Below are 72,089 nucleotides of genomic sequence, written 5' to 3'. Positions count from 1 at the left end.
CAGTCAAAACTTGGAAATGCACCAATATTTTTCATTTTCACCTCGTGGAATAGTAGGGGTGTGCATCGAAATCGAAAGCGGTAATTCGGAAGTTTGAAATCGGAAATTTTCGAAATTTTAGCTTCAGTTTTCCCGACCGAATTCGATTTCGAAATGGCTAATTTCGATTTCAAATTCAATACCGAATTGAATTCGGAAGTCGGTGAATTCCGAATTCGAAAATTTGAGATGGCATTGAGGAAATAAAAAATTAATGAAAAGCGCGCTTGAATAGGTGATTCACAAAGAGGGAACAATTACTAAATTATCGATCAGAGAGGGCATTGTACTGATTTTTGTTGATAAGCATGCTATTAAATTTGTTCCTTATGAACTAAATATCCAATCGAGCCCTTTTCACAAATACTCAAATATTGTTGACAACAATTGTAAAGATAGCAAGAAAAAGAAGCAAAACACAAGATTGAATCAGAAATAAGCCAAACCTTGGTGAATATCCCAACACCACATTCAATGCCAACTTTTGTCAAGAAAAGATCATCAGCTAGCAACCTTTCCTTGAACCCTCCAAAGTTAAGCAACCACCGGAGCACCGGCAACTCCTCCAACTCAAAAAAAGTCGAAACAATAGAGCCCGGAATCCTCCCAGCTTCTATAGCAGCAGCCAAGTCCCTAGGAATGCTATCCAATGATCTCCCCACCTCAGCCAACGCCATCAAGGCTTCGATCTTGTTCTTTGCTCCTGCATCTCCACTGTCTTCCCCTCCTCCTCCTCCACTACTTCCACCACCACCACCACCTCCACCTGCACCTGTGCCACCAATGTCACCGGTGTCACCACTGCTGTTGCCGGTGTCTGTGCTCTGGTAATCTTTAAGGGTGTAAAAGAAGAGAGAAGGATGGGATTTTAGTGGGGTGCGGAAGGTAGTTAGTTTAATTGAGGAAAATGGTGCGGAGGAGGTTGTGGTGGTTTTATGAGTTAGTGAGGTGAAAGTGAGGTGTGTTTAGATGGTTGTGGTGGCGGTGGAATAAGGAGAGGGAGGGGAGAGAGCTGTAGGCGAGGTTGGAGAACGTGGTGGTGGTGGTGGCGGTGGCGGTTGCCATGAAGGAAGAGGCGGTGCAGCGGAAGCTCAAGGTGAGTTAAGAGAAATTAGGTTTTTGCGATGGCGGATAGGGAAGCTCAATTTGTCGGAACTCGGAAGCTCAATTTCAATTAGTAAACTTATTATGTTAAAAAATAAAAACTATTATATTATATTTATATTTAAATATTATTATTAGAAATCGAATTCGAATTTCCTAATTCGAATTCCTATTTCGAATTCCCCAATTCGAAATCGGTAATTCCGATTTCAAAAATTTTATTTTCGAATTCGACCCGAATTCGACCAATTCGAAAACGAAATTACCGATTTCAGTTCCGAATTTCCGAATTCGAAATTCCGAATTCAATTCGAAATCGATTTCGAAATCGAAATTTTTCGAGTTTGCACACCCCTATGGAATAGCATAGATTAAAAAGAGATAAAGCATTAAGAGCACAAAATACGAATTAGCACTGCCTTTTTTTTTTTTTCTCAGGCGAATAAATTATAAAATTCTAGTTTCTAATAAAAAAAATTTTGTACACGTGATAGGGGAATATATAATCTCTTACACTAGCACTACTACATGCTCCCTAGGTGGGCATAATAGTTGGTTAGTGACTAAATTTTAACGGCTGTCGGAAGTATGGCCTGCACATATAACGACTGTCCTTCCAACTTCAACCTTTGCGGCTCAAGAAAACCGTTAACGGTAGCGTGTATTAAGTGTTCAAGAAAACCGAGAAAGTCATGGTCCAAATAATTAAGATTGAGACAAAAAAAAAGTAGAGGTTTTGGGCTTTAATCCTCTTGTTCTTTCTCTGCTTCTTATAAATCCTGCTAAAATAAAAAAATTTAAAAAAAAAAAGTTGTTCGAGGAAGTTACCAAAAATTTTACCCTTTGCCATAGAAAATTTCAGTGGCTCCTGACTAGCTCAAAAACAGCGTCGTTGCATCTTAAATTTGTACAAAATACAATTAAACATTAATGTTAAGCGCTTAAAACTGATGAAATTGACTGCGTAATTATTCTATCTATTGAGTTATTTTCTTTGCATCCCTCTCTTTCTTGAGGTTTGATATGGTAGCTTGAAAATGATCTGCTTCTTGAACCAAACACCACGTACTGATCACAAAGACCTCAACAAAGATATTGCAGCGGACTACATTTTTATTCATGAATCAAAATCTTTTTACTCGGTTTGTTTGACCTACTATAGAATCGTAGGATCTGTGGATTCCTTATGTGTATACTTGCTATTAGTTATCACACAGGTCCTTTACTTGTAGGTGGCAGTACTATTGCTTTCTTTTGTTCATTTGCATTTGTCCCCATCTCCATCCGGTAGGGCTATTTCTGCATCCCTGAATTGGGCATTTCAAAAAGTAGGTGCAATTATTCGCCGTTTAGAAAATCCTCCGCCCTTCTTCGATCAAAAGTGGTCGAACCTGTGAAAGAGAGAGAGAGAGAGAGAGCTACTAGTAGAACCTGTGAAAAATTTCTTACTTTTTCTTGATCAGTTATGACCCAAAGAAGAAAGAAAAAAGAAACAAGAAGAAAGACGAAGAGAAAAGAAGTAAGCTAGTAGTGCGACTATGATTCGGTGAGGAATTTGATGGATTCAGGAGTCCATCCTTCCTAGTATCTAATGAACACTATATCGGACCCATCGGCCGCGGCCCATGTTTTACGTTTAATTGTTTACACTTGTGATAGGTGCCGGCTTGGAAATTGGAACTTAGAATTCTTCAGATAATAATACAGGATCTGCAAAGTTCAATTCCCCCCCATCATATCATACGTATAAAGAGAATAAAACAGAGGAAGCATTGCTATGTTTGCGGGATCCAGAAAAGCAAAATCCATTCGCAAGAACTCGAAAGTAAATCCATCACCAAGTAGTATTACTATGTGAAAAGAGGGGATCAACAAAGAATACTGAGCCTTCATCCAGAAAAGACAACAGACAACAAGACATTGAGCAGATGACAGAGATCACATCAGAGGTGGATATACTCCAATAGTACAAGAACATTTATTACTACTAGTATGAATACCAACCAAGAAGTGAAAAAAAAAAAAAAACAACCCAAATTCCACGATATCACACTTGCTCTTCTGGATGCTGGACTAGAGAGGCCATCCCCCTTCCTACTGCACCAGCTCCTCGAAAATTTGCACTTTGATCATTCCCCTCCTCGGTGGAAGGCTGGAGTTTTTCGCCTTCTGGGCACCAAAGGGTTGATTTTTCCCTTTCAGTTTCAGCATCAAATCCTCAAGAATCCCAGCAGTGGTTCCTGTCTTTCCTTTCCGGGCATCTAAGGAGTTGTCATCATCCCTTTTGCGGAAGAAATCCTCGAGAATCAAATTCAGGATCTTACCCCTTTTAGGAGGAAAGGCAGTGTTTTTCCCTTTCAGGTGATTGAAGGATTCAGTTCTTTTCCCGGATTCAGTGCTTTTCCCTTTCAGGTAGTCGGTGCTTTTCCCTTTCAGGTGATTGCAGGATTCAGTTGCCATGATTGAGGTAAAGACGAAGATGATCAAGCAAGGATAAAAGTATGAAAAAGCAAAGCAGAGTGCAGTTAAGAATGTTGGGAGTGCTGAAATTCCATTGTCTGAGCAGTCCATTTATAGAGGGGCTTCAGATTTGGGAGTTAAAGTTAAAGGGAGCCTAGTGGAGGCTGAGTATGAAAGTTGAGAGTGGGTCCACTAGAAGGACAGTTCCCTATTCACTGGCTAATTTCTCAGATTATTTGTATTTAAAAAAAATAACCGTCAAATGCACCTCTGACAGGGAGTATTTCTAATTGTATAGCGGCCGTGCTGACTCAGCACGGCCCCGTAACTAAAAATTTGACCAAAAATTCTCTGTAAAAAATTCAGTGGTGCCAGAAGATGTCAGACCGGGACGTGCTGACTGGGCACGTCCCGGTCAGACTAAAACGAACTTGGTCAGAGCATTTGTCAGCCGGGGACGTGCTGACTGGGCACGTCCCCCAGCTGACAGAAAACTGGCATAATCATTATCAAATGCTTATGACAGAAAACTGGCATAAGCATTTGTCCCCCGGGGACGTACTTAAATTTTTTATTATTATTAGGGCAAATTATCCAATTGGCCCTTTAACTCTTTGTTTAGCTAAAATTAAGCCCCTCATCTATTTTTTTCTGACTTTAAGCCATTGAACTTGTAAAACTGGTAAAACGTGGCCCTTTTAGCCAGTTTCTCCGGTTTTGCAACCGGAGAACCAATTCACACGAATGCAACTTTAGTTCTTCAAATGGCATTTTTGTCCGCATATTGTAAACAAAAAGCGCACAACTCCTCCACCTTCCCTCCATTTTCCTAACCCAACCCAACTGCAAACTTCACAGCAACAGCCTTACCCATTTTCATCTTCTCCATTTTCATCTTCTCTTGAGGATCTTTGCGGAGGGAGAAGAGCAAGAGAGTTAATTCCTACTTGTCGGGTTTGGGTATCATCGACATTGAAGCAACAATGGAGGGGTGGCAAATCAGGCCAGAAAATGAATACTTTGATCCTGTCCTCGCTTATGGTATGTATATTTGTTGGAACCTTTAAATGTGAAATAAGTAGCATATTTAGTGGTCAGATGGGTGAAAAGAGTAAAATTTTGGTGGTGGGGGTTACTGAAAGTGACGTGCCAGTGGTCCTAGATGTGGGGGTATGGTGGTGGGCACCAAAGTTTGTTGTTTAGATGTTCAAAAAGTGTAGGGATTGATGAATAATTAGCATTTCATTAAAAGTTGGAACTTTTGTATTGTTTAACTTCGATTTAAGCATTACATTAGGGTTTCCCCTTGATAAAAAGCATGTGAAAAAGAAATTGAAATTTTAATTAATTATATTTGATTTTGAATAGTATATTTATCTGCATTTGTTGTAGCCCAACTTGTATTGAAACAATATATTCATATTGATATGTAGATCCAGAATGTGAAATATTTAGCATAAGATTACACCATGGGGGAAGAATAAATTGGGAAAATTATGTCAGTTATGAGAATGGAGAAGTGGCCTACATAGATATGTGTGATGCTGAACGTATGTCAATGCATGAGTTGAATAAAATGGTTGGAAAAGTTGGTCATCGTAATGCAACCATTTTATACTATTACCTTGAACCAGTTGCAGACATGAGGACTGGTTTGAGAGAATTGTCTACTGATACCCATGTTAGGACATTCTGTGACTGGGCATATAAATTCAAGGTGATGGAAGTGTATTGCCATCATCTGACAGACCCAGAAATTGAAGAATTGAAAAATGCTGTAATAATAGAGTCACCAGACAAGGGGAAAAAGAAAACTGGAGTTGTCATAGAGGAAGTAGATGAGGAAGAATGCATAACTAGATATGTAGGTACTGGGAAAAGTAGTAGAAGGGATTGTATGGTTGGGAATGTAGGGGGTGAAAAAAGAACAAAAAACAGTCAAAGGGATAGTAATGTTAGGCCAGTAGAAGGTGTAGATACGGTTGAAAAGGTAGGGGTGCAAAAACAGCAAAAAGCACTCATGCAGCTAGTAATGTTGGGACAGAAGAGGGTGTTCATGAAGCTGACTATGGTGGTGGTGAACACGAAGGTGAACATGAAGCTGATGGTGAACATGAAGCTGACTATGGTGGTAAACAGCAAGGTGAACATGAAGCAGAGGGTGAAAACATAGATGATGAATCTGAATCACAAGTAGAGGAAGAAAATGATAGATTCAGTGGTGCCAATGACTATGGTGGTGAAGAGATTATGCTGCACATTTTGAATTCGAATGCTGATGGTTGTGGTGAAACTTCACAGCAACAGCAGAGAGATGAAACAATTGACCAGACGCAATATTCAGAACAGGAGAATGTTTGTGGAAGGCAAACAGAAACTGACTTGGAAACACAACAGCAAGGTGCGAGAAAGAAACAAGTTAGGAGAAAGAGAACCAGATCAGCAGAACAAACTAGCCAGGCACCAGAGGATATAGATTCACTCCAACAAGATTACATCCCTGATCACCTGAGCAGTGACAATGACTCTTCAGATGATGAATTCAAAGGGAGATACAAGGACTTTGTCCTAGAGAAATTCCTCAGGGATCCCAAATTCGAGATTGGGATGAAGTTTGAGTCAAGAGCACAATTCAAATCTGCTGTGACCGAGTATGGGATTAGGATGGGTAAACCTGTTTGGACTAGTAAAAATGAGCCCACCAGGGTGAGGGCCAAGTGCAGGGAACCATGTAAATGGTTTGTATTTGCTTCAATAGAAAAGGCTCTGGGCACAAAGGACTTGGTAGTAAAGAGTCTGCATGATGTCCATGAAACATGCAGCCATGCATGGAAAAATAAGAATATTACAGCCAAGTGGCTGTCTGACAGGTATGTAGAGAGGATAAGATCAAATAACAATCTGCCAACAAGAGAGTTAAGGCAAACAGTCCATGAAGACTACCAGGCAGAAGTATCTAAGCATGTTGCAGCTAAGGCGAAGACACTAGCTATAGAGAAGATCAAGGGGTCAGCTGAGTCACAATACAAGAAAATATGGCAATATTGTGAAGAAATTAAAAGGACTCATCCTGGCAGTACAATGGAGGTTATGTTCACTCCATTTAGAGAACCTGGATGTAATCCAAGGTTCATGAGGATGTACTGCTGCCTTGGCCCACTGAAGAAAGGCTTTAAAGATGGGTGCAGACCTATTTTGTGTTTGGATGGATGTCATATTAAAGGTAGGTACCCAGGCCAGCTGTTGACAGCTATTGCAGTGGATCCCAACAACGGCTTTTGGCCAGTTGCATGGGCAGCTGTTGAAAAAGAGGCCACGGAGCAATGGAGATGGTTCCTAACCCTCTTGAGTGGCGACCTGGAAATACAGAACCAGGGACATTATACTTTCATGTCCGACCAGCAGAAGGTAAAAGTTTAATGAGAGATCTAAAACTTTTATTCTATGGTTTTATAGCAGATTTTAAGCCCCTGAACTTTTAGTGTAGGTAAAAACAAGCCCCTCAACTTTTAGTGTAGGTAAAAACAAGCCCCTCAACTTTTAGTGTAGGTTAAAACAAGCCCCTCAACTTTTAATATAGCATACTTGTTGCCCTCAAACTAACCACTTGGCTGGTATATCTAACTTATACCTGTTGTGATATTTTTTGTAGGGACTAGACAGAGCACTCGCAGAGGTTCTACCAAATTCTGAACACAGATACTGTGTTCAACACATGTATAGGAATTTCAAAAAGAAACATCCAGGATTAGGTTTAAAGGATCGATTGTGGCATATAGCAAGCACCACAACAGTTGAACATTTCAACCAAGCCTTGGATGACCTTAAAGCCTATGACCAAGAAGCACATGCATGGGTGAAGAAGGGACCACACCCTCAACATTGGTGTAAGGCCTTTTTTTCCAAACATACACAGTGTGATATGTTGGTTAATAACCTGTGTGAATCATTTAATGCCCATATTTTAGAGGCTAGGGACCAGCCTATTATTTCTATGATGGAGGCTATTAGGGAATACCTCATGGAAAGGATCCAAAAGAGAATGGCAGCAATGGAAAAATACAAGTTAGATGGTGGACCACTCATTAGATCGATTGTGGAAGAAAGGGTCAAACATGCAACACAATGGGAAATAACATGGAATTCAAGCTCAGGTTATCAAGCAAAAGGGCCACGGGGAGCCCAATTTGCTGTTGACCTTGACAAAAATGAGTGCACCTGCAATCTGTGGGCCTTGAGTGGCATTCCATGTTCCCATGCAATTGCTGCTCTACATAGAGCTAAAAAGGATCCCTACAAAATGTTGGCTAATTGCTATCATAGGGAGGTATTTTTTACCATCTATGATAATGTGTTGCAGCCTATTAATGGAGATATTCAGTGGCCACAGTCAGACATGCTGGAGTTGGATCCACCAGCAAGTGTCACTCAACCTGGTAGGCCAAAGAAAGCTAGAAAGAGAGATGTTATAGAAGGAAAAGATCATGGCAAAAGGTTACGAAAGAGGGTTGTAATCCACTGTAGAAAGTGTGGAGGGATTGGACATAATGCTAAAACTTGCAAGAATCCTCCTAAGTCATCTACTGAACAGCAACTTTCTCAACAACCAGCACCTACTGGACAACCTTCTCAACAGCAGCAGCATGAAGCACCAACAAAAAGACGACGTGTGCGTTTGTACTTCATTATAACTTTCAGCCTGTTTGTGACCTTTTTTTGAGATCTGAAATGCTTTCTTTAATTTGTAGGTAAGCAAGAATCAGGGACAAAGAAATCAGTCCCAGCCTTCTCAGCAGCCACCAACACAGCAACCTCAGTCCCAGCCTTCTCAACAGCAGCCAACACATCAACCTCAGTCCCAGCCTTCTCAGCAGCAGCCAACACATCAACCTCAGTCCCAACAATCCACCTCAAGGCCAGCAGTTCATAGGAACAAGAGAAGTACATCAAAAAGGCCACTGACAGAAGCAGACAAAGGTTTTATTAATCTCAACTATGCTTATTTGGGTAAAGATCCACCTTTCAATGTTGGAAACTGGCAGGGAAGAGGTGAAGGAAGAGGAAGAGGCAGGGGAAGGGGAAGAGGAAAGGGTCCATCTGGAACAAGTTCTTGAAGTATTCTTGGACCTGCAAATATTTTTGTGTGATTTTGTTGACTGTAAATGAATGTAACTAGAATGTTGAAACTATAAATGATATTTTTTTGAATAGGCTTTTGTGGGGAATCAAAGCATGTGCCTATGCTTGGTATCTAGTAAGATGGACACAGGTCACTGCTTTTTGTGTATTTGTCTGTTTCCTATGACAGTGATTGTTGACTGTATTTACAGGCAAACACCATTGTAATTTCCTTTTGCTAATTATATTCTAATGTTATGCAGTTGCTCTCTTATATTTGTATGGTTTGGTATAGCAGTTTTTGTTGACTAGATAAATCAAATAAATCCAACAAAGCCCATGACATGCGAATTGGGATAAATAATTCTCATCACATTACTTGCCGAAAATTACAGTTAGCATTGATTGGGTTCAACCATACTTTCACACTAATCTGTGGGTACAACAAAGACTTGTTTAAGCTAAACAATACAATATACTTCTCCCTAACCATCTGCATCATACACCATAGATCCATTTGCTCCATCCATGGTTCTCAAAACTGACAGTTCCCCTATCCAATATGTTACACTTACACACTGCCCTTCATGTATCCTCTTCAATTTGCATAATCCCATTACATTTATTCCCAATTTGGAGCATCCCAAGAGAGACTCCACCTGCAATTTTTTTCTCTGTAAGCACCATTATTACAGCAACCAACCAACTTACCACAAAAACCCTTACAAGCAACTTGTTCAACCATTTTTGCCACCGCAGCTGCTTCTCTGTTTCTCTCAATTTTGCCTTCAACTTGGCAGCTTTTGCCTCGGATCTCGCGGCTGCAGTTTCAAATTCGTCTTTTTGCTTTTCTGTTGCATTGATCCTCCTTAGAAGGCCTGGTATCACCTCAATAGAACGACGGCACATCTCGTCGTCAATCCAATTCCAATACCCGCAGCCACCAATTTCTTCTGAGCAAACGGCGTACCTTTTTCCTGGATTTCTATCAGTCCAAGAAGTAATCATCTTCGTGACTTTACTGCAACGACAAGTAGGAAGCAGAGGGCCGCGATATTTGCGCATTTTTTCCTTCCCTTCACAAAGCTTTTACCTTCTCCCCCTTTTTTTTCCTTTCAGACTGCTCTCTTGCTTCAATGTCGATGATTTTCCGGCCTGATTTGTCACTCCTTGTTGCTTCAATGTCGATGATACCCAAAGCCGACAGTACTGATTCTCTCTTGCTCTTCTCCCTCCGCAAAGATCCTTAAGGGAAGATGAAAATGGGTAAGCAAAATGTAGGAAACCTTTTCTCTTGCCACTCCATTGTTGCTTCCATTGTTGCTGTGAAGTAGGGTTGGGATAGAAAAATGGAGGGAGGGAGGAGTTGTGCGCTTTTTGTTTACAATATGCGGACAAAAATGCCCTTTGAAGAACTAAAGTTGCATTCGTGTGAATTGGTTCTCCGGTTGCAAAACCGGAGAAACTGGCTAAAAGGGCCAAGTTTTACCAGTTTTACAAGTTCAAGGGCTTAAAGTCAGAAAAAAATAGATGGGGGGCTTAATTTTACCTAAACAAAGAGTTAAAGGGCCAATTGGATAATTTGCCCTTATTATTAAATCATTATCAAATGCATAATAGTTGTTAATTAAAGAAAGATTCATGTATTCTAATAAGTAGGAATTAATATAATGAAATATATTTATAAATTATAAATTATATAAATATTTATATAATGAAATATATAATAAATATTACAAATTGAAATATTATATAAACACCATATTTATAATATTATAATATTTATAATTAATATTAATGTATCTTATATATATTAAATACTTATATATTATGTATTTTTTTATTTATTTATACATATTATAAATATTTATTTTTACCCAAAATATTTTTACGCATTTATAATATATTTATATAAATATTATATACTATATAAATTATATATAATATAATATATATTATATATTATATTATATATAATATATAAATGTACATTTATACATAATATATATTAATGTATATATATAATATACATTTATATTATGTATTATATATAATATAATACATTTATACATTTATATTAATATACATAATATTAATTTTACATTTATACATAAAATTAATACATTTATATATTTATATTAATTATATTAATACTTTTATACATAATATTAATATATATTTATAATATATTAATTTATACATTTATATAATATTCATTTATAATTTATACTTTTATAATAATATACACTTATACATTTATAAATATATGTATATTATATATTATAGATAATATAATACATTTATATATTTTTATATAAATATATAAATATATTTATTTGTAAATATTTATAAATGTATTATAAATGATATCTTACAAAAGTCCTACGTACAGGAATTCTTCATCTATATCAATCTTATCTCCTCAAATTTTTTTATTGATTCTAAAAACTAATAATTTTAATTGATTCTTCTACTAATTCTATATGAATCATATTATATAGTACTTCTATAATTTTATATAAGTCGTAGTCGACAACACTATAGAACCATCACCACTAGTTAACTCTTTTTGCTGCACTTCAATATTATAAAATTATAAATAAATTTAATACACTTTACATTAACTATTAATTAATATAGCATAACAACAACACACTATACAAAAAACATGTTTAATTAATATCATTTGATGACAGTATAATATAACATGTAAATACATAAATAAGCTACATGTTTCATTAACATAACATAAATAATGTAATTAATAACTAAAGTAATAATAATTTTAAATACTAACTTGTACGAAAAGATTCGTAATCTGAAAAAATTTCGTCAAATGTATGTCTGACAGGAGGGTTAATGAAACATTATTTATGTTAATGAAACATTATTTAGTTATTAATTACATTATTTATATTATACTGTCATCATTATATAAATATTTATATAATTTATAATTTATAAATATATTTCATTATATTAATTCCTGCTTATTAGAATACATGAATCTTTCTTTAATTAACAACTATTATGCATTTGATAATGATTTAATAATAATAAAAAATTTAAGTACGTCCCCGGGACAAATGCTTATGCCAGTTTTCTGTCATAAGCATTTGATAATGATTATGCCAGTTTTCTGTCAGCCGGGGGACGTGCCCAGTCAGCACGTCCCCGGCTGACAAATGCTCTGACCAAATTCGTTTTCGGTCTGACCGGGACGTGCCCAGTCAGCACGTCCCGGTCTGGCATCTACTGGCACCTGAATTTTTTGCAGAGAATATTTGGTCACATTTTTAGTTACGGGGCCGTGCTGAGTCAGCACGGCCGCTATACAATCAGAAAGACCCCCTGTCAGAGGTGCATTTAACGGTTATTTTTTTTAAATACAAATAATCTGAGAAATTAGCCCTATTCACTGGAAGATTTTGGTCCGGAGTAAAATATTTATTTGATGTTCAAAGGGGAGATTCCCTGAAATTGGTTAAAGCCGACGAGTTTGTCAATGTGATTTATTTTCACAAAATCACTGCATTAGCATTCCTTTTCTTTTCAGTTCGGTAGCATTAGCTCATGTTAATCTGTGCATGTCCCGCATTAGTTTATCTTGCCAAGTAGTTGGGTTCTTCAGGTAAAGGAATCCTTATTCCTGAATTACGTGAAAACGGGAACTAATGACTAATAAATTGTCCGTTGCATGTTAGAAATATTCGGCCAGGCCTATTTTCATCTCATAAAAATCCAAATTCTAGACTTAGACTTGAGTGAACTTTGAGTGAGTTTGAAATCTAATAGATGATATTTGGTGGCCTCGTGTATTTGCTGGAATAAATCAGTTAATTAATTGAACACAAACACAATTCTACTCTAGGGCGACCTAACTTGAGGTATAACAACATATATTCTATATGCTATATTCAACACGAATAGTTGTTTGAATTGTCATTTTTTTTTCAAATTTTTTTAATATTTTTTATAAATATATATATTTTTTATTTTTTATATATATCAAATTGTGATAGTATATAATTTTTTATTTTTTTTTTACAAAATTTCAAAAAACCCAATCCAAACGGGCAAGGTTCACAACTTAGTTAGTTAAAGGACTCCTTGATACACATCCCTCACGGAGGGCCACCATACAGTGACATGACATGATTGTTTACCTTTAAAAAAAACAAAAAAAGGCGGAGGAGTTTGACGATAAGGTGATGTGGTGATTATTGTCGCTATAAAAGCTTGTTATCGCATAACCGCGTGAAAATGATACCTTGGGCGGCGGGTTAATAAAGAATCACGACTTTTTTGCACTCATTCATCACCAGCCCAAGCCAAGCTCTGAACTGATCATTTTTCACGACAACATAAAATTGGATAGAGTACAACATGTAATTAAGAAGGTGCCTTTGTATATTTCACACGCAATAAACTTGGCTGTAATTATCGATCACAAATGGACAAGGGCCTCAAACGATCATCAGAAAAATCGTTCGGGACCATTTCGTGCAAAATGCACATGACGATTGAGTACAATTAATTAAGAAGGTGCCTTTGTATATTTCACACACAATAAACTTGGCTCTAATTATCGACCAAAAACTTAACTCGACGAAAAGGCTTTGATAATTAGTGGAAATGAACTATTAGGTCTTCTTCTTACCATTGATTTTCTATTTTCCTCCACATAGTTTATTTATTAAAAAAAAAATAAACAAAGAACTCTCCCATTTGTTTAGAAACGCCTCAAGAAGTGGCTATCTTTCAAGTTAATATGTTCCTCAAAAGTCGTGTAGCTATGGAAAAAAGAAAGAAAAAGAGATCCTTATATTAGACTTTTGCCGTCTGATCCGGTGCGTAGTGCATTGTCAGGTTCGATGGTGATTCAGTCCCTTTCAAATTATTTCTGGATCTTTTTAGGGCCGTCTCCTCTCCTAATGTAGAATATATTAGGTCTCCTATTATATGATAGATTAAGTTATACAACAATTATCGTCTCCAAAAAAAAAAAAAAAAAAAGAGAGATTAGACTTCTGCTATCGCGTGAGTTCCAACAGCACTGAATTGTTTTGTCTAAAGCAATTAAAGCTCGTGAAATAATCAAACCTGATTCCTCCCCAGAAGAATGCGAACAACATCAGTTTGTTTCTTCTTCTTCTTCTTCTTCTTTTTTTTTTTTTTTTTTTCTGTTTTCCCTCCCCTGTAAAAATTATTAGAAAATATTAAGGAATGAATTGATAGAATGCTGTTTTGACGAGGAAAATTACATGGAAAAAGATGCAAGCCAAGCGGCAGTACGTAGTCGATCAGTTTTGACTTTTTTTTAACCCCTCCAATGAGCCGAAATTTCCAAAAGATGGTGCCTCCCATCATATCATCAATTTCATATCGTCATCCCAGACGACAGGCGATCTGATCTGATCATCTCCCAGACAGTTTTGAAGTGGAGAGTCCTTTTCCTCTTTATTATGTAATCGTAATGCAACGCCAAAAAGGAATCAGGTACTTGGACCCGTCCGTCTCCTACCAACAAACTGCTGTGTAGCAAAAGTCACCAAATGAAGACAGAAATGGTAACTAACTAATTATGGATGAAACGTAAACAGAAAGGCGGAAAGACATAGCACTACTTATAATAAATATATAATCAGCAGCACTTCTCGTGGCCAAGTTATTATAGTACTACTACATGATTAAGTAGATTTCATTTCTGGGTTTTGGGGGAAGTGGTTAAAAAAATCGCCATGGACTTTAATGACAGTAGTTTCCATGATGAATGAATTTAAGGTACCTTGCGTAAGTTTTGTTATTAATACGCTACACAATATATGGACAGTGGAAAATGATACAATTCATAAAAACAAAAAAATCCCATGTTCCAACAAGATGAAGTACTATATATAATATTGTCAGCTGTGCATCACGCTGTATTGACTCGGTTTACTCCTGTATTGACTCGGTGACTCAGTTGCACCGACCCTTGCTCTTTTCTACTCAATGTTCAAATGATTAATCAAACAGAAAGCAAGCATTTCTTGCTCCTGCTGCTTTACGCTTTACGCACCCTTCCACAGTTTCTTTTGTTGGAAGTGGTCATGAGAAGTCCTCTTTTTTACTACGGAACACAGCCATCACTCACAAATATGGAAAAATCCTGCGTTGGATGTGAATGCAAGATCGGCCTGACATTTTTTACTTTTCTCATATCATTTTTATGTACGTGTACAACCAATAAAGTACCCAGCCACGGCATCAACACGGGGCACCCACCCGGTCTTCGGTTGCTATTCGTTTTCTGTAATGCTCGGGCCGGGCCCCGGTGAATGATGACACTGCTCTTTTTCTGTTTGAAGTGCTCCACTTTTGCACTTTGGTACCTCACTGCCGTTTGATTGATATTTCGTGCAGAGGAGCAAGACCCGGTACTGATAAATTTGCGTTGAATGCCACCTGTCAGTTTGGATTTGGGAACCCTACATTTCTTTTGCCATTTTTTGTCATTTTCCATAAGTAATCAAAGCCAAGTTCATGGGCTGCCCATGTCCGTACAGCACGAATATTTCCGAGCACACTACCTACATTCTTGCCCCCATTCACAAAATGTCTGGACACAAGTCATTTTTGCGGAGTCTAATGAGATGATGGCCATTGATCCGATTTAACATTGTCACATTAGGCTTTTTTTTTTTTTTGGAAGGATTTGTCGCTTTAGTTTTTAAAGCACAAAAAAGACTAATTTTAACATCTAGATTATTAGTGCCTGGAGTTGGAAACTTGGAATGAATATCAATTGTCGAAATCTTGAAGCCCATCTTTTGAGGCACATGACATTAGCATGAAAATACTAGGGGAAAAAGCCCGCGCCGTGCGTGGGAGTTTAGCACCTATAATTAAAGATAGTTAATAATTATTATTTAATATTTTATAGTATAAGAATTGAAGTATGACAATTTTATTATGTGATATTAAACAGAAAAATTATAAATTACATATTGAGTAAAAAATATAATTTGCACTGAAATATAATTATAAAACACAATTAACCACTTTGCGTCTAATCTAATAGAATATATGATCTACTTATATCTGCTCATGCACTTTAGGAATGTTAAAATTTGTTGTTTAGTTTGAATTTGATTTTGATATGAGGGCAATTCACCTCATTATTTTGTCATATAAGTGAGATTTGAACAATTAGCATACTTGAAGAAATCATTGCTAGTGGAATTTCGGTTCTTGCAAGCCAAATTCTTTGATTTATATTTGATTCCAAGGGCATATCATCATGAAACATCCACATTGACCAATCAATCAATTATGATTTATTGTATGATTTAGAACATATAGCAAAGCATCTCCTTCTCAGTAGGGGTTACAATCACAAAACATCAGTTTTTGACATAGTTGCAAAGATATACAATAACTATCATGCTAATCTAGATGAAAAATTACATCAAAAAAGTACTAAAACATCTTAATCCACTCAATTGAAGAAAACAATTAAAAGTAATGAAGTACATACTTTGGATTTACAGCCAAATAGTTTTAAGTAGATAGTTAAACGTATTGGCAAATCAAATGGAGTGAAAAATTGCCTAAATGGAAACATTAATAAAGTAACAAACAATTTGAAAATTACCGTAACTAATAGTTAAAACAACAAAAGAAGTAAATGCAATCTATAAATGAAAAATTTTATGATGATAAACTTATTCTAAACCACAAATAACAATTAACAAATGTGATATCCTCCCTATCAAGCCTATCTAACATGGGCAATTGAATTAAAACTCTAAAAAAAGTATTGCACATACAACTTGCAAGATTACAGATTTCTTACAACCAAAAAAGTAGATTAGCTAAAGAAAACATACCTATTGAAAAAGATGTTGCAAAATAGGAAAGCGGAGTAACTAATGACTGATGAGAAAGGCTTTAAGAAATTAAGAGACTTGAATGTTAATCCAATTAAATGATTAAAAGGATTTTTATGTAATTCCACTAAAACACAAGTTGAATTCAATTGTACTTAATGTTTAATCGGATATTGAATATTGCCACATGTTAAACTTACCCATAGTTTTAAATGTCTAACAGAACATTTAAGTAATTATAAAAAAATCAAATTAACTATAATGATTCACATTCAATACTTCAATTGCACTTCAAATACTCTCATATTCCCAAAATAGGTCCATCCGTGCCGTTGAAATTTTTGTCCTAAACTCATTCTTATATAGTATAAGGATAAGGATATAGAAAAGCATTTGTGAAAACTGAATCTAATAGGGAAAGTGTCATTCAAGGCCTGACCACAATTGGAAGTTGCTGACGACTTCCATATCAAAAAGTTTCACAAGGTGGTGCCTAGTCGACAAAAGAGATTGAATTTGCCCATCAAAATGGAGAAAATTATCGAAACATATTAAACCTCATCGCTTAAGTGAGGAGAGCAACGCAACTGTGGTCTTGCACACCCCAAAAAAAAAAAAAAAAAAAAAAAAAAACCCCTAGTCTATTGACAGGCAGCACAATTCAGAAATGCTTAGATAATAATATTGATTAAGAGACTGAAACAGGAGGGTTCATATATTACTTTGCTCCTAATGGAGGCTCTGGAGCTCTCTTGGCAGCTGGAACCAATTCTTGGTTTAGCTATCAGCCGTTTCAAAAATTTCATATGATATTTGTGGACTTGTTGCATGGATGCCTTCGCGTGGTAGCATAAACAAGAAAAGCCATTTAGACATTCGTTGAACCCAAATCATATCAATAAATTAGACTGCTAGATTTCTTGATGCAAATCTTGGATGTCGGTTATGTTAATTACAAGCACAAATTATACGGTATTAGTATCAAGGTTTAGGTGAGTCAAGAACGTCAGCTGTTTGTCTATTATTAGTGCAATACTTAGCGCAAGTATTTAGGGGGCTTTTGGTAAAAGGGTATCGGAATAAAGTAATGGAATAAATTTCATAATTGGTGTTTGATTCACTGATATGGAAATTGAAATTTTGGAATGATTTCTAAAAATTTGGTATCTCTCCATTCCCTAGTAAAAGGGTGGGTTTTGTCCAAAACCCAAGTGTGATTCCAAAATCTTATAATTACATAATATTTAGTATAATTAATATTTATATATAATATATAATATATATTTATATTTATATTTATATTATAATATGTACATATATAAAATATATTATAATTATAATATTTTATTATAATATTAGTATATTATAATTATATTATAATTATTTAGTTAAATATAATTATATTTATATAATATATATTATAAATTTATTAATATTATATAATAATATATTTATAATATATATTTATATTTATAAATGTATATTATATGTGCATATAATTATAATATATACATGTATGTAATACTAATAAGTTATATAATTATAATTATAATTATAATTTTTATTTAAAATATAATAATATATAATAATAACTTTATTTAATATGTAATATATATTATATTTATATAAAATATTAGTATAATTAATATTTGTATATATTATATAATTATAATTATATATTTATATTATAACATTTGTATATTTATATTTAATTATATATATATAATAGTTAATTTAATTAGTTACAAACTTATAATAATAATATTATTAGTTATATGTATTATATAATGTATATTAATTTATGTAATATAATTAATATTATCAATTATACTAATAATTATACATGTTTACTAATAGAAATTATTAATTAGTTAGACTAAATTTACTAATACATTTATACTAATATATTTAATTAGTGAAAATTTCTTATATCCCATTTACAAAGAATCAATAATTATCATTTACGATGTGATTTATAATATATTTATTACATTCCATTCCGAAAGAGTCGATGAACAAAACATCAACTATAGTAATGATACACATTCTGGATACTTGAACCAAACAAATGTATTGGAATGAATGACCTCATTCCAAACCCAAGATATCCGATTTCGATTCCGAATCCGATTCCAATATGCGAACCAAACGCCACCTTAGATGCTTGCTACATAATTTAGAATGTCAAAAGTTGGATCCGCCTTTCATTCTTGAATTTCCTTTCTCAGTTTCATTTCCACCTCTTCTCGAGTTTCATTTCCTTTCTATTCTAAGGCAGTTTAATCTTTTGTGGTCCTTTTTCTTTCTGTTTTGGATCACATCAACTTGTTTCACTTTCAGAGATTTCATATTTTTACTTTTTGTGGAAGAGAATTTGAAGTGCTGCTTTCATTCCACGACCAACCGACTAATTAAACTTATAATATTAGAAACCTCCTTTGAAGTTTCTCCTAATATCATTTAACATCTGCGAGGTTTTAAAAATATCACTTATCTCCCTCATAATTGCAAAAAAACTATATAAACCCTCATTGATACATAATTCACAAATCAAATAAATGGAATTAAAAAAAAATTCACTTCCTTCTCTTTTCCCTTTTTCCAATGTTTTCTCTTACTCATTTTTTTTGGATGACGATACAATTTTTTATTAATAAATTATAGTAAGTTAAATTTTGTTTATCTTTTACTTTTTACGATTACCATAGACTGGAGTACGATTTCACTATTCATTTTGATTTGATCTTTATAATGATTAGTACAACTTAAATACTTGGGTCATGGGTTGAGAAGAAATTGGAAAAAAATATATAAAATTCATAAAAAATTGGTTTTGATCATATAGAGTTAAAATGGTGCTAGCGTATTTCTTTACAAATATTTTTTTTTATTTTTCAAATTTATATTTTTATGGATTATAGTTTTGTGATGTGGTAGTATTATTAGAGATTTTTTTTTTTCCAAACGATAATTAGAGATTGTTTTTTAGGTGGTGATTTTTCTTGAAGTAAACAAAGCGGTCTAGGAGTACTTTTATTTAACAAAATGAGCAAAAGGGTAGTTTAGGGCTTTTGAAAAGTTTGTTAAAGAAATAATAAAAGTAATGGAGGTAAGTGATATTTTTGAAGTTTTAGGGGGCGTTAGGTGATATGATATTAAGAGAAACCTCAGGGCTTGTTTTGATATTATCGCTTAATATATTAGTATTAGTCGTGCTGTCACGTCACGGCTTTAACCATCATTGTCGCCGCTTCGGACGTCTGTGACTTCATGGCTTCAAAGGTGTTATTAAACGATTTCTCTGTTTGTTTATTGTTTAATTATGATTATTAACTGGAGTAGAATGCGTAGGAAGGTGATTTTTCTATTCCTGTTGGCTTTTTGTCTTTCGCAATTTATTCATTGCGTTCTTTCTTCGTCAATCACCATTCACCACTATATAGTGAGTCAGATAAGTAGTAGTATTTGTACTCATCTTCCAAATGAAAAAATCAAAAAACCAAAAAGAGTTCTTTTTTTTTTATTCTTTAATGGATGAAACACAGACTGTGTTTTTTTAGCCAGATTTAAGATTGCTGTGTTTTTTTCCACCGTAACGAGGATTACGCGATGCATTCATTATTAAAGAATGTCAATAAATATCTACTATAAAAGAAAATTCGATCACTGTTGAACGACGATATATATATATATTGACAGCATTTCCAAAACACAGATTAGTAAATCAAAAAAATACTGTAGTACTATGAAAATTTTAAGAAGACAGAATTAAATCAAGAGAGAGTCCACAACAAAAACAAGTATAGTAAATACAAAGATACGATACAGTTTTGACGGTTGCACTGAACTTCAACTGCAGTGCTGGCTGCTACCCCACTCTCTAGCACATACTACTCATGGAGCCAGAGGCAAAGGAACCACCAAGCCCCACCCCCCCCCCCAACCCCCACCCTCCCAACCGCCACCCCACCACCTAAAAAACAAAAAACAAAAAAAAAAAAAACCCACAACCAAGAAGGGGGGAAGGAAGAAAAGAAAGAGTCCTACTTATTCAGTTGCAGCTTTGTCATCATTCTTCAAACAGATTCCCACACTCTCTTGAATTCCGATTAGAAACATCGTCGAAATTGGCCTCCTCAGCTGAGCCCACTTGCAGTCGAGGTCGGGACTATCGGAAGTGAGCCGAGGCATCCTTCACCACCTCCCCTCTTTGGTTTTCCAGAATTGAAGATCATCGACGCGAATGAAACCATTGATTTGGCCATCATCTTAAAAATCCTGATTTTGATCCGGCCTCTCATGGGTGGAAGTCTTGTTTTTGGGTTGTTCTCGGTTCCTAAAGCCGGGGGTTCCATTCCAGAATTACGTCGAAAGAAGAAGTTCGAAGAGAGTATAGAGAACAGGGGAAAACGGGGTGAAATAAAGACGAATGATTGCAGCATATACTTGGAAAGGGAGTACTTATAAGATTCTAAGGTGGGGCTCTAAGCTTTGAAGGGGCGTCCGATCGACACGTATTTCTTAGCCTCCAAGCAGGAAACTTCTTTCTACAACCGCAACAAGTGATGTTTATGAGTGAGAACAAAGAGGGAAGGGAAAAGAATGGGAAATGAAGTTTCGATTCAAACATTGAAATTTTGGAGATCATTTAATGATCAGGCCTTTGTTGTTGGCGCAGTCGGGTGGGATGAGTTGGATGATCCGAGAAAAGCAAACATAACTGTAAGCATAGTGAGGGAGTTTGATGTTTCGAGTTGGAACTCTCCCACTTATTTTTTATTTAAAAAAGTGTTGGCCTAGTTTGGTGAAAGCGAAGGCCAGTTAAAAAAAAAAAAAAACTCAAATGCTGCAGCAACAGTACTCTTACAAAAAGTTGAACTACAAAGCATGTTCGTGATGGCACGCGTTGGGTTGGTTGCCGGTAGAAGTAGCTTCTTTAGGTGAGTTCCACCTAAGTTCGATCTCGGACAGTGACTCAGTTGTTATTTTCTTCAGGATCGGTCTAACCTGCTCTGCTGAAGCACTGTGAAATTAGTTGAGTATAGACCTGGATACCCACAGTGATGACAAAAAAAAGAAAAAAAAAGAGAGCATGTTCGTGACGCTTTTAAGTTTTAACCCAAAAAAAGGCCAAAGACACTACTAGTACGCTGCAGAATCGCACGCCCAAGACTGTCAATTTGTCGGGACAGCTTCAACATGAACTTAATGGATTGGACGCTTAAGGATGAGAGGAATTACATTGTTGTTGGGGGGGGGGGGGCAGCAAAAACTATATAGCTGTACAGCATATATATTGCAGGTGCACAAATGACATTTGGATCTGTCTGATTTTTGTTTTGAGCTTTTAATTGACGAATATGATATGAAACTTCAGTAGCCAATGGTCCATAAATAAATTTGTCATTACATAGATGCTGATTGGGCAAAGTTCGATCGAAGAAATCAAATCTTCCACTTTCAACAGGGTAGACAGCAAAGCATGATCCCAGAAGGGCAACCCTACATAGGTCCGTTCTCACTTGACTTGAAGGCTGAACCTGATCACGTTGTCTGGCCGTCCAAGTAAACCTTTTACTACTACTTCACTATCTGAGTGGGCGACGAATCTACATGTTTTTGCAGTCACACTCATGAGGGAGGCACCAAATCCTTTGCTGCTACTGCTACTATTAATTATTATGCCATCTTCAAGTATCATCACATTGGTAATATGTAAAATTATGAAGCTGGTTTTGTCCATGAAGATGGAGAATATATACTTGAGAACTTCCCGCTGTATTTACTGAGTAACAGCGTCATATGCCAAAAGAGTGAAAAAAAAGTTGGCGATCACCAGAATCACTAGTGCCTCGCTGCCCCATGGAGAGTCAGTTATGGTAGAGAAGGCAGCGCCTTTAGGAACCCTTTTTTTTTCGTGAATTTGTAAAGAGGATAAAAAATGCTTTCTCACTTATCCCTTGATAATTTAAATCCGTGACGTGTCGATTATAGTTAAAGCATCTTATCAATTAGGCTGTGATGCTTCATTGTCTTCTCAAAACGCTTTTTGATTAACGATTACTACTGCTATTTTACTTCTGATTGCAGCAGCTGCTAGCACATTTCGCTACTAAGAACGCTGGGCATTCAGGCGAGTTGCTCTGTGGTATTTAAGCTCATTTTGAAGAGCGTTCTTTTATTGGACAGGCGTAACCAACCAAACATAAAAAGGCTCCAAATGTTGCTTCCAAAAAAAAAGGCTCCAAATGTCCGAATGGGGTTACTGGTGTGGATTTTTTTCATTGATTCATTTCGGTCTGACTAAAAAAATAAAAAAAAAATGGTTATGACTCATGTTAGCACCCCAAAAAAGAAAAATGGTTGACGCAATTGAAATTTTAGAGAAACAAGAAGACATATGGAATCAGCTTTTTTTTTTTTCTAGAAACGGAAAGAAACACGCACACATAATTAGAACAAACACAAGAGTCATCGGCTAAATCGGTCCAAAAGCAATCTACGGAAAATTGTACGCCTTTGATTAGTCACAAATTTGATCCAATCGATCGAGAGTCTCGTTGTGTTAGGCGGGCCAATTGATCCATCGATTTGGCCTGTACATCATGTCACAGGATCTTTTTTACGGTCAAGAATGTCATCATTGACAGAGTTGGGACGGATGCTTATATTGACAAATAAAAATTCTTTGTTTTAACACCCAGAAAATACCTAGAAAAGAGAAAAGGACTCAGCAAAGGGGGACCGTGTCGAAGCCTCGAAGCAAACAAATCAAATATCTTGTCATCCGCAAACTTTCAGACGGATTTGCCTAATTGAAGCAAATCGGCGACAAGGACATTAAATGGTGTACGATTGTACTACTTCATTGACTCCATAGACCTATGGTAACTCAATGGCCAAATTAACCATGAAATTAATTCCCTACTAATTGTAAGTTGTAACACTAAAAACTGACACAATTTAACACATAAACCCGCCATAATTTTGACATCAATGCTCAATGTGACTAAAACCTTAATCACTAAACAGAAACATTAAAAATTAGCTTGTTTTAATATTGTCAACAGCTCATAGTGATCTTATCCGACTTATTCACGAGTGATGTAGTTAAGTGATAAAATGCGCACTCCGTCCATCCCATTTTAATAGTTTTGGTTTTTCTCACATAATTTAAAAAAATTTAGTTAATTTTATTAGAAAAGTAAATTTAGTCTAATATTTTTTTTAAAATACCCTTACAACAATATTAGCAGCATCATTAATAACTATACCTCTACATTAACAACAACAACAATAATAATGGTATATTGCACCATTTGAGACATATGTCAAAGCACTTATTGGTGCAAAAGTTGACTGTATTAAATAAGGTAAGTTATATTTATTAGATGATGAAGCATATTAAATAATGGTATTTATTTAAAATTTAACTATATTTTTTAATTGGAAAGTAGTTTATAATTTGAGATTGATGAAAAATGGATAACAAAACTATCAAACATGTGGGGACATTGATTATAATAGAATACTAATGCCAAGAATAAATGGTCACATTTTGTTTATGGATCTTTTTTAAGGCAAAATAAATGGTCACTATTATGAGTTTATTAAAAAAAACTGTTACTCCTCAATACCTGATCAGTATTCAACTAGTAAGGGATTTGGGATCAAATTCCCTTTACCTCCTCTCTAGTTCTTAATTTCCACCTCTTCCTCGTTGGCGGGAAAAAAAAAAAAAAAAAAACCACGCTAGTGGGGTTTTCTGGGGAGCCTGAAAGCCATAATGGAGTTGGGCCTATGGTGGGACAACATGCAGTATGGTTAAGAAATTACGGATCCATTAAGCTATCGTTGCATGCGGTACCTATTTTCCGATGGGGATCAACACAATATGTTATCTTATCGTACTCGGAAAAGATATCATGAAATCTTAACATGGGTCACATTGGTTCCTCGTCTTGTCCTTTGGTTAATGTCTTCATTCTTAACAAAAAGCATTTTCGACTGAAAAAATGGTGTTGGTGATGTAGGCCTATATAATTATTTATTTCAGTTGCAAGCACTTCCGAATTCTTGCACTCCTTTTCTTTTTTTTTTTTTTTTGGGGTTATTTATCCATGATAGCAAACGAATTTGTCCCTTTTGGAATTGACAGACTTCGCTCAAGGACGACTAGATTCAGACAATAATCTCACTTGCCTTTCCGGGAAGTGGACCAATCAGTCTTAGATTCCAAAATAATAAAATGATAGTAGCAGTGGTAAACTAGTTTCCCAATTTCGGCTATGTGCTCAGTTTAGCGGGGCATTTCATGTCACAAGGTATCCTTCTCAAGACAAATCAATATCATCACATTAAAACATTAAAATTGGTGTGACATTAAAACATTCTTTGCCGTGTTAGTGGTCTAATTGATTTATACAAATAATAAGAATGATTGTGCTAGCATCAAGATTGAATTCATAAATTTTTTATTACTACTAACAGGTATTTGCATCTCTTAATCATGAGATCTCTGGTTTGAAATTCATAAAAATAAAAAAAAATATTAGAGTATTGGAAAAGCTTCTCTGTAAGGAATCTCACTCGATTCGAACAGTATTAGTCGAAACCGTAAAGAATACCTGTGATTTGTACCCAAAAATAAACATCAATTACTTGGATAGAATATTATTTGAAATAATTACTGTAACACTTTTTGTGATGTGATGTATGTGAGAAAAAAAATAAGATAATTAAAAATATAAAAAGATGAATTGAAAAATGTGTTTATGATACAAGCACTCCTATTAATTTATACTAATATATTATTTGGAATATTTGTGCCATCCAAACACTCCTAAATTTGTGGGATTGAAATGCCAACTGCAGTGAAGCATGTGGACAACAAATAAATCTCTACCAAAGTGCGTAGAGCTCCCAACCTCTCCGAAAAGGACAGGTCATATAAACTCACAGGGCACAATTGAATTATTGTACTACTACTGCGTTTTCCAAAACGAATGTTGCTCCATTTATAATTCCTGTTTTCATTTTTATATTGTCCGCGCCCTGAGCCGCCATCCCGCCACCAATTGACGACCCAGGGCCGTGGGAGTTGGAACTTGGTACGCCCCACTTTCTAATCACTTAGAATTCTTTACTGTATCTTTGTACTCTTCATCATTTATTGTCTATTGTTTATTTCTAATGTTGCTCCCTCCGTCCCACTTTGATAGTCCTGCTTCTTTTTTCACACAGTTTAAGAAAAAGTAGTTAACTTTGTTGGAAAAGTAAATTTAGATTGCTATTTTCCTAAAATATCCTCACATTAAATAGAGTACAACTTTATGAGAACTTGAATTAATGGTAAAAAAAGAATCAACTCTTATTAAATGGGGTAGGTTTATAGCAACAACAACTTGTATTGAATAAGGGTATTTTAGGAAAATGAAAATACAACTACATTTTTCAATTGGAAAGTGGACAGCAATTTGGGACAGACAAAAAAGGAAAACAGGACTATCAAAGTAGGACGGAGGGAGTAATATTTATGAATGTGCGTGATTTAATTCACTTTCTTTATATTGACTAACAAGAAAACCAATTGGACCACCAGCAACTCATATACATATATATATATTCAACTTCTCGTCGGTCGTGCAATGGTTTATGTCAGTTAAACTGAAAACCAGTCTTACAAATATTAGAATTAAAAATTTGGTACAGGTGCTACTACTATTATTGAACAATCATTTTGGACTTGCACCTTGTCAAAAGGAGAAGTCATGAGCTCCAATTTTCTAGAACACATTTATGTTGGGTCAAAAGGAGAAGTTGGGCCAAGAATAATTATTGTCAACGGCTCGTGGCCTGAATCTATTATGGACATAAATGACTGGAATATGATAACAAAAGGGAAGAACAATAACGCAGATATGAGGAAATCACTCTGCAAAAAAAAAAAAAAAAGAGCTTCAATTTAGAATAAACAAATTAAGATAAATTGTCAACAACAACAAACAATAAAAGAAATTTGATAAATACATCGGTTTCTTTTCCTAAAATTAGGATAAATAGTAAGTAATAAAAACAACAACGCGAAAAAAAATTTCTTGAGGAATGTAAAACTTATGCATTGTCTGTTCCTGCAGAATTACTCCAAGACATGGCGGTAGTTTCAGTCGGAACTATAGGGTTCTTGGCGAGACCATAGCCACCTTTCTTCCCTCCTTGACACCCAACCATGGCCGCAATTGAGACGATTGCGTTGACGAATTTCCTAAATATCTCGGCTTTGATCTGCCCCCTCCTTGGGGGAAGCCTTACCTTTGGATTCTTCTTCATTGTGGAGGCTGTAGTTGGCAATATCCTTTGAATTTTAAGGTGAAAAATGGAAAACTTTCAAGAGGAGGAGGAGGAGGAGGAGCAGAAGAGGGAGAAGGAGAAGGAGGAGCAGAAGACGAAGAAGAAGAAGAACAAGAAGAGGAGGAGAAAACAGGGGAAGGTAGAAATAAGGGCTTCAGAGTATCTGGAAGAAAAGTGAGAAGTGCATCGGTTTGACTGAAGTGAAGTGAGGAGTTTAGTTTTAGTTCTGATGTTTGAGTGGTGGTGGACTACTTCTGGCTTCAGCTGCCTGAGGTGGGTAGCTTGGTCACGAAGTTTCCTTTTTTTTTTTTCCTATATCTTTTTCTCTTCAATGAAATGCAATCCTGTACATAATTCATCAACAACAGTGGCATGGAGCAAATCCCTGCTTTTAAAAGAGCTTCACAGCTAATGAGAATTGCTCGCAAGTTCAAATCATTTTGTAAATTTTTACTACATTTAATTTAAAGATTTAAGGTTGTGTTTGGATTGCATTTTTCGTCATTTTTTATGGAAAAATTACTGTAATAATTTGATATATATGAGAAGAAAAGGTGATAGAGAAATGTAATCACAGAAAACGACAATATTTTTCGACAGAAACAATCAATCCAAGCCAGGCCTAAGATTTTCGGCTGCCCCCGCCGCCTCCTCCTCCCTGTTGCTGACCGCCCCTCCGGCGCTCCCTTAAATTCCTCGGTCCCGCTAGTAAAATGCATCCACGTGGAATCCACTACCTCCGCCAGACTCCGTCCTTGTTTAATCAGTAGCATCCGCTTCAACTTAAGTAATTAGTATACAGCTTGGCTGGCTCTTTTAGACAAACGCCCCCTCATGAAATCCCAATTTTGCTCTATATATAAAAATAAAAAATAAAAAAATTCTGGGAGTCAGTCCAATTTCGTGAGGGAAAAAAAAATGAAACAATGAACTCAAGTATTAGTGGCCATCTGAAAACTCAATAGCTTCATGGAACTAAATAATGAGCTAAGAATTTTGTTAAGAGTATAAAAATCAGTTTTTGACCATAGTTGTGCGTTTGAAGTGAGTTCCCTGTTTAAATTATGAATAAGTCAGATAACCTTTGTTGTTTCTTCTTTTGTACAAGTAATTGAATCAATTGGATAAATTTTGGGAAGCTAAAAAGGTGAGGGACGGATATATTTGCTGAATTTCTTCTTTCCGTGCATGGGTCTTCGGATTATTTACTACTAACTATTTTTGGGCTTTAATTTTCTCGCCTATTCTTCTTCAGATGTAAAAGGATTAATTAGCATAATTTCTATCTTCCATGTAATTAAGCTGTAAATTTAATGAAAATAATTTGATCTGTGTGCGGTCATAAAATCATTAAGTGGGATTTGTGAGCTTCTGAGTGGGAAAATCTATCTCTTTAATTTCCTCGAAATCAATCTGCATATTCTGTAAAAGCGTTTTAAGCTAACAAATTGGTTTGTATTAATACTAATTGTCCGAGCTAATTGGTTTGGCGAAACAAAAAAATGAGATGGCAATAATTCACAGTTCAAGAAACTTAATAGGCAGCCACTAATTAAAAAGGAAAAGATCGTTTATGTGGGCAGTGGAATCCACGCCTCGTGGAATTCTTTCACATGATCGACTGAATTGCGACGGGGACGCGACTCGAAGGATTAGAAGCCGTTGATGTGCAAATTAGAACATTTTACACAGTAGATGCAGTCGATTAAATTGGACGAATGATTTTAAAATGTAAGGTGGTTTTGCGTGGGAAAAAGCAAGTAGTCAAATGACAGCCCATGGTTTTGTTCATTTGTTGTTGGAGTCTAAATATTGAGGGAAATACTACTAATGCACTAGGGCATTAGTTGTGGCTAGCGAATATGTGGCTTCCAATAGAACCTTATATCCAATAGGCTGGAAAGAGTGGCAGATTTGTCCTCATTGATTTCATCCTCGATCTCTTTCAAGCTTTTGGTGCTTATCCATTGTGGTCGGTGCCCGGCTGCGCAAAGTCCAGCTTGGGCTTCTTTTCTCTTCGCCCCAAAAGTATGTGGCCTTTAAGTCCAATCTGCCAGTTGTCTTGAGCATTATTCACAAAATATTTTTTGCCAAAAATTCACCTTCAACAATATACGGATATGGTGGCCCAAATTCTAGATCTTTGCTTGACACGCTTTTCGCTTCTTTTTTTTTTTTTTTCCTTCGGCCAGGGTAATTTTTTTTTTTTGGGTCCTTGGAGAAGGGGGGGGGGGGGTTTGGGCGATTGGGAGCCAGGGGATTTCTGCATATCTAAGGATGTATTCGAGACAAATTGAATTCAAGCGATACCATGCTCGACCTCGAATTCAATCATTAGCAGTGCTGTTCGAGTTTGAACTTGATTGAGTAAAGATTTTTAAACTCGAATTCGACTTGAACAAGTAGTATATGAGTGTGAACTCATCTCGAATGAACTCGGGGATCCTTCCATGTCGAACTTAAGCAACTTGAGTTTGAGTTCGATTTTTTAGTAGTAAATTTTACAACTTCAGTACCTACAAATGTAATTTTACATCTATATTATTTTTAATTGAAAAAATCTAATTACTCAAATAAGCTCATCCAACAGCACGGGAGCCTCCCCTTTAAGGCTCATGCTTGACTTGAATTCATAAGCAATGGTTCAATTTTGACCGAATTCAAATTGAGCCATTGATCGAACTGCTGGCAAATTGTTTGTGTCTCTAGGCTCTAGCAGCCCTCTTACCCAAAAAAAAAATAAAGAATCTCTAGCAGCCCTTTGTATACCTAACTTCACAAAACACCATAATTTACCCACACAAATCTCGAGGACGATTTCCAAGTTGGCAAAGTCCTAATCGAATAAGGGTGTCCACCAACAGTCTTGGGAACGAGTAAAATAATGCTCTATTACTTAGGTCTACATTATTCTTCCAACTATTGTTTATTCCCTGATGACTATTATTAGTCAACTACCATCCAGGGGAGGGACGGAAGAAATCATCTAAAATGACAACATTTGCTTCGAAAAAAAAAAAGAGAGAGAGAGAGAGAGAGAAAACAACAAATCTAAGGTCACAAAAGTGACTGGGTCGGGGTCCCAGTGACATGGCGTCATTGATGATCTCATCGAAAACGCAATCTCATATCCTTGTGGCGTCAGCTTTGCACGGTTGCACCCGCTCAATTATTTAAGTATTTACGGGACTGACGACGAAGAAGGAATACTTATTCAATATTCGTTCCATCCTAGAATTCTTGGCTTAATCGGAGCCGCTGACATCAGGAAAGATGATATACATGGTCTTCCTCCTCCTCCTCCTCCGTGGACTGAAGATCTTCTTTGACAGCGCGGAGCACGAAAATTAGTGCTAGTAAACCAGACTGAACAGTACAGTCCCCAAGCAAGAAAAGTAAAACAAGGCCACTGCTGCATCTGCTTGTTAATGACGTGCTCAGTTTGATTAACATATGTTATTATTGCCAATGCCACAAAATCAAACCATATTACACCCACCAACTTGTTTGCTTAAAGAGATGAGACCATAAGGTCGCATTCCATCATAAAGTGTTTCTAAATAGATAAAAAAAAAATAACAGATGGCACTTTCTTTAACTTTGGTGGTAGCTTGAGAAGGCCAGACCTGTCACAGCTTAAGGGGGGAAAAAAAATCATTTCATAAATCAACAAAGGCCGGCTTTAGGACTTGGGAGTCCAGCCGCCAGCTAGCAGCTCCTACTATCGCGAGAGAGTGAAGAAAGGATACCCGTCAAGAAGACGGGGCAGTGGCCCTGGGATGGGTAAGGCCAGAAAATGAAGTGGGAACACGTAAGAATTCCAGCGAACAAGTCAGCCCTCTAGTTATTATACTGTAAGAATTGAGGAATGAATGAGTACCCGCCAGTAATATAAGTAACGTTGATTGTTCTTGGCGGCCACTTGCTAGAGCCTAGAATTGACCGACCAACCACCCAATGGCCATTGCAATTTAGGAACACTGCTGGTAGAATTTAGTGTCCATTTGGCGGTCGGACCTCAAATGCTTAAACACAAGCCGTTAAATGGATTAGGCCTTGTCTGTACTGCTTACCTCTTTGGATTACACCTACACACAAGTAGAAATGGTTGACGAGTTATTATTGCTCCAGATAAGCTTCTTTTTTTTCTGTTTTAGTACTTGATCTTCAGAGCATATTTTACTTAAGATAGAATAACTAGTTAATCTAAAAGTTCACATCCCATAGTTCCTGACCATAAAATCGGATGTTGAGGACTTTTCTGAAATTAGAAGTTTCTCTGTAATTCATGGTTGCTATAACTCTGTATTTGGCAAATTTGACTAGTTTCTTTTTTAGAGAAGTTTCTTTCACAGTATAGAGGGGGAAAAAAAGGGAAAAGAAAAGACAAGTAGTGGTCATTTATTTTAGGGTTAGTCTCAAAAACTCCCCTTAGCGAGTTTGGTCAAAATTGCATTTTACCTCCTAACGTTTATTTATTCTCACTTCACCTCCTATTGCAATTCAATTCAACAAGTTGACAATTAAAATATTTGATTTGACAAAAATGCCCTTCTATATGGTCTCTAAGGGAAGACAACTATAAGATTTTTTTTTGGATGTTCAAATTACAATGTTTGATTTTTACCATAGAATAATTGTCATTATTTGAATTTCTAGATAAAATAAATTGAAATACCAGTGCTCCTTTATCTATCCAAAATCATTGTACGCGTAATTAGCTTAATGGATAGACATTTAACTTTTTTTAAAAAAAGGAAGGGAAATATGTGTTGTATTACAGTTAAGATTGTGAAAAAAGGATAAACTTTATTGTAAAACACATGTTTGTCTTCCTTGATCACCATATAACACATATTTCTCTTCCTCTTCTTCTTCTTTTGTTTTTTTTTGGCAAAATTCAGGGTATACCCAACTAAAATAATTATATGCAAGACAATTTTGGGAAGAAAAAAATGCTAGCATTCCAATTTATTCTATCCAAAAGTTCAAAAGAATTATTCTATAATAAAAACTATATCTTGTAATTTGAACGTGCAAAGAATCTCAAGGGTCTTTCCTTATAAACTAAATGTTTTTTTTTATCATTTTTGGTCAGAAATACACAAACAGTTACCTAAGGTAACTCCACAAGGATACTTAAAAGTCAATAGTAAATAGTAGTGCATTTTCATCAACTCAACCGTTTTATTGGTCAACTTGATGAGTTGGACTGAAATAGGGGTGAAGTAAGAAGAAATAAAAGTTAAGAGATAAACTACGGGCCTGTTTGGAACCTAGTTTTTTGGGAGTTTGTCTAAAATTTTACTGTAGTACACTATAGAAGTTTTTGAAAAAATTTTGTAAAAGCTTTTTGTAAGGAGAAAAATTTTGTAGAAGTTTTTGTGGGGTTAAAAACTTTTTTTTTTCTTTCTTTTTCTCTTTCTCTTTCTCTTTCTTTTTCTTTCTTTCCTTTCTCTTTTCTTTCTTCTTCTTCTTCTTCTTCTTCCCCTTCCCCGTTACCTTTGCCTCCAGCAGTGTCACCTCCCCCCACCCCCTGCTTTGCTTCTCCCCCTCTGCCCCGCCACCCCCTTCCTCCGCCACCCCCTCTGCCCGCCTTCCCCCTCCCCCCGCCATCCCCTCACCCCGCTTCCCCCTGCTTTTCGCCATCCCTTCTTCCCCCGCCTTCCCCCTGCTTTGTTTCTCCCCCTCTGCCCGCCTTCCCCCTCCCCCCGCCACCCCCTCACCTCGCTTCCCTCTGCCCTTCCCCCGCCACCCCTTCCCCCCACTACTTCAAAACAGGCCCACCTTTCCCCTCTACCCCGCCACCCCCTCGCCACCTTCCCCCTCCCCCCGTCACCCCCTTGACCCCTTCCCCCTCCCCTATTCCCCTTCCCGTTTACCACCCCCGAATCCCGCCACCCATAGCACAAGTTGGGGATATTTTAAGTGTGTAGGTTAAAAAACATTGATAAGTTTTTGGGGTTCCTGTAGCACAAGTTGTTACAAAACTAGTTTAATAAAAATTTGGTAAAAACTTGGACTTCCAAACAAGCCCTACAATTTTGACCAAACCTTAAAAGGAAATTTTTGTAATTAACCCTTTATTTTAAGTGGTCACGGCACTTTGGGCAGAAAACGCGTCAAATATTACTATGTCTTCACCTTTGATAACACCTCAAACTCAAAGAAATCAACAAAGAAGAGACATTAGAAAACGAGTTAGTGTATAGTGCCAAAGAGTCTGGATTCCGGGCAAATGCGCATGCAGAACAAGTTGTTCAATAAGCTTAAGAATTAACCATGACGCTAAGCCCTTATGCGGGCCGAAATTTCCTAATTATTCTAGTGTATGTTTGGTTAATCGTAGAAAGGGCATACGCTACCAAATGGAGAAGAAATTAGGTCAATTCAAAAAGTTGGCTCGTTAGGAATGGTAAAAGTTGTCTATATCTAGTCTTCTTGTTGTTGGTTCACACCGCATTTACGTTCAAGAATCAAGACATTTTATTTAACTTCAGATAGAAATATTTAATAGTACAAGTTTGACTATTAAAACTGGAGTATAAGCCATTAATCCCTCCTTTTCATATTTACTTCATGTATGGTAGGTGGAAAGTCGTGTGACTCTGGAGGATACAAATGCAAAGTTAGAACTATCAAAGCTACCCCATATGATTGATTACAAGTGACCATTTATGAATGAAACACTACAATTCCAGAAGACGATGCAAAGCCAAAATTACAACTGGCATTGATCTATGCTTATTTGAGCCAAAAAAAAAGAACGCAATTTGGTGGAACATTGCAGACATGGCCAAAAGCTACACAAACTCAAGATACGACCAAAAAGCTCAGAAAGTGAGAGGTTTTCAACTTTTAAGAACGAACATTTCTCTAGCCCTGTTTAGGGACTAATAATGAAAAATAATAAATAAATTATTAAGGTTTGTCCCCACTAGTCATCCACTAGCTAATTAGTAGTATTAATTAGCAGCACGTAATTTCCAGGCGACTATCTCTTGATTTGCCTAATATTTTGCTGATGTGACCTATCAAAACTAAAATAACCAGAAAAACACCCTCGGATTTGAAAATTATACACTCCTAGTTTAAAAAAGTGCAAAAAGCACTTCCATCTGCTGCACGTAAAGGCAAAAAGTGCAACCCTTTTTTAGTAGTAATTATTAACAATTCAGAAAATCCATCAGAGTGAATGAAGTTAAAATACTACTACCACTACAGGCAATCCATATGAAGGAGTAGTAGCATAATTCAGACAAATGGTATACAGTAAGTGGTACAAGGGAAGACTCGGTTGTTGATCCTGGATTAATTTAAGGGCCGAGTTTTTGTTCGTATGGAAGACAGCATCAGATATATTAATTGTCAAGAAATGAGCCAAACAAAACTTGAACGAGTCCACCTGAGCAGAAATGGATATGAAAGATAAAATGGATATGATTTCGTTTCTGTCTTGCTGTTGGGGACAGCTATTATTGAAATAAAAACCAGAAAACACTACTACAAACATGAACCCGCTTCCAAGACCACCATCTCCACAATAAAACACGGAGACAACAGAGGAAGAGAGTCAATAACATGCAGTTAGCAGCTCACAAAAACAAAAGCTGCAGTAACTGCAAACTACATATTCACACAACCACAGGACTAAACCAAACAGAAGAAAACAGGTGCTCTTGCCTGGATCAAAATCAACAGAGTTCAAGAGCATCTGTTCCTTGTGGACCGCCTATTTCCTTATTCCAAAAATACAAAGGGAAAAAAGGCTGCATCCTGAACTACAAATAACACACAACTGAAAGCACTAGACTAGAGATCAAACAAGAAGATGCTGTCATGTTTCAAGCCTGACCAGAAGAACCGTCAGAAGTGTAGTCACTTGGCGGTGGAGTTGTAGAGGCGGGGCTTCTGACACCATCATTCCCTGACTTTATGAGATTGCTGATTGCTTCCCCTGCCTTTGAGGCAGCAGAAGACAACTTCTCGGCCACGCTCGCAAATATTTGAGCTTTGATCTGGCCCCTTCTTTGCGGGACGGCCTTCTGCGTCTTTTGGGGGCTGGAGGAAGTAGAATTCATCGATTGCTACGCGATCGCTGGCAGATTTCACAGAAATACAGAGAAGCAGATCAAGAAGCAGGATAACCAAGATAGGAGTTGAAAAGAAAGGATGAGAGAGTTGAACAGAAAGGATGAGATTCGATCAAGGCAGAAAAGAGCAGAGGAAAAGCAAAACAGATTCAAAAACAAAAGTTTTAAAAGAGTTGTCTGGGAAATAGGGAAGTGAAAGTAGCAGAGGGCTTATAATATTGCCTCTAAATTTATCATGCAAGAACGGAGTACATATGTATACAGATTATCCAATAGAAGAAGCCTCAGCGAGGAGAACTATACAGAAGTTAAAAAGGTTGGAGAGAAAACAATGAAATGCGGAAAAAAGGCCCCCCACAAAGGATGGGGAAATAGGGAGGTAGGAGTATATATAGCGATAGCCTAGGGGTGTATCTTACATTTTCTGTAAATATGAACGCCATCTCGACAATAATCAGACGATTTAGACCCCATTTAGTATTTTATTTGTAGCTTCAGGACCGATTCTGAAATTTGTTTTTGTGTCTAAATTCGATGACATGCGTGCAAAAGTTGAATTTTAAATTTAAATTTTACATATTTATCATTCATCTAGCGCTTTTATATACTGTTATTGTAGTAAAGATTAATCCTTACTATTATTATAATTAAAAAAAGGGATAAAAGAAAGTCCAATTCACTACTGGATCCAATGGGCAAATGATAGTACCATAGTCCAAATTTTACATGCACAGCCTAAAATGCAATAAAGAGGGTAAAGGAAAAGCAGATTTAAGAACAAAGAGCAGTTCAAGAAATACGGAATGTATGTGAGATTTGATGGTATAATCAATCATATTTAACTAGAGAAGGATATTGTTGGGCCGTGAGTATAAAATATATGGAATGTAGCATTATCACCTGCGGTTCTAAGAAGGGATTTGCAGGGTGTAATTAAATCCTTAATACGAAGTGCAACCATAGGTGACTCTTTTGACAGAAAGGATACTGGTAGTAATTAGCAAGTTTCGGGAGTGGTCTGAGATTTGCCGAAAGAAAGTTGAAGCACAAGAGCACATTCGATCGCTAAATCATACTACTGTATTTCACAAAACTCTTGCGGCATTCATTCGCCGGCACCTTAAAAGGGTGATTAGAGAAGTGACAGTAGTGTAGGAGGTGGGAAAGTTGAAAACTTAAGAATGGTTTGAACTTTGAATGCCTCATCTCATCAGTCTTTCCCGGAATTTGCCAAGAAAAAGCATCATCAGCCGACTATTGTAGTCTGTAATGGCCAGTAGTTTTGTTCTCCTACCTGTCGCTTCGGCATATATACAAACCTTTTTTTTTCTAGTAGCAATTCCAAAGTGCTGGACCCTTCCGAGTTCAACCATTGGGTCCGTCAAAAAACATCTAAAATGCAGTTTGAACAATGAGAGTGTTTGGATATCCCAATTATTCCAAATAATATTTCGCTTGCATCATAAACACATTTCCCAACCTACCTTTTTATATTCCTAATCATCTTTTTATCTCACATACATCACATCACAAAAAGTGCTACAGTAATTATTCCAAATAATATTTCAAATAATACACTATCCAAACATATTTCTATTATTACTATAACTTTGAAGTTTTCCATCTGTTCATGACTTGAGCAGTCCCTAAAGGCAAATCTGCTCTGCTGGAGTCACATCGAATTGTGGTAACATATATAGAATTGACAGGAACATTTAAATTAAACAGTTTGTTTGGATAGTGTATTATTTGAAATATTATTTGGAATAATTACTGTAGCACTTTTTGTGATATGATGTATGTGAGATAAAAAGATGTTGGAAATATAAAAAGATAGGTTGAAAAATGTGTTTGTGATGCCAGCGAAATATTATTTAAAATAATTTTGGTATCCAAACACTCCTAATTATTATTCATCATCAAACTGTTACTGAATCAAAACAGAAATCCACGCGAGGATTGAAATGGAGGAATAACAAACTATCAGCTAGACAAGTGACAGAAGATCTAGTCTTATAGTTTTGGAGTCTCATCATTCTGAAACTAATGAATTTAATTGATTGGTTACATATTGTAATGCTGCGATATGTCAAGGCCTGAAAGTTGAAACCGTGAACAATCTCTTTTACTCTTTTTTCTAGCCTCAAGCAACCAGAAAGAGTGACAGATAGGCTGGATAGACCCTAAACTTTGTGGAAAATATGCTCATTAAATGCTACCCAATATGCTCATTAAATGCGACCCAATAAAAATATGAGAATGGTTTGCAGTGGAGGCAAGCAACCACTACGAAGTCAAAGCTGTCCCATGATGTCAATGTCAATGAGTGAGCAGATGGTAATAGCTAACCACTGTGAAGCGTGAGTGTGTCTGGATTCAAATGATTTGGAAAAAAAAATAGGAAAAATCGTTTAAAACGTCCATTACATTTTATAAAATGATTTTTTTTGTTTTTTACTTTTAAAAATGTACTTTTACGTCCCTTATAAATTTATATTGATCAAATTTGGTTCATATCTAGGTTTCCGACTAGTTTTTGGCTGGAATTCATCACCCTTGCATGTAATCATTTATTAGGCGTAAAATTATCAAATCAAAATTTACATAATCTATTTATAGTCCCTCACATTTCACAAAATGAATTTTTTTTATCTCTTATTGACTACGTTTGCGAATAGTTTTTTTTTAATTCATGCATATATGTATTTGATTTCATCTAAATAGTACAAATAATATGTAATATATCTCTATTTGATTTCACCTAAACAGATCGATATATACATGAGTTTAAATCTAATAATTTTGTTTTAAACATATATATATGTGTGTGTGATTTCACTATGTGAATCTATTCAATATTCATAGCCTTTTCTATTTTAGTAATAATTCATTTATTGAGTTGTTTAATAAGACTATCTAATTAATAGGTGTTAATTCGAATTTTATAATCATGTTAACAATTGCTTCACAAATAATTTGCTTCACAAATTCCAATCATGTTTTTATCTCATGTACATCACATCAAAAAAAGTGCTGCAGTAATTATCTCAAATAAACTCCTATCCAAACAAACTCAGTACTGAAACTTAAAAAAAAAACTGAAACTGTTTTCAAACAAACGTTCTAATTTCATTTTTGTTTTTTGAGAGAGAAAGATGTTGTACAACCATACATGTGAGTGCAAGCATAATCTAGCCAAACCAGGTACGGTAGCCCGACTGCTAGGACTTCCGGCCCCGTTGAGATACCCCAGAGACAGCAGTAGTCAAACGGCATATACCTTTTCACGTGTTTAGACTTTGCACTCCTGAAGAGTCTCTCTCTTATCAACAAAAACTCTTTATCAAAAAGACTCGACCTCTTCGAGTCTTGAGACTCTTGACTAAAACATCTCTCTGTTCAATAATCAGGAAAGAATTCGGGATAGCCGCTGGATGTGTGTCTGCCCGGTAATCTATTTGATGACTTGATTAGTTTCGAGCAAGTCAAAACCTCTCTGTTTGCAACTGCTATCATTCACAGCAGCAATTCTTGTTTGTTAGTAATTACTAAAACGTTGGTAGAAGAAAGAAAGAGTTGGTGGGTTGAGTCTTAACTACTACTATAATCGCCTCGTGAGATAAAGTGTGACTGCGGGAAAGAACATTAGAGATATGGCTAATCGAACAATGGCTCAATCAAATATCTCGTTGGCTGGATTCAGATTTCAAAACGTAGAGATTTTGAGTTTGGTACCTTTTTTCTTTCCTCTATTTAGAAAAGAGAAATTTTGTGCCTCAACAGAAATGAGAAGGTAATGAACTGACCCAAAACTAAAATAACAAGAAAAAGGGTAGCAAACAGAAATCATGAAGAAAGAAAGATGATTGGAACATTTGTAACCTTATTATTGGGTTTTTTTTTAAAAAAAAAAAAAGAAAGAAAGAAAGAAAAGTCTTACTTAGACAGCTAATCGCCATTGCACAAGTGATCACCATCATACAAGTGCGTGCTTTTATGCGTTAAAATTTCCAGTTTTCACACCACCAAACCAATCAGTCCTAACAGTTTTCCCTCCCTGTCTTGATTTCGATGCGAGACAGCGAGAGCCCATCCACTCCCAAGCCTTTTGATTCAGAAAATAAAACCAACCAATAAATACAGCACTACCACGTTGGTTTCTCACAAGCTTCGCGGTCCAGAAGTCAACCAGGATAAGTAATTAATTTATAACGGACAAACTAACCTTCCTTGCTACAGGGTATACACCCTTCTTCATGCCTTTTTCTCGAATGTAAAAAGATTCCAAGCAATTTTCGAAAGAGAGGTGAAAATTTGACCCCTATATAAGGAGCATCAAATTTCATATGCTACCGACCAAACGTTGCCTAAAAAGCAACTCCAATCAATAACGGCTCAAACATATCAAGCCTGGTCATTTTGATGAGAAAAAAATAATTAAATGTGTCAATAAATTACCTGATCTCGAGAAAATTAATACAAATAGAGGCCAAGTAAATTAATTTTCAACAAAAGCACATATTCTTCAGCCGACCAACCCAAAAAAAAAAAAAAAAAAGCGTATTAGAGTAGTAACCTTTCATTTCAAAGCAGAGAGCGAAGTCGCGAAACTGGGTTTACTTCTGTCTTCGATCCAATGAACCAGGACGTCAGTGAGACTAGTAGGTTACTTAGCCAATTTTTACAACTGGTCCAAGACAATAGAGGACGTTGCCCACTAATAGATGTCGGAAAATGAGTACAAAAGAAACATAAGAAAAAGAATCTTAAAATTCGAAATACCTCAAGGGTCCATCCGTGGTGTTGTTTGCATATTGGGAAAGAAGTTTGATGTATCCATTCAGTCAACTGAAGTTTGTTGGTGGATGTCGTTGGCAGCTTGCTGCAAATTGCAAGAAGGAAGGAAACATACAGCATTGACTGAAAAGGCTGACAGGTACGTGTCTAATTTTATTTGTTTGGACAGGACACGAATTTTAATTTACTTGTCACCCGTATAGTGAATATATTTTTTAATTATTTTTTAAATTTACATAGTATATGATATCAAAAAAAAAAGTGCTATAGAATATTTTTTTTAATAATCTATTATTCCAGCACATTAAGCTGCTATTCTTCCCAAAAATTAAAAAAAAAAAAAAAAAATGGTCTAAGATGTACTAATCCGAACCCATCCCCCACTTCCGGCGTCTTGGGAATTCCCATTACAAAAGTACCTGTCAGCCTTTGCTATCCCTTTCATAACTCACAGTTTTTGCTATCAAAATAAGCAGAAGAGAGATTCAAAAGGAAATTGGTCCCGCTTTGATCGGAAATTGGTCCCGCTTTGATCACAAATCCTTCAGGCAGTAAAAGGCTAATCAAAAAAGTGCTATAAATTTCGTCATAGTCTTTGGCCCTTGCCAGCGTCGTCTCAACATCTACACGATGAAGCTGGTACTTAGTAGCAGGCATCAACCTCAACTCTACCAAAACAAGTGGATAAGTACTTCTTCTCGCCTTCTAGATTCTTGGCAAAACACCACTGCCACGATAGGGAGACTATTACATGAGATAAGGGGCATTGATTTACCCATTATTTTATTTAATTTTGCAGAAGGAGTAGGACCCGAATTCGACATCATTGCTTACTGTGCAGATGCACACTCCGGTTGTGGGCCAAAATTTTGGAGACATACAACGTAAGAGAGAATTTCAAAAAGTATAATCATCAGCATCGTACGCAGGGATAGCAATGGGGCCCGCCCTGCAGGTGTAGAAATAGGGCGGGGGATGGGATGGGGCGGGGCCGAGGATGGGGGCAAAATATTTACCCCCGCCTAAAAATGGGGTGGGGGATGGGGCAACGTACACCCGCCCTATCCCCCACCCCGTCCCCCGCATAAAATATATATATATATACACATACACACAAAAGTAAGTAACAATCATGGCCTATAGAACAAGAATTCTTTACATGGTCTATGATATCGTTTATAAGCAGTTCCAACAATCATGGCTTTGTTTTTTCCTTCATTTTGCTGATTTTCTCTTTTATGTTTTCCATTGATCTTTGCCTTTTGTTATTTCTGGATTTTAACTATTTTTGGTTAGTGTTTGAGAATTCTTCCTCTCTCCTGTTAGTAGGCTTGTCAACGGGTCGGGTCCGGGCCGAAATTCATTATTTCAGACCCGGACCCGGTACACTATATCGGATCCGGTCCCAACCCGTTTACCTGACGGATCTTTACTCTATGTTCCGGATCCGACGGGTCCCGGATCCGGATCCGGGTCTACTCGAAAAAAAACTAACAAAATTTATAATTCCTAACAAAAATGAGAAAAAAAATATATTTATAAACTTATTTCTAACTAATACAAAAAAAAATCAAATAAGGAAAAAAAAATCAAATTAACCTTACTCAAATACATCATCCTAATCAAATTATATTGATCAGGATCTGGGTCGAATTATATTGATTACTCAAATACATCATCCTAATCAAATTATATTAATAAATATATATATTTTTTAAATTATTAATCCATTTATATCCGGATCCGGATCTAATACGGGTCGAAATACTATATTTCGTATCCGACCCATTTTTTTTGTTTGGCAAAACGAATCCGGATCCGAATCCGGATAACGGAATTAAATTCCTACAATCCTACCCATACCTGAATAAATTTGACATATTCGGTCGGGTCCGGGTCTAGACCCAGGCCGTTGACAGCCCTACCTGTTAGTTCTAAAAAATGCTTGGACATATGAGAAGAGTTTTGCTTTTTTGTAAGTTGATTTCTTTTCTCGCGGGAGACCGCGGGGAAAATGGGGCCGGGGATGAGGCAGGGGACGGGAGGAGTTATTTGACAACAGAACGGGGGATGGGGGAAGGATCCCCCGCCCCATTGCCATCCCTGATCTTACGCGTTATTATCAGTGACCGGATAATTCGAAATGTAGTTAAAGAGTCTTAGAGATCCATCCCCATTAGAGGTGTCAAATAAAACCATTTAACTAATTTTACCCATACCCGCCCATTAATAATTGAATATGGGTACATTAAATTTTTATATATGGATATAAATGGGTTACCCAATTATACCAATTTATTAAATGGGTATAATTGGGTAACCCATCTAACCCATTTAACCCATTTAACTTACATTCCCAAACCTTTTGTATTTCCTGGGGTGAAAAAGAGCTGGCTGGAGTTTTTTCAGGTGGAAAAGACTCAAATTCTTGAAAATTACAATCTACATCTGTAAAAGTATCCCAATTATTTTCTTGAGTAGTGATGGGTCTGGTGAAGAATTTCAGGGAGAAAAAGAGGGGCCCCTGGAGGATGAGCAGTTTTGAAAATTTAGCAATTATTTACGCGATTTACTTTCTATAAAATGGTGCAAGTTTTGAAATATTTGATAATGGCTAACCTTTTGTATTTCCCAAACTATTTTTTATGTTAAGTATTTTTGTTTTATTTATTATATTTATTTGTTGGTTTTATCTTATCGCTTTATTTCCTTGTAATTTATTAATTTGATCATTTTTTAGCATCATCAATTTATGACAAATTTTAGCTTCTTTTCTTACCTTTTCAAATGAAATTTTAAATTTATAAACGAAAAAATACTAGGGGTTCAAAGTTTCGGATTAAATTTTTTTGTTAACTTTCATATTATTTAGTCCAAATTTTTAGATTCTCATTGTTCAATTATTAAATAATATGTAATTTTGCGACATGGCATGCGGATGGAAAAAAAATTGATAATTAGACTTATTTGGCATAATAAGTAAATATTTAAAATTAATGATGGGTGTAAAATGGTATAAATTGATAATTTAGTTTACAAAATGAATTTATATGAGCTTGTAAAAATTTAGAATAAATGGGTTATAAATGGATAATTGGGTTACCCAACTCATTTTTTGACTTACCCATTTATACCCATCTAATTAAATGGATATAAATGGGTTGACTCACTTATACCCATTACCCATTTTACCCAACCCAAACCCGCCCAAATCACCCATCTTGCCACCTCTAATCCCCATGTACTACTACATGTTATGCCTCTCAGCCTATGGAAACATGTTAGTTAACCATTCGCTACAAAAAGGTAACTGGTGCTGAAATTGGGAATAACTGCCTAGGATTTTCTAGTAATTGCGAATGCTACCCATACGTATAAATTCTCGTGTATGTAACTTTGCTACTTTTTTGGGAAATTATATTGAGTAACAAAAGTAAGTAGTGGACTACATCATTGAATCGGGGCTTTTTTTTTTTTTTTTTTTTTTTTTGCTTGATTGAATAGCCCAGCCATCTATAATTGATTTATTAACTAACGGAAAAGGTCTTACAAAATTAATGTTAAATTGTTAACATTTAATTTGATTCATTCTGTATGTTTCCATTCGGCTCTCTCATACATAGAGGACTAGAAAATTTTACATCAGCTTAGAACAACTACTTTTGACATGTTGAGTAGTTGCTGCAAACCAACCAATAGAAGAGTTCAACGTGAATATATAAGGGCTCCATTTGATTTCATTTAACATGCTAAACGGGATTCACTTACTCTTAGGATGCGAATTAGTAATTAGGGTCTTTATATGTTCACGTGGAGGTTTTTTATTGGTCTTGAATGAACTATAAGACCTGTTAAGTAGTTATTTCGAATTAACATAAAATTTCTAGGAGAGAATCAAGTTTTAAATTATTTTTTGATAAGTTGAGTTGAGTATGCTCAACTTATTAAAAAATAATTTAAAAGCTTGGTCTTCTTTCAGAAATTTTATTTAAGATCGGAACAATTATTTAACATGATTAATAGTTAGTCCAGGATCAATGAAGACCTCCACATAGACATATAAATAAATGAAAGACTCGCGGACAAGTGCGTGCAGCTTTGAAATATGCCCAAACTCTTTCCACGTGTTTCTGTTGGAATTTTATTTATGCATAATATTGAAAGAAAGAAATTTTTGCGATTGAATGCGGCGAGGATTTGTGAGCCAACGGATTTGTTTCAGTCATAGTGGTTTCTACTTCATTGTAAGAAACTAGGCTGGCCTGGTCTTTAAACTCACAGCCCCTTTATGCTAATGCAAATGGGTTTATTTGGATTTAAACTCAGGCCCGTACAGTACAAGTTCGTCAAGCTGGATGAAATAACGCCTGCCTTATAATGCGCCGACCCAATCACGAACTACCGCAGAAGGGGGAAAAAGAAAAAAAAAAGGCATTAATCGACTATCTGTAGTACTAGTGTGTGTGTATATCCTTATCCTTATCCTTATATCCTTATATATATATATATATATATATATATAATATAATATATATATAATATATAAGAAGACGTTTTTGGGCACTGTTCATTTTTTTCATCTGCTCTCTACAGCCGCATTTTTGTCCTTCTAATCTTTTGCTTGTGTTTTTTCTTGGAGCTATTAGAACTGATTGTTGCTTATTGTAAGCCTCAGCCGAATGTTAGTGAAACATTGATTGTTGTGCAGCATTAATGAGATATGATGTTTATTTCTATCAGCCAGCTCATTGTCTTGTTTAATTACATTTTCCTCCCTCAAAATAGTCATTGAATAGACTATATATTTTCAGCTGATGTCTAACATAGTCATTTTACAGTAGCTTTTTACTTTTGCTGTTGTACACTAGAAAATTGAGCCATCTCTTCTCCCTGTTCTATCGGTGATGCTTGTATATCTACAACTGCATGTATTTTCAACTCATCCGCTAGCTTTTGCTTCATTTATTCATGCTATAAACTGTAAACCATGGCTTCAACCGATCCACTTGCACATTCAACGAATAAGAACATTATTCGCAACCGAAGATCAAGAGAAAAATATGCTTCCTTATCAGTGGAAGAAAAAGAAGCTTGTCAAGCTAAACAGAGAGAAGCTTGTCAAGCTAAACAGAGAGAAGCTTATCAAAAGAGGAAAGCAAGGAAAGCTACTAATGGTAACTGATTCAGTTTTTAGCTACTTCTCATGCATGCACTATTCAAGAATTTCCCAAAAACAAATTTTTTTGAGTTATGGCAGACTGGAAAAAAAGGACAAGTTTGAAGAATCTAAACAAAAATCAATTGATAAGCTAAAGGATCTATAGGATCTAAAGGATGCAAAGGAAAACAACTAACGATCAGCAAAACAAGCTACAATCACTCACTCATACTTCTAAATTACTTTCTTGATAAATAAAGAGGAGAAAAAGTTACTTCTGAAGTTTTTGAGTGTTCTGTTTTGTTGCCTTAATACTAAATTAAAAAAAAAATACTTCTAGGAAAAAGAACTTCCAGTTGGGTGCAACTTACAGCAAAATAATGAGCACAATAACCAACAGAGTATTGCTATTAAACAGCTTCTACAACAGGGTGGAGACAAAGAAACTAATCTGCAGCAATCCGTAGCTGTAACCGATGCTAAATCAAGAGGCAAGCTGAAAACAACAATAAAAGAACAATAACATAGTGGATAAGCAGTTTTTAGCTACTTCTCATGCATGCACTATTCAAGAATTCCCCAAAAAAAATTTTTTTTTTACCTAATTACCAACGGATATTAAACTTGCTTATGAGAAACACATAGATGGAGTATGGCAGACTGGTAAAAAATTGAAAGTTTGAAGGATCTAAACGAGAACCAACTGATAAGCTAAAGGATCTAAAGGATGTGAAGGAACACCTAATCTAATCTGCAGCAATCTATAGCTGTCAAAAGTAATTCTCTGTATAAAACCAATGCAATCTACACAAATTGTTTCTGTATTCTATGTTTATACAAGCAATTTTTGACATTTAAACATAGATATTTTTTGTTCTTCTATGTTTATAATGTATTATTTTATCTTATGTTCATATAGGTTCGCCCATTTATAAATGCAGAAGAATCAATAAACTAAATGTGTCAGGTATGTTTTGTTCATATAGGTTCTTCATCAAAAAAGTTGCCCATCTATAAATGCAGAAGAATCAATAAACTAAATGTGTCAGGTATATTTTGTTATAATCATAGTTATCAGTCTATGTTTCATATAACAATTTCTATGCTTTTATCTGCTAGATGATCCTCCTATATGTGATAGCTGCTCTAATTTCTTGCATGAAACAGTTGATGATCTTGCAGGTTGAACTCCTTGATCCTAATTTTACAAATATTTGTCCAGTGTTGTTTGGTCACTGAATTTGATTTACGTTCTCACACATTCTTATTTGCTTAATCAGGTATATCAATGACAGTTGGCAGTCAGTCAGTGGAAACCAATGTTTCTAATGCCATAAAAAATCATCCAAAAGGTATGTATAACTAAAATGTATCTGAAAATGTTGCAGAAGTTATATACTCTGATCAGGAGCATAATCGTTTTTACCTCCTGACTAGCCACATTATTGTTCTGTAGGCAAAAGCTCAAGCCAAAGGAGATCAGGTATGAGTGCAAAACAAAGGTGTCATTCCTATATATTTATTTATAGTTCTTTCATATGCACATAACATAGTGATAAAAATGCTTTGTATTCCTATTATTCTACAGTATCTAAAAATGCAGCTGGTGTAGAGGCTCTGAATTTCATTAGCCATAATGCAGACCATCTCCCTGATGCATCAGATTGTAAATATTGTGGAGCCAAAAAATTCTACTCAGAGACAGCAAACTTTGGCTGTTCTGATGGCGAAGTTCTACTCCATGAAAATAAGTTACCTGATATATTAATTGAACTTTTTACTGGACAGAGTGAAGAAGCTATACATTTCCGAACCTATGTCAGGACCTATAATAGCATGTTTGCATTTACTTCCTTTGGTGTTCACTATGACAAATCCCTTTGCAAGAGAACTAACGGAATCTATACATTCAAGATACAAGGTCAAACACACCATTTCATCAATGAACTAATACCGCATGGAGGATCAGGGGTGTATCTTCAGCTTTATTTCCATGACACAGAACATGAAATTCAGAATCGATTAGCAATATCAGAAAGGCTGACCGAAAGAATTGTAGTGAAGCTAATGGAAGTAATGAAAGACAATCCATATGCTTGCTTCTTCAGGAGTTTGAGAAATGTTCCAAACCTGGACTCATATCAAATAGTATTAAAATCTCACTCCGACAACGACCAGCGAGTGTTTAATAAACCCACTGTATCTCAAGTTGCAGCTTTATGGGTTGAAGGAGACAATGCTAATCAAGGTTATTCTAGACACATACAGATATATACAAAAGAAGGACACGGTCACCGCATTCAATACTACTACGGCTGTTATGACCCTCTTCAGTATCCACTACTTTTTCCATTTGGAGAAACTGGATGGCATCCAGGTATACAAAGATCAGGAAGAGGCAATCCAAAAAAGCGCAAAAGAAAGACTACGAAACAGTCATGTACAGCTACATTGTCTAGCTTTAAGTCACCAGAAGAAATGATTGATCTTGAAGAAGAAGGTAACACATTTATACCATTCATTATGTATAGTTGTATTCAATTGCAGTCATCTCTTCTTTGACAAATATTCTAAATTTTACAGCTTACAAGGCATATGAAAACTCCAAGGAATATGTATCCATGAGAGAGTATTATGCATATAAATTTCAGATGAGGAAAAAAATTGGGCCAAATATTTTGAATGCTGGAAGAGCTTTGCAACAATATTCAGTTGACATGTATGTTAAAATAGAGACACAAAGACTAGATTTTTATCGAAGTCGACAACAGCAAATACGTCGAGAGCAACTACAAGGAATTATGGACAGCGTAATACAGGGGCAACAAAATGGATTTCAAATCGGACAGCGAGTAATATTGCCTACATCATTCATTGGAGGTCCTAGAGATATGAAAAAAAGGTATCTTGATGCTATGGCTTTAGTTCAGAAATTTAGGAAGCCAGATCTTTTTATAACCATGACTTGCAATCAATCATGGCCAGAGATTAAAGAAAATCTGTTACAATCAAATGAAGCACAAAATAGGCCTGATCTTATTGCTCGTGTGTTTCATGCAAAGTTAGAAATTATGAAAGAAGAGCTGTTCAAGAAGCAAATATTTGGAGAAGTAGCAGCATATACTTATGTTATAGAATTTCAAAAACGCGGTTTGCCTCATGCGCACTTTTTGATTATCCTGAAGCCTGCTTTCAAATTATATACAATAGAATATTATGATCGTATAGTTTCTGCAGAAATACCCGACGAAGCACAAAATGAGCATTTGTTTAGAATGGTCAAGAAACATATGATGCATGGACCATGTGGCGAGAAAAAACCTGATAATGTATGTATGCAGGGTGCATCAAAGAAGTCTTGCAAGAACAATTACCCAAAAGCATGGGCAGAAAAAACTACACATTCTCAGAATTCGTATCCAACATACAGAAGAAGAAATGATGGGAAAAAAATATTGGTTCGGGGACACTACTTAGACAACAGATGGGTAGTGCCATACAATGCTTATCTGTTGGCTAAATTCAATTGCCATATAAATGTAGAAATTTGCTCCACAATTAAAGCTGTCAAGTATGTGTATAAGTATATATACAAAGGCCATGCAAGGATACATTTTCAAGTGAATTCAGATGATGGAGCAAATCCTATTGATGAAATCAAAGAATATCAGTCAGCACGGTGGGTATGTGCACCTGAAGCAATGTGGAGAATATACAGATTTCATCTTTATGAAATGCAGCCTGCTGTAATACAACTTCAGCTTCACCTAGAAAACTTTCAATCTATGCTGTTTCGACCAAATGATAATCTTGACAATATATTAAGTAACAATTTTGCAAAAAGAACTATGCTCACCGAATTTTTTCGAATGAATGCTACAGATGATTTTGCAAAAAGTCTCAAATGTACCTACAAAGAGTTTCCTGAGCATTTTGTGTGGTATCCAAGTTCCAAATCTTGGCAACCTAGAAAACAAAAAGATTCTATCGGCAGAGTTGTTGCAGCAAATCCCCTAGAAGGTGAACGGTACTTCCTAAGACTCCTTTTACTGCATGTTAAAAGTCCAACTTCTTATGATGATTTAAAAACTGTAAATGGAGTACATGTTACTACATTTCGCGAAGCAGCTGCACTTAGAGGATATTTAGAATCAAATAACTCACAAGAACAATGTCTAGAAGAAGCTGCCCTTTATCATATGCCATATAGCCTAAGAAGGTTGTTTGCAACATTGTTGGTATATTTTACCCCCTCAAATCCAAGAACCCTATGGCTGAAATTTGAAGAATCATTGTCTGAAGATTACAATAGAGTCCCAAATTTAACCAAAAATGATATTCAATTTAAAGTTCTGCATCAAATAAGCAATTTTTTAGAGTCTATGGGTCGTAACATAAACAGCTATGGACTGGTGCCAAGAGTACTAAAATTCCATGACTCAAATACAGATGCAAGAGATACAATTAGTGAAACAGAGATTAAAGTTTCAGAGGATGACTTGATATCAATTACTAAACTCAATCCTGGTCAAAAAGCAGCTTTTGATACTATAATGCAGGCATTATACATTAAAGAAAAAGGATGTTTCTTTATAGATGGACCAGGTGGCACAGGAAAAACATTTCTTTATCGAGCGTTATTAGCTGAAGTACGATCAAAAGGCTTTATAGCATTAGCTACTGCTTCTTGTGGAGTTGCAGCATCAATATTACCGGGAGGTAGAACAGCGCACTCTCGATTCAAGATTCCAATTGATATGAATTCAGTCAATATGTGTAAAATTAGTAAACAAAGTGCACTTGCTAAACTAATTCAAGCGGCTAAACTTATCATTTGGGATGAAGCTCCAATGGCACACAAAACTGGTATAGAAGGTGTGGATGCACTACTAAAAGATTTAATGGGTTCTCCTGAGTTATTTGGCTCAAAAGTTATGATTTTTGGTGGTGACTTTAGACAAGTTCTCCCTGTTGTCACTAAAGGTTCAAAGGAAGATTTTGTACAAGCTAGCTTAGTAACTTCATACATTTGGCCACAGCTTCATAAACTATACCTCACAGATAATATGAGAGCAATATCAGACCCAGAATTTACAGATTACCTTCTCCGAATAGGAAATGGACTAGAACCAGCAATACAAGGGTTAAAAGTAAAAATTCCTCTCCCACTGCTAATACCATACAAAAGTGAAACAGAATCAATTTTTGAACTTATCAAAACAGTTTACCCAGATTTAAGTGCTTTTTCCAAGGATGATTTTTCATTGGTAAATCGAGCAATCCTTACTACAAAAAATGAATTTGTTGATGTGTTAAACAACTTGTTAATTAACATTTTTCCAGGTGAGACTCAAGAATATATTAGTCGTGATAAAACACTTGACATTTCAGAACAAGGCCTATTTGAAGATTTTCTCAACAGCTTAACACCCAATGGTTTTCCCCCCCACAACCTTATCCTAAAACCAAATTGCCCAATAATTCTTCTCAGAAACATTGATCCCCCAGAAGGTTTATGCAATGGAACAAGGCTAATATGTAAATCTTTGACTAACAATATTATTGATGCAGTTATAAGTGCTGGAGAATTCAAAGGCAAACAAGTCTTTTTGCATAGAATATGTTTCCGAATAGAAAATAATCCTGATTGCCCGATGTCATTTGAAAGAATTCAATTTCCAGTGCGTCTATGCTTTGCAATGACAATCAATAAAGCTCAAGGTCAAACTTTAGATTTTGTTGGTATATACTTACGTGAACCAGTTTTTTCACATGGCCAACTATATGTTGCTTTATCAAGAGCAAAAAGCAGCAATTGTGTAAAGATTCTTATACAGCCTTCTCCCTTTGATCCAACAGTTGACTATGCTACCAATAACATAGTATACAAAGATATTTTACAGCTTGCAAATCATCACCTTTCATAATTGTTGATTATAAGAGTGTGAGATTCATATTCATTACATTTATTGCCCCTACCTTTTCTACACAGCTATATATCTGCACTAATCAAAGCTTAACACCCAATTATTTGTTGTGCACTGCTGCAGATTTCACTTGCTTTTATACTTACCAGATTTCACTGACAACTCATGCTTAACTTTTTTGTAAAAAAATACTTATTTTTCAATACTGCTTCAATTTTTCAGCCAACTGATGTCTCAGTATATGTAATAAGAAAATTCTTGTATTAAGATATAGCATTAAGTAAAGCTTATGCTTCATTGCTAATGCAAATAATGACAAATGTCCTTAAGAGATATTCAAAAAACAAAGGTTAGTGTTCATTACATTTGATCTCCTCTCATCAGGGCCATTTTTGTTGTTGCAATGTCTTAGTTGACCTTTTTCTTACAACTCATACAAGTAATTACTGCTTTTGTTCACAGAGTATCTTTTTTATACCCCAATATTAGTTATTACTAAACTCTCATGATACTGCTCTTACTACTCATTCTTATAGTTATATATTCAGAAAATTCATTACGTATTAACATTACTGGTTCTTGTAGTTGTACGTACAAAACACTGATTATGAATTAATATTACTCATTCTCGTAATTCTATATTCAAAAAATTCATTGCTCAGTGTTTATCATTTTGCAGTGAGACTGTATATAAAGATGAAGAGTTTGATGAGGCTCAGAGACAACTAGCTGCAATACTAGCCTCAAAGATTCAAAGATGCTTTTCCTGTATCTCTAATTCTCTAAAAGCAATAACTATGATCCCAGGTTGAGATCTAAAACTCCAAATCCTTATAAACTTTTCTTTTAAACGTCACTTCTACAGAGTACTCATCTGCTTCATTAATATATTAGTCATTTTACCAGCTTATGTATAATGCATTTCAAGAAGAGGAAGCCTAAGTTCTTTTGCTCTCTTATTCATTCATTATTTATAACAAATCTCTGTTTCCCCTGTCAGATCTTTTGTTATTTAGATGAACTAAATCACTCATTGTTCTGTACCTTTGGACTTGAGCTTCTATTCAATATATCAGCAGATTTAGATTATCTCTGAACTATTCTAGGTGCTATATTATTGTTCAGTTCTGCCTTCTAAATTTGTTCGATATCATTATGTATTGTACTTATAACAAAATAAATCATGGTTGAATAACTTATAATCTTGGAGTGTAAAGTGCCATTGACCTTATATAACTTAAGTATGCATTTCTTTTTAACCATCACATGAACTTATTACTTATTTTTTCCTACTATATCATTTTGTGTCTTAACTAAAGCTGTACATGAATGTATATAAACTTCTGAAACGCTAGATTACACTACAGTTTTCAACTTTTTCTCATTATCTCATTTTTCAGTTTCCCTGTAGGTATATAACCAACACAATTGTAGTGATGTCTCTCGCAATTTTATCACCTCTAGAAAATATCAGCATCAGGTAATTATATCAATGTAATTCATTCTTGTTAACCTTATTCCAAATTCTAAAGAATGTAGATGCAAAAAACTGCCATTGCCTGATTGTTTAAGCATATGTCAGCTTCTCATGCTTTTGGATACACCAAAAGACACTGCTACTGTATTTGACAAACTATTAAGAACAGAAGACAAAATTAATGCTTCATTGGCAACTTCAAATAGCATTTGACCTTGTAAACAATGAACACCAAGCTATTTATGCTGAAAGACATGTAATCAAAATTCTGAAAGAAATGTCTCCTACACAGATCCAAAGGAAACTATTTATGCTGATTGATTATCAAAAATAAAAGAACTACTGTCAAACCTAAAATGCGTGATTCCAAAATATCAACCGTAACTTTAAGGAGACTTCCTCAACAACCACAAATGTTCATCTTTGTTAGCCTTACCCCTAAATCTCAACTTTTGATTTTATCACTATAGACTAACCTTTGTTCAATTGCCACTTTAGCTTAAATGCATTTGACTTTTCTTAGTATATGGCATACTCAGTTCTCCTTTATTTCTTCTCTATGTGCCACTTTAAATAAAAGACATTCAAACTCTCCTTAGCAAGTATGTGACAATTCAATTCTCATTTATTCATTCTCTAATTTCCAATGTATAAAAAAGCAGAGGGTAAAAATTTTGGATGGCTCTCTAATTATTAAGTTGGTCAACTTTTAACTCTCTAACTATTAAGTGCATACTTTTGCTTCCCTAAACTTGTAAAAGGGTATATTCCCTACCCTTGATGTATGTTAACATTACTTGCCACTCCTTCTCTTTGTTTTCATTTTTGGTAAATGGAAATCAAGCCTTTCAAATTCTTGAAGTGGCTGATAATTGTGATTTGTAATTCCTGACTAACATTTATTGACTCAGAGTATGTAAATTTATTAAGCTGAATTCTGCTGCTGTTTCTCATTAGTTTTGACTTTTGGGGTCTTTCAGGGGATCAAGCTTGAGCTATGTATGTCAAGTTGGCAAGTTGTCATCTGAAGGTAAGTATTCGAAAGTTGTTGATTGCTTGGATTTATCTACCTCCTATTTTTGTGTATCAATTCTGTAGCTGTTCTCGTTTGCTGTACCAAATTTCGTAATTTTGATATCACAGTTGGATAGCAAACATGAAGCTGCAAATGCTTATGCTGATGCCACTCATTGCTATAAGAAGACAAACATTAAAGGTTTGGTCTCTTACCAGTTTTGACACATTGTTTGAGCTCAGACTACAGCTGTCAGTTATCACTCAATACAATCATTCATCTGGTGGCTGATTGTTTCAGCTTAAATTGAAGATCAGTCTTAGTTTTTAGTTATTGATTACATGATGTTTTTAGGAACTTGTCCATACTTCAACACCAAAAAAGTAGATTAAATATTGTCTTAAACTTTATTTCCTATGCCTGCTTTCTTTCTCATATTATCAGTTGGTTTCTTCATCAGCCAATTTTATCCCATCTTTTTTTGCTAATAAGCGCTTGTCAGGATCAAGCGCTTACCATTGCACCAAAAGCTATAACTTTTAGCGAAGGCGCAACTTTATTTCCTTAACCACAATGGCAGCGCAAAGCACCGTACCACGCTCGGCCAGCATGAGGGGCTGCACCCCTGGGTGCCACGGGTTGGGCGGTTAGTCCCTTCGAGCCGGGATCTGAGGGATGTTGCTGATTAGGCCAACAATCCCTCCCCCAGCAACAGCCAGGGAGACTCGAACCCGCGACCTCGCTCTGATACCACTTGTCAGGATCAAGCGCTTACCATTGCACCAAAAGCTATAGCTTTTAGCGAAGGCGCAACTTTATTTCCTTAACCACAATGGCAGCGCAAAGCACCGTACCACGCTCGGCCAGCATGAGGGGCTGCACCCCTGGGTGCCACGGGCTGGGCGGTTAGTCCCTTCGAGCCGGGATCTGAGGGATGTTGCTGATTAGGCCAACAGCGCTACTAAAGAAATCCCATCTTTGCAAATTCAACCGCACTTAAGAAATGCAATGAAATTTATTTTTAATCCTAATTTCCAGCCTAGCTTTTATCTGTTTTGATATTCTTGTTCCTTTCTTCCTCTGATTTTCATCCAATCCCATTTTGGGATTTAAGCCATCATCTTTTCACTTAGATTATAGAGCTTTTATTTTACGAACCGTTGATGGCTAATAATTTTATTCTTCACACAGTCTATATCTTCCTTGGAGCAGTCCGTGAATTTGTTCTTGGAAATTGCAAGGCTCAATATGTCTACAAGATACTACAAGGTGCAATCTATGTCACTTCACCTAAATAAATTATCTTTTGCCTCTGTAGTCATCTTCCATCTTATTCTTGAAGCTCATTTCTCTTTTCTGAAAGAACAGAATGTCTTTTAGATAGATTTGATACTTTTGTGATTCATATGTAAAGTTTTCATGTCTCATGTAAAGTTTTTCGACATATTGTAACATCAATACGTACAGACTATTGGTCAACTTATCAGAACTCATAACCTACGATGCTATATATTTACTGTCTATCATGCGATGATGGCTGTGATATCTGCTTTTATCTCTTAATCTATGTTTCCTTTTGAGTGTTAGCTATTGATTCCTTTATTTGAATCTAAGAAATTGCTGAACTATATGAGTAAGAAGAGAATTTGGAGCAGACTATTGTCTACTATGAGAGAGCAGCTGATCTTTTCCAAAGTGAAGGTATCAACACCATTGCAAATCAGTGCGAACAGAAAATTGCCCAATTTGCTTATGTCAAGAAAACTAAAAAGTAAATGCAGAAATGAAAAGATGGTACTAAAGTTTTAAGGTTAGGAAGACTGAGTGCCAGCTAAACTAAGATTACTTCATAAGACTTTTTGTTTTTACCCTATACACAAGATTTAGTGTGTGTGTGTCTTTAAAACTGATACTCATAATGCCCTGCAGATATCCAAAGGCAATTGAAACTTATGAAGACATAGCCCAACAATCACTTAACAATAACTTGTTGAAATACAGAGTCAAGGGGCACCTTCTTAATGCTGACATATGCCAACTGTGTAAAAATGATGTTGAATCAATCAATCATCCACTGATTAGACTCTTGAGAGTTTTGCTTTTATTCTCTCTGTCTCACATTGGTATGTACAGGAACTTTATCCAACGTTCTCGGGAACACAAGAGTACAGACTTTTAGCTTTTAGCTTTTCCACCTTTTTAAAAAATTGTCTCCCACAGGTTATTCAGCTTAGTAGCTACCTTAGTCTCACTTTGGCAGCATTAGAAACTTCTAATCAAGATATTCTTGATGATATTCTTGAATTAAAAATTTAATGAATACTTCCTTATTTGTGAGAAGGAGAAATCAAAATTCAGTTGCTTAGTTGCTCTTACATTCAGTTTTGCCACTTGCTTATGGTTTATGTTCTGAGCTATAAAAATTTGACATCAAGACTTTGCTTCTCCAAACAACTTTTCATATGGTGCGTTTGCTCTAAATTTTTTTAAACTCTTGTACGACAATTGATAAAAATACAGATATTGATCAATCCATCTGATTGAGTAGCTAACCTTAAAATGCGGACTGCTCAAATCACCTCCTTGCTCTCTAAATCATATAATTCACATGTTCATTATAGTCCAGCTCTTGCGATTGCCATATCATGTACTGCTACTAATGTCAGCGAAACCATATCATTGGTGAAGCTTTTCACATCAGATATAGTTGACATCAGATGACTGAAACCAATAATTCCACTGTCACTGCATTGAGGTAGTTTATTCCTGTTAACTGTGTGTGTACCTACTTGGCTATCTAATTCATTTCAAGTAAGCCAATTTCTTGCCTCATTTAACAGATAGCAATTGAAAAAAATTATTCTCGATAACAATCAGAACAGTTAACAACATACATGCAGTTTTAGCATCACTGGTGAAAGGAATGTGACAATAAAGCTGATTTCAAACAAAAAACATAACAAAGTAACTGCAGTTGTTGCTCTTACTCTTTTTAACCAATCTTGGTACTCGAATCAACTCATATACTTCCTTAGCTTGTCCTCTGGCACTTCAACTGTCATGCTTCCTACAGCCGTTTTTATGAACACCACCTAACGCAAGTAGCAAAAAGACATATGAGTCAATTTGCAATGAATAACCATTGTGTATCACCCTAGAAGATTGACAATTTGCAATGAGTCAACACCAAATGCACGCATCAGCTACATACTAAGATAGATCTAACTACAAATTCAGTTCTCAAATATTGTTAGCGGACATGCTTTACACTTAAATTTCAAAGTGCCGAGATTATTCTGTAAAGTTCAATACTAGAACACAACCCAAATTGGTTTGAAACTCTAATGAGGTGAAGAAACAGAATCTATCCAACTTAAACTCACATTGCAATCACTGTACGTTATGGAGGAAAGCCAATTCATGGACAGCAGAGTCAGAGAAAGCTCACATATTCCTTTCTCCATCTTTATTCAATTGACAAATTTCTTACCCACATCCACTCATTGAGTTTCATACATCAAGTTTCAAAATGTTGTAAAGTGCTTTCTCAGAAAAGCCAACAATAGAATGATAAGCTGGAAAACAACAATACAAGACATTACATTGGCTTTCCAGTGTACCAGAAAACAAATTTTAAATTTCTAAACCGAAATCCTAAGCTGCTAATATTCCTTTCACTCTGATTGTATTTCAGATTCACAGGAGAAATGTTCAGACCTTATTTCAACTTACTAACAACAAAGCGTTTAACTATAAACATTTTACCAGTCCACTAACCAGCCTAATCTCAATTAATTACATGTAACATTTCATCCATAGCTGCAGATCCACAAAAAACCACCAAAATTTTTCTGCCCCATTTCAATCCATAGCGGAAGATGCTCAAAAACCATCGAAAAATTTTATATGACATCAATTTCAAGAAAAAAGTATAGACCCAAAGGGAAAAAAATAAAATTTTCGATGGACAATCAACATCATCAACCCATATAAAACTCATGCACACTGTTCTCCTATCAAACTATGCAACATATTGTTACTCCTGAAAAAAATCCTAAAGCTTAAAAATTTATCCAAAGTCTCCACCAAATATCACCGGTTTTCCACACAAATATTCCGCAAAACACTAACTGTAAATTCCGACAGTTAATGATGGTGAATGATACGTATAATTAAGTAAATTTCAAATATTAGTAACAATTCACACAAAATAAACTGAATGAGATTCTGACCATCTTCGCCTTCCTCCTCATCTTCTTCTTCCTCACTATCAACTTCAGCTTCAAGTTCAAAAAAATGAGACCCCGACCTCTTCTTTGCATTCCTCTTTCCACTGCCACCGCCGTAATCCTCATCATCATGGTCTTCCTCCTCTCCCTTATCATCTTCCTCTGGCAAATCATCAATGAAATGCAATCTCCGCCGTTATCATCTCGTCGTCGTACCTCTCCTCTCATCTTCGCGGCATCGCAAATCCCGCTTCGTAATTCTCCTTACAACTGCAATTAAGCTCTTCGCAATGCTTGATTATGTCGGTCGCTGATTACAAAGATGACGATTTGTGAAACCCTAAATGCAAAAATTGGGGATTTTGAAGAGAAAGAGAGAGAGTGTGGAGTATATTATTCTTGTTAATTTATGATGAGGAAGGTCAGCGGCGGACGGACGTGGGTTGACCTACCATTGCAGTGAAGATTGAGAAAACAGAATTTGAGCTCGTCCAGTGTAGTAGGCTAGCACCAAACAAACGTACAGTAAGCCGTCAATTATTGACTTTTTTTTATAGCACCATAGACGAGTGTGTTTGGATTGGAAGTTATTTGAAATATTTTTACTGTAGCACTTTTTGTGATGTGATGTATGTGAGATAAAAAGGTAATTGGGAAGATAAAAAGGTGTATTGGAAATTGTAACGGTGATGTCAGCAAATATATTTGGCCAAATAATTGACTGTCCAAACACACTCATTATTATTATTAAACTTTTATAACAAAGGAGTGCACTCTATCAGTTTTGCATCAGTTCTGCCGTACACGTTTTGTTCCACTTTTACCCTTTACTCACCCGTGCATAATTACTCGTGACAATTTGAGCTCCATATCCTCTGAATTTACAACCCAGCTTTTCACTGAACCTCTCTGTGCTGCTATTTATTTTGTATAACCAATATTCAAAGCTTGAACACGTCTGAATAGCTCTACATTAATCTTAAATCAAATTAAAAAAAAAAACTTAAAGCCTACTGGACCTCTAAGCCTACAACATATGCATGAGTCTAATATATACTACTTTTGCTTGGCGGAGAAACTTACGAACAGGTCTAAAGCTCCCACAATTTGCGTGGGAAGCCAAACCTAGTATATATATATATATATATACGAGTAAACCGGGTTTGCCACTGATCATTTGCGCGGGAAAAATTATAGAGCAGTAGTATTAAGTAATCATGGAATGGCGGATTTGATATGAGAAAAAAGTGTGAATAGGGCGTGGAGGAGAGTGATGGCGAACAAATTGATAAGCGAAATGGGTCTTCCCAAATCAATAGCCAACATCTTTGCTGCTCGCAACATTCACACTGCCAAGGTAGAACAGAATATCAAATTAAATTTCTAATTTGGCATCAAATATGAACCCATGGATTCTGTGGATCACTACCTATAATTCACGCAATTTTAACTCTTTTACATGTTGATTATTACTTCAAGTTATTTGAAATCCATCCTTTCTTTCCTTTTCCAGGTATATCCATGTTATTACGCAACTTTCTCAGCCCTAGCTCTTTTTTTTTTTTTTTTTTTTTCGGTGAATTTTATGTTGATTTTTTTTTAAATTTAATTTTTATTTTTTTGGTTCAGTTTTCAAAATTCGTGTTCGACCTGGACTCAGTATTGAATGGGAATTTAATTAAGCTGCTTTTGGAAAATCTTTTAGCATAAGACTCAGGATTGGGAATTATACTCTGCAGTTTCGTTGCAGCCGTAGTGATATTTTAGAAGAGTTCAAGTTTGATTGTCATGGTGTTGTCATCAAAGAAACCAACAGCGATTCTCATTCTCAGTCCCTATATGGCCTTACAGAGAGAGGCTCCATCTCTGCCTCTGCATATATTCGCGTTTCGTAGAACTAATTTATGTTTGTCTTGTGTGAGTCCAGGATGCATTGTCATTAACCGAGTTTGAGTTAACGGAGCTGTTAGATGTCGGGTTGGCTGAAGTTACAACAGCAGTATCAAGTATCAGTGAGATTTCTTGCCCTCCCTACCAAACTGTGAGTTCAGATGTCAATAAGCTTGCACTGAATTGTGTTGTGATTCGTTTTTGTATAGTGAACTATAGGAGAAAAGAATGGGATGTTCTGTTTAGGTGTTTGTTCGCAACTTTGGTGTTAATTTGTCTTTTTAGGCTCTGTCGCTGTTGGAGCAGCGTATGCATAATGAGTACTTGGCAGGTCATCTACCAACTCGTCTGAAAGGACTAGATGCAGCCTTATGTGGGGGCATTCCATTTGGTGTTATTACGGAGTTGGTTGGTCCTGCAGGGATTGGCAAAACACAGGTATGGCACAGCGATGATATTGGGTTTCTAAAGTATTTTTGCTATGCTGCTGTTATTTTCCTCATCTCATTTGGATTACAACATTGCTGGGAATTTTATTGCCTGCATCCGCTCTTTCCGTTTAACTAATTTATGTTTGTCCTGCCTTTTTTCCCTGCTTCCTTGTATCCTTTGCACCTATTACTTAGCTTCTAGTTTGGTGGGGGTTGAAGTTGAAAATGGAAGCTGCAGTTGTCTCCTTTAGATGAATATTAGAATCCAAAACCTGAAGTGCGTTTGCAGTACGATGGGGAACCTTGGTTGAAATTGCTACATGCAGAATATCTAGTTTGGTTATATTCAAATGGCAGCATAGGATAATGCTCCTTTTTCTTTAAAATTTATTTATTAAATACATATTTTAACCCGTACAATGATTCAGTCCGTAAACGGACCCTAACCACAAAAATGCAGGAGTCTGTTGGTGTAGGGTATACCTGCATTGCATTTTCTGTCCAAGATTTCGATCCATCTTATTTGTCATTCTCAACAGATCTTATTTTGATGCGACTTGTAGTTCTGCCTGAAGCTTTCCTTGTTGGCCTCACTGCCTTCTAGTCACGGTGGCCTTGATGGCCATGTCATATATGTGGATACCGAATCAAAATTTAGTTCAAGGAGGTTTGCGTCTTTCTATCTTCTAATATCTTTTCAAATTCTTTTGTCAAGCTTTCTTGCACTCAAATGAATTCCATCTTTTTCAGGATGATTGAAATAGGTGTTAATAGTTTCCCAGAAATATTCCAAATTGAAGGAATGGCACAGCAGGTATCCAGCAATATATGATTACTTTCTTTTACAGAAGCAAACACGGACACCAATCATTCGACGTGCACACAGACGAAACATATAGCTTGACTTTAGATTTGGAAGCAGAAAATCCGTTCAGAATTGAGACATGATAACTAAATCATATGACACAGATTTTGTAGTGTCACACATATGAAATCTAGGGACCAAGTTAAAGAGATCATTATGTTACTTTTATCTAATTAAAAATAGAGATTTCCATATATTGATTATTAGCTGTTTCACATATCAAATCCTGTCAATATTTGCCTGCACAATCCTTTTTGATGTTGAAATCTTGGAAAAACTTATTTAGCATGAAGTTGGGTCTTTGCAGGCTCAAGTCTTCAAAGTTGGGAGAAAATAGATGTAGGAAGATACTCATCTTAACGAGGGAAAAAAGCAGAAGTTTTAAAAATTGTTGCAGTTATTACATGTTTAAGCTCTTCTACATATCTGGTCTTTGTGCCTTTTTCCCCCCCTTTTCCTTTCTGAGAGTTGCAAGGTGCTTCCTAGATTGCACCCTGCTCATGATCTGATAGTTTCTCACATCTTCCTAAATCTTTCTAAATATCTGCTGCAGATGGCTGGTAGGATCCTAGTCTTGCAACCGACGACACCCACTGAATTCTCAGAGTGGTATGAGTAAGATAAATCAGGTTCTAGGTTATCAGCCTAAGAAATGATGTATTAACCCAGCTATGGAGAAAATCAAGTAAATTTTTTTAGAGATGCTCTGGGTGATCGTTGGAGGATAAACATTAATTAGTTGAGCCTCTATCATCATTTTCCTTATGCATGGCAGAGAGAATATACGAGCGTAGGCCATCTTACGTTGCTAGGTTGGAGGATTTAGCTTGATGGTCTACTGGAGTTCAATCAAAATCAACATCCTTAAGCGTTTTGTGTGCGTGTGTGCGAAGTATGCTGTCACAAGAGAAAGAATAAGAAAATAATTGGATAAGCATGAAAAATTATATACAATGAAGAATAAAATAGGAAAAATTAAACTGCAGTTACTTTCAATCAAAACAAAGGATGCATAATAAATGTGTCTTTTTTGTTGGAGTTGGCAGCTAAGAAGTTGAGAAATTCTTATGGAAAGATTGAACTGAAAAGAGCTCGCTAGTTTCTTGAGTTTTGCATTTTTTACATCCGTGATATCCTGTGTAAGACATTGAGAATGTTCTTTTTGTTAGTTAGCAGCCAATGGACTGATTATAACACTGGATGTAATGTCTTTTAACAGCTTGCAAAAGATCAAGGATTCCCTTCTCCAGCATCATATGAAGTTGCTAGTCATTGATAGCATGGCAGCTCTTGTTTCAGGGTCAGTTTCATTTTCCTTCTCCGATTCTGCACTAGGTAGTGGATGGCTCACTGTAGTAAAGAGTTATTGATGCACAACAGCTGTAATCTATGTTACATATGTGGAAGACTAATGTGTTTCAATGGACCTTAAATTTGTAATTTTTCTGCTCAAAGCTTATAAAGCCTTGACAAAAATTGTTTCTTGATTTATTTTTCTGAGTGAAGATTGCAATTTGATTTCCTACTTCATACAACAAACTTGTGTTTATTAATTTTAAAATTGAAATGGTACTGTATGTATTACATGTCTGGATTGCCTGTTTGTAGAGGCAATATTTTTCACATTTTATTTGTTTGTTTTCAACAAGGAGAGATGGACAGGGACAATGTAGACAGCATCCATTGGGTTGGCATATGACCTTTATAAAGTGAGTGAGAATTTTGTCCTTTAACTTTTTAGCTGATATCGCAGAAAGTTAATTTCTTGGATAAATAACAATTTCTTCGCTGTTGATTGAATTATTGTGGTATGAAGATCACTCGCAGAATTTTCCCGTATCCCTGTGGTGGTGACTAACCAAGTTAGATCTCATAGTGGTGATGACCCTTTCCACTATTCCTTCCAAGGTATTATGACGAGTTTCATAATGTCAGATTTACCTGTTCCAGATAAGCAATATACGAGTCACTCATCTTGTGCAGTTCAGATTCTAGACAAAATCTGGATTTCCCCACAACATTTGATTCCCATCTTGTTGCTGCTCTTGGGATCCCTTGGGCTCATGCTGTTTCTATCCGTCTTGTGCTGGAATCTAAATCAGGTTTGTTTGTCCCTTCACAATAATTTTAAACTTGGGAGTGAGGGAAGGCTATTAATGCTTTTAGGAATTACCTTAACCAAGGGATAAAGGAGATTTTGAAACATGTTGGCTAGGAAAATTTAGAGAAAATAATGCTTCTAATGTTACGTTGGAATGAAAGTAATAGTTTCTTTACTGTCTCCAACATAATGATGTTTTGCATTAGTCAGGTTTTTTGCTGATTTTACCAAAGAATTAAACTGTGCAAATTTTTCGTACTCCTAAACTCTGTTAAGTGGTTCTGTTGTCTCTTGTAGGGCAAAGATTCATAAAACTGGCAAAATCATCAATGTCCCCTCCGGTTGCATTCACTTTCGCTATATCTGCATCTGGAATTTCCTTGCTTCATGACGATGGAATTGAAATGACTGGACCAGAAATAAATGGAATATGTGGTCAAGGTGTGATATGAATATTTTCTTCACTACTATGAGCAGAATCAAGCAACTAAATTACAAAACTAATAGGGTCTTTTGCTTGTGGAGGGTGGAGAAGGGGAGGAGAGCAGTTAACTTCCATTAGTGCGTGTAAATTTTTCAACTGGCCTAGAAAAACACTCTAAAACTGTTATAGACAGATCAGAACTCAGTGTCATCTTTCAATGAGTGAGAGGCCTCTAGAATTGTCAGCCACAATCGTATTCTATGATGTATGTACTGGCACAAAAAATGTATGCAACAATGAATGTATGAACTTAAGTAGCACGTGTTAACTAACAACTGCTTTCATGATTGGTAGTTGTGGATCAAAAGTCATTGTTTTACACTCGTTGAAATTGAAATATTTGTTGTGTCAGCATTTATTTGTTATGATCATGCATACATTTGACAGCAAATTTATGTTTGATAATTGTAGAGGCCCTTGATGATATTTGAACATTTTCATTCATGTAAGCTGTTCACAGATAACTTCATTGCTGAAATTGATTTTTAATATTGGTAATCACCTCAGAGAAGGCCTACTATTTTCTGCTTTGGCCAGCTCTCTTTGATATCTTCCAAGCTACCATCCATCTTCCTCCTCATGGTCATTTTCTGTTTGGTTAGGGGAGGATTGGGCAGTAATCAAACAGTGCTTGTTTTGAACTCCTGTTGCCTTTTCTGTGGATTATTTATTCATAATGCTATTTAAGGATATATGACAGTTACATAGATTTTCATACTTGAGCTTATAAGAATCTCGCAAATTGTTGTGCTGATGTTACATATAAGAATGCAGGCCTCTGTGGCATGATTTATTGGTGATAATGACATGTCATAATGAGCTTTGCTTTCTGGAGAAAAGCTGCAGATGTCTTCCTGGAGGCATCTTGTAGAATCTCGCAAATTAATTGGTGACTAATCTAATTTTCTATTTGTACTTCCTCGAGTTTTTGGAAATTGAATGTGCATTTTTTTGGTAACCGAGCAAATAATCTCCACAGCGAGATAGTATAATCTGATTTATCCTCAATCCAATCTGATGACTAGTACACTACCACCTTTGGCCATCCTAAATTTGGTACTTGTGCTCGATAGAATTTAGATAATTAACTGGCTATTAAATATTTTATTAGAGTGGATTAAGTTTTGCTATGATGTTGCTGGAAATGGCATAATCATCGATGATTATGCAACAGTTGATAGATGTTTGCTTCTGTAAAGAAAGAGATACAACTGCCACTATGCTTCTTAAGACAGATGTTTGTGTTAGATTCCTCACATATGTTGAACGGCTATTATCCTGTTTTTGTGCTTCATGTGTCTAGTGCAGTCAATACTACTTTTTTTTTGCTTTGTAGTTTTAAAGCATTTCAATGTTGCTTCCTCTATTAATGACGCACATAACATCAAATATTTCAGGGATTTTGAGGTTGGTTTGCTTTCATTTCTTGCAAGCTGAGAACAGAATTTATGAAAGCTTTGTTACTGGAATTACTATCATACTGGCAATCTGTTTTTGAAATATGTCTCATGAAAGATCAAACATCTTAGTATGACGGCTCACCTAATGCAACTAAACTGATTCTACTATAACTCCTAGTAGGCTTATGCGATCAGATATTTATATATTTTTTCCTTGTTGGGCTTTCAGCCTGCGTTTCATTTCTGTTAATGTGGAATGTGGGCTGAAGTCTGAATGTACTTGTTTCCTGTTCTGGGCCCTCAAATGTTGTGTTACCTTTTTCAGGCAACAGTGGTTTATTCGATTAAGAATTGGAGCTTCAGGGTTGTTTGTGGCTGATAGCTGTACTCAAGGACTCGAGCACTTAGCTTGGTACATAGATCTTTGTTTGAATATAGTTCTGTAGCCCTTTTATCACTACGCATCAGAAATCAAAGTTTGATTTGAGGTTAGAATCATTGTTTGTGCCTTCATCTAGGAGACAAGTAGAGCTTTTTTTTTCTTTTTCTTTTTTTTTTTTCAGGGTATGAGGAATCAAGGCATATTGGCATGAAGAAATAGGCACAGATATGTAGAATTGGTAAGCGCCGTGCATAATTACACGATTTAAGTTACCTAATTATGCTGGCAATGTTTTAATGTGGAAAAATCTGTGAGGGTGTCGATCTTTAGGTTCAGATGCACAACTGAACCAGGACCTGCGTGAAGATCATCATCATCATCATCATAGGGATAGCATATTACCATGTGACAGTCAAACCAAATTGCAGGATTAATTTATTTGGTCTTGCTGCGACAACTGAAGACCATTAAATTTAGTATCCTTTCTCCTTTCACTTTAATAACTTGAATGAGATACTTGGAACAGGAATACCTTAAAATGCACTCCTTCAGATTTAAGGATAACTTATTTTTTATCATCCTTTGTGAGAACCAAGATTAAGGTTAGCGCTTTGGTTTCGCATACTGGTAAATAAACAACTTTGAACTGTCCTCAGCTAAAGAAGCCATAAAGTGCTGTTCAACCTTCTGATGGGGGTTTTTAAATAGGAAAAACTGTAAAGAGGAAACCCAAGATTGAGTTTTACCATTATTCTTATTTTACCTTTTTAACCTATGACCAAAGCCTGTTGTCTAATCCCCCCATTGCTAGTGTTGGTGTTTTTGTGATTCGTGATTTGTCCACGTAGCCACTCGCCTGATAGCATGTTTGGTATTTGACTGCAAAACTGTTTGGCAATCAATGCCTAGATATGGTTAAATAATATCTCATTAACTAATACGCTCCATGTTCTGACTCAACAAAGTTGAATAGGCATGCTTTTGTTTAATTCTGATTGTGGCATCTTAATCTCCTCGAAGTTTTATGCATATAGAATATAGAAACGAATAGGTTAATCACGAATCTTTCAACTACCATTTTTTTAATGTCAGTGACCTTGTAAAGTGTGGCCATGATTAAAAAAAATAATAATAAAGAGTCGATGATATTTTACTTGTTATACTATGAAAATTTTTGTTCTCTTCTACCATATGCAACTTCCACATCTGGAATTCTGGAGTGCATCAAAGAGGACATGACTATTTGTATTTCGCGCACGCCAACCTTCTAAAAATTACTACAAACCAAGGAGGGTTCTTAGTAAAGTAAAATAACAAAAGATAACATTATCTATTGTTTCCTTCTTTGTTATTTGCCTGTATCTAACTTTTGAGTAACCAATGCAAATGAAGGCTTTAATTTGTTGTTTTTGTTTTTGGGGGGGGGGGGGGGGGGTGGGGGTTGAAGCAAAGACGGCGACAGTAAGAAAGAAAGGTTACACCAGAAATGAGTAGTTAATGGGGAAAATGGTCCACTTGTTGGGCCTTTTTATGGCCCTAAAAGTTGAAGATGACGAATTGAAAGAAGGTGCCTAGGGAGTAATTGCTTCTGTCTTCTCTTGCTTGTAGAATAATGGTTCATTAGCTTTTTGCTTTTGGGCAATGGTGGATTTAATTGCTGTAACCTACAGCTTCTGATGGTACGTTTTCGGTATGATTCTTGTGTGTGTGTGTGTGTGTGTGTGACGTGGACCTATTCTTGTAAACAAGATCAAATTGACATCATTTTCATCTAGTCAATTTGCATCATCTTATTGGAGAAAGTAAATGTGGATTATCACAAAAACTATGGAGATGCGAATTAATTTTCTTGAAAATTCACAATTAGAAATTCCACCGGTCGCTTTGCGGTAGTAATAATTCAATCTTCATAGGCTCTCGATTGTGGTTCTTTCTCTCTTTCCTGCTTGGAACTTGCATGCCTTTACACGCCTTTGTTGTCTGATTGCATTATATAACCTGAATCTGGTCGCTTGAGGTGTCATCGTGCCAAGGCAGGAAAGACAAATCACCCATGCTTGAATTGGTAAAAGAAATTGGAGGAAAATCATAAAAACGAAAAAAAACAATGACAAAAGCCATAGGAATTTCCTGCAGAGAATCTTTGTTATTGAGATCTATGGCTATTAGCGGAAGAGTAAACACGACGTTCCGGCTGCCAAAGGGACTGAGTTGATTCATTTTTACATCTGTCTAAGTTATTCCTTAGTGGCTCAAAAACATCTCTTTTTTTTTATTACTACTTAATTTCACAAACGAGAGCACAATCATACGACGTGGTAATGTTGACACATTATTGTTGTTTAGCAAATTGTAGCAATCCGCCGGCCTATGACCGATGAGAATATTCGCAGCCATTCATGTGATTATTCTCTTCTTATTAGTACTACTAATTATTAGACCATAACCAGCGGCCAATAAGCTTCTCTTTATTGGCAACTGCCTCTCTGAATCTTGCCCTCTTTTGTAATTAATTATACAATTTTTCTAATTAATCTCCTTACATTTATTACGTGCTTCTCCTAATTAATCTTATATTTCTAAAAATTTAACGTCCGAAAATACATCTTTTCGTTTTCGTTACGACAGACAGACAGACAGACTAATCTGATTATTAAGTTGAACAAAGGGGATGGGATGGATGAATAAATTGCCAGCCAGGTGCCTCCTTGACACAGGTGAAGAATCTCACCTTAGCCTTTTCTCTGGAGTAGAATTGGCAGGTACGGATACTCAGGGCCAATCTTGGAAACAAAAGGGTATCATCTCCAATTAAGCTCCTAACCTCCAATAATTGAATGCCAATCCAAGCACTGCTAAAATAAAATGGTAGTAGCAGTAGTTGATGAAACAGTAGTACTAAGTTGTAAATTAAATATGATTAGCGATTAACTTAGAATAATAAACTGATTAACCAGAGTCGCACCGCAAACGAATTAATAATGCACTGGTAGTAATGATAAAGAATAATTTGTTGCTACTTCCTCCTCTGTCTGTGTAATCTTAATAATTATATGGATTAAAGAAATAATATAATAAAGCCAAAAAAAAAAAAAAAGGGGGGGGGGGGGGGGGGGGAAAGGTTGACTAAACGACAGGAGAAGATACGATAAGAGGACTTTCGGTGAATGGAGAGGAAGCGTCCACGTCTCCCTAGGAGGTAAAAACCTCGTACCCACCCCCCCAGTTGCCTTGCCGACAGCAATGAGAGAAGTAGAAAAGAGCCCATCCCAACTTGTACTTTCCTTAAAAGAGAGTTAATACCACACCTGTGTTGTGGCTGTGGCTGCTACTCCAAAAGTCCTACGTATTTCTTGACTATTGCTACCGGAGACAGAGAGTATTATTTTATGTCCACATGATATGATATCAATCATTTGTTGTTGTACCAGGAGGTCTCATCTCATGTGAGCAGCTCTTTTTGACAAAAAATTATTCAACCCTCTTAATCTCTTTATTGTACTAGTACATTTTAATTTTTAACCGGCAATTTGTGCCCTTAAATAGGATGCATGCGTACCAAGAAATTCGACCAAATTTAGTCAAAATTTATTATCTAGTAGAATAAGAAGAAAATAAAATGATATAAGAAAAGAGCCATTACTTGGATGGGAAAATAATAATAATAAGAAGCTTACTTGACTCGTTCTATGATAATGATTTTCAAAAAAAAAAAAAAAAAAAAAAACTCTATCGGGAAAATTTTCCCAGTTGGAACAACAATTTTATCGACGAAATAAAATTAAGAAACTTATCAAATACTACCAAACACAGGAGAAATACTACTAGTACTATTGTGACAGGCCGATAAACATGCAGGGAATAGACTGACACAATAATGTTTATTTTCCCCCCTTTCTGTTTTCATTTTTTGTCGGTTAGGAAGATAAGTAATAATTTTGGTGTTGATCTTTTTGTTTTTTGATAATGAGTTGTTGTTGATCCTTTGTTGCCGTTTCTCAGTAATAAGGCCAAATTGTTCCTCACGTAACAGTTTGATTTAATGCCCCATTTATTAGAATTATTTCAAACTGATGCATCACATGTATGATCTTAACACAACCTTTCACCCAGCAAAACTTTTAGATTTTAGCATTAAGGGTCTGTTTGTTTGTTTGGACTGAAAATCTTTTTCAAAACATATTTTCTTCAATTTCTGGTGTTTGGCCGCTAATGCAAAAGAGGTCAGGAAAATTTTTTTTTTTTTTCTGGTAGAAAATCTCTTACATAACTTGGTGTAAAATGACTTCCTGAATGAATTAAGATGCGGCGGAAGTAAAGCTGTTAATCGAGCCGAGTATTTGGCTGCCGAGCTCGACTCGAGTTTAATTCGAGCCGAGCTCGACTCGAGCTCGTTAAGAAAACGAGCTTTAAAATGTGTTCGAACTCGGCTCGTTAAATGTACATGTGGCTCTAGCTCGAGCTCGAGCTCGACTCGTTTATCACAAACGAGTCGAGCTTCACGAGCTCGAGCTCGAGCTCGTGCAAATTAACATTAATAAAAACCTATAATTTTTAATTTATATAATTTTGATTTCTAAAATGACAAATATGCCCTTCATTAACGAGCTCTAACGAGCTACTCGAGTATCAAACGAGCCGAGCTCAAATTAACATTAATAAAAACCTATAATTTTTAATTTATATAATTTTGATTTCTAAAATGACAAATATGCCCTTCATTAACGAGCTCTAACGAGGTACTCGAGTATCAAACGAGCCGAGTAAGCTCGGCTCGTTAACTAAACGAGCATGTTTCGAGCTCGAGCTCGACTCGTTAACCAAAATTAACAAGCCGAGCTCGAGCCTTAACGAGCCGAGGTCTAACGAGCTTTCGAGCTACTTGATTGGCTTAACAGCTCTAGGCGGAAGTTAATTTCAGACCGCTATCGTGACTTATCAGTCTCCTTGGCGCTTGGCTATTGTACAAAACCATCAAGTACCATTCCACAGAGATCAAATCAAGAGCAACGTCCCTACACTTGCTTCTGCAAATTCCACAACTTTCTTATGTTCCTCCCTACCGATTCCTTTTCTCTCGCGCCACACAAACACTTTTCATGGATTATACAATTCTAGATCTAGATTGGGCTTTACATTGAGAAGTTTTGCAGAAGGAAAAAAAGTGAAGCCAGTGGAGGCAGGAGGAATACTTTTAGAAGAAGAGTTAATGTTTAAGTTACAATTGCTAATTTCTTGTAATGGTTCAATCCGTGGTGAGCATATACTAATTTAAACCTTTTATTACAATGACACTCAATGAAACAAACAGACCCCAAATGAATTTGGCTCAAATCATAAAGTTATTCTTCTCCCATCTATCTAAACTTAAAAATTCAATTCTCATTGTTGTCATTGAAGTTGTAGGCGTGTCGAATATGGAGAAATCTCCCCAACTTCTTTTTTTTTTTTTTTTTTTTTTTCTAATTGACAACGGGAGTTCCTAATGCTCAATACTTTTTCCGCTCCTTTGATAGTTATGCGGGGAAACTTCTCCATACAATAATCAAAGGGATAATTTCAAGAACAACCCTTGAGGTTTTTGACAACTGCAAGCACTTCCTTGAGGTTTGAAAAATTATACTTTTCTCCCTTGATGCTATGAAAAGACTATGATAGCCTTCATAAATTTAACAAATTATAAGTGAAAAATGGAAATCCATTTTTGATCATACTCCTTTATCCTATAACTCTAACATCATCTAATCTAGTACATTATACTTCATTTCCAATTTTTTGACTAGATTTCTTAACCAATTTACAGAAAATCGACCAACCAATTAGGGAGGCACTGGTTAAAATAAGTATTTTCAAAAATTACCCAACCAAAAATAAAAAAGTCCAAAGTATGAAAAAAAAAGAGAGAGAATGCTTTCAAGACATGACTTGAATTTTCCTACAAAAAACTAACTTGAAATTTTCATCCAATGAAGAGTGGAGATAGTTGACTTTTTCAGCATTTCATTTGCTTTACATATCGTAAGGGGGTAATATTGGATATTCATTAGATTTGTTTTTCTTCTTAAATCACTAATAGTTAATAAGACAAAATTTCTAGGGGAGGTTTTCATAGTTTTTCAAACCTCGGGGAAGATGGCTGCAATTGTTAGAAACCTTAGAGGAGGTGTCTGAAATTGTCCCATAATCAAATATTCTTTGGCCTTTTTCACAATTTGTAATTGGCAAATTTTTGCTGAAATTATTAAACCTTTCATCTAACAGCTCGTGATTTTATCCGACAAGAATGTTGATGTTTGACAGGTAAGTGCGAAAATGGTCGACAAGGAATTGCATTCTTGGGTGATTACAGAAAACGATGACAAGAAAAGCTACATAACTATGAGAGAATAGAATAGTTTTGTTATGATTATTCATTACTATGAATTTAATAAACTGGTCTACAACGACGAAGACATCAGCTGAAAATATCCTCAGTCCAATTAAGCAGGCTTTTAGCGTGTACGTATAAAATCACATTCTAGGCAAATATCAATGATAATTTTTTTTTAACACTAACTTGAGTATGATCCCATGAATATATATTGCAGGTGAAACGTCAAACAAGTGTTTTAACGTTCAACTGCATTTTTTCCTTCGTCAAATTAGATGTCCAAAAAAAAAAAAAAAAAAAAAAAGATGTCCAAATACGTACGTATTTTCAGTTGCAAAAGTAGCAGCATATATATAGGATGTCATTTCTCAACAACGTATATAAGTATCATGATGGTATTCTCCCGAATGTTTGTAGGTTTCCAGTTGTGTTAGGATAATTTCGAATCGTACGGTAGTTGCCAATATTCTTCGTTCTAGCCGACCCATGTCGTTTGTTGCTATTTTATTCTTCGTTTTTCCACTTTGT

At 35.8% G+C, this 72,089-nt stretch overlaps 1 protein-coding gene and 1 long non-coding RNA gene across 29 annotated transcripts; one reads left to right on the top strand and one right to left on the bottom strand.

The window, feature by feature from the left end:
- Positions 1-44,796: 44,796 nt before the first annotated feature.
- Positions 44,797-58,172, bottom strand: LOC113728262 (uncharacterized). 8 transcript variants are annotated; one of them, XR_011839983.1, is made up of 5 exons: positions 57,642-58,172; positions 56,397-56,501; positions 55,963-56,130; positions 45,362-45,486; positions 44,797-44,837 (listed from the first exon to the last, which is right to left on the bottom strand). It is a non-coding gene; the product is annotated as an uncharacterized lncRNA (long non-coding RNA). The 8 variants fall into 8 exon arrangements; XR_011839982.1 differs by having other exon boundaries at positions 44,811-44,899; XR_011839984.1 differs by having other exon boundaries at positions 44,828-44,895.
- A 455-nt stretch (positions 58,173-58,627) lies between these two features.
- LOC113723434 (DNA repair protein RAD51 homolog 2-like) lies at positions 58,628-65,769 on the top strand. 21 transcript variants are annotated; one of them, XR_011839969.1, is made up of 14 exons: positions 58,645-58,995; positions 59,566-59,679; positions 59,814-59,966; positions 60,523-60,626; positions 60,710-60,773; positions 61,378-61,433; positions 62,044-62,124; positions 62,474-62,533; positions 62,641-62,732; positions 62,813-62,926; positions 63,223-63,366; positions 65,135-65,221; positions 65,373-65,429; positions 65,522-65,769. XR_011839969.1 is itself a non-coding variant. In XM_072077425.1 (12 exons), the coding sequence occupies exons 1-11, from the start codon at positions 58,912-58,914 to the stop codon at positions 65,186-65,188; spliced, it is 981 nt and encodes a 326-aa protein (XP_071933526.1). In that variant the 5' UTR covers positions 58,628-58,911; the 3' UTR covers positions 65,189-65,221; positions 65,373-65,769. The 21 variants fall into 21 exon arrangements, 7 of the variants coding, with proteins under 7 accessions (XP_071933526.1, XP_071933522.1, XP_071933536.1 ...); XR_011839967.1 differs by having other exon boundaries at positions 65,373-65,431; positions 65,510-65,769; XR_011839968.1 differs by having other exon boundaries at positions 65,135-65,297.
- Positions 65,770-72,089: the final 6,320 nt, after the last annotated feature.

The sequence above is a fragment of the Coffea arabica genome, chromosome 1c (genome assembly GCF_036785885.1).
Source record: "Coffea arabica cultivar ET-39 chromosome 1c, Coffea Arabica ET-39 HiFi, whole genome shotgun sequence".
Lineage (NCBI taxonomy): Eukaryota > Viridiplantae > Streptophyta > Magnoliopsida > Gentianales > Rubiaceae > Coffea > Coffea arabica.
This window is presented reverse-complemented; position numbering and strand designations above follow the sequence as displayed.

Coding starts and splice junctions, on each gene's coding strand:
- LOC113723434 (XM_072077397.1), top strand. CDS start 58,912: ATGGCGAACAAATTGATAAGCGAAATGGGTCTTCCCAAATCAATAGCC. Junction 59,967..60,522: donor CAGGGATTGGCAAAACACAG/GTATGGCACAGC, acceptor TGCGACTTGTAG/TTCTGCCTGAAGCTTTCCTT. Junction 60,774..61,377: donor TTGAAGGAATGGCACAGCAG/GTATCCAGCAAT, acceptor TATCTGCTGCAG/ATGGCTGGTAGGATCCTAGT.